Source organism: Rhinolophus ferrumequinum, chromosome 5 (assembly GCF_004115265.2).
Source record: "Rhinolophus ferrumequinum isolate MPI-CBG mRhiFer1 chromosome 5, mRhiFer1_v1.p, whole genome shotgun sequence".
NCBI classification, from domain to species: domain Eukaryota; kingdom Metazoa; phylum Chordata; class Mammalia; order Chiroptera; family Rhinolophidae; genus Rhinolophus; species Rhinolophus ferrumequinum.
In genome coordinates, this window is record NC_046288.1 from 58,090,304 (window position 1) to 58,162,392 (window position 72,089).

Consider the following 72,089-nt stretch of genomic DNA (forward strand, 5'->3'; position numbering starts at 1 on the left):
CGGGTTTCCTCCTGGCAATACCCCACTGCACATGCAAAAAGAGTCCAGGGGACGGAGGGGCATGTGTGCTTCTCTTCTATACCCCCCTGAGGGTACACATGGCCCCAGAAACACCTGCCCAAAGCATCCCAAGACCCCCCTCAGGGCCTGAGCACTCCTCCTGCCTGGCCCATTTTTCAGGGTAGATTGTGTCCCTCAGGTGCTCACCCGAAGCCCAAAGGTGTTTGCAGGGGCTGTGGAAAGAGATTGGATGTGTAGGCTGAGCTGTCCACGCACCTGCACATGATGCCCCCCAAGGTAGGAAGCAGAGCCAGAGGTCTGGCACAAAGAGAGCCGGGAACAGGCTGCTCCGACATCATTGCAATGTTTGGACAGAGAACTCTGAAGAGCCCTACAATTCTAATGCCAAACCCAGCCTTTAAGACTTTTGGAAGATTATGTCTGTCAAAGTGGGAGGCTAGAACTTATCTTGTTGAACCATTTGTTAGCTTGATTTATACTTTTTTAATGTTTAAACATGGTATTTGGCATGATATTAGACATCTATTCATACTCCTGTGCTGAATCTTGCAAAACGTTACGGGCAGATCTTTGGCTCTAGATTGTATGGGAAGCCATCAGAGGTGCTTTGTTTAAAGAAGGCTGGGCTGAACCCAGTGTTTAAAATTGTCTGTTTACTCCCCTCAAATTTTGTATGCATCCAGTCAATGCACCATGGAATACCAACTTAGTTTGAGGTTCCCTTTTCTTTGTGAAATGAGAGCAAAATGATTGTCAAAGGTGGGGATGGGAGATCAATTTTAGGGAAGAGTACATATGGAAGCTGATAATCAAGAATTGCGTTCCTGAAAACTAGCAACACCCCAGGACCCTTAGAATGTCTTCAGGTATCCCTGGAGATTAAAGGTATGAAGTACCACAATTTGAAGATCCCTGATTTAGTAGAAAGAGCATTATAACGAGAAACAAAGAGGCCTGAACTATAGGCCTGGTTCTGCCACTAACTGCTTCTATTATCTTGGGTAAGTCACTCACCTGCTCTGGAGGATTAGTGATTTCCAAAGTCTCTCATTCCTGGATTCATTAATTCATTGTATTGTCCTGATAATAATAAGGCATCTGCTGTGCTTCAGGCACTGGGTGGAGCTCTGAGGGTGAATATGATGCCACTGGGGCCCTCTGGGAGCTCACCATCTAGCTTTTCAGTTCAGCTACTTACAACTTTTGGTAGTTTAGTTTAAATCAATGGTTCAAGCCAGTGGATAGCACCTATGCAGCATTTTGGAAATTTGTTGGGGCACTGATGCTACACATTTTGTAATGTGTAGGACAGCCATCTCAACAAGTTGTCCCGAGTCCTACATGACTTTCCAGTATCCAACCAGGTTTTTATGTAGGTGGGAAACCTGTTTTTTCATTGATTAAGCCTTGGTAAACTCCATTTAAATATAAACATAAAACTATTTTTTTTTTGCATAGTGTTGATAAATACAGAATTTTTCAGGAATGCACAGCCTAAAAGCAAGGGAGATTATGTTTTTCTTCTGAACATTAGCTGGAGAAATTCAACATTTTGGGAAAAAGAAATAGCAAACCATAAAACTGGTCTTCTGCAAGGTAAGCTGATATTCTCAATTTTTAGAAAAACAACTGTGAATGAAAGGGTGAATGTTAATTTACATTTTTTTTCTTAAATCTTTTGTGCTAGATATTGTTTGCACAAACTCTGATTAACAATAAATTAATTTGTGGCATAACATATAAATCTATTGTGTTCTGAAAAGAGCACCATGATTTCTAAGTGTTTTTGCTTTCTGAACAAGTTACGGAACTACTGCTATGGGCAGTTGGGAGGCACCAAGGCATTTTAAGTACATTAGGGTTTACAAAGTTCTTTTTGATGGCATGAAGAATTCATATCAGTTCATTCAACAAACATTAACTATGCACTGGGCGTACACCAGGCCCTGTGCTGACACAGACCTTGGGGGGAATTCCTGGAGTATACAAAGTCTCCCATCTCCCCAATCTCCTTTCCTTACCCCCTCTTTCCATACATACAAGCACATAGCTTGGTTTAGTGGACAACCACAAGCTCCACGACTTACCCGTTATGTGACCTTGAGAAGTGACTTACATTCTCTTAATCTCTGTTTTATGAACCCCGCAAATGGATATAACAATACCTATCTTCCAGGATTGTTATAAGATTAAGTGTGCCTGACACCTAGTAGGTATTTAATAAATGTTAGTTCTGGGTCTCTTTCCATCTCTCCTCAAAACCTCATCTCAGAACACATCTGCCATCAGCCATCGTGGGAACATGAGTTGGTGTGTTCCCTGTGGGCTATTTACATTTTCACTTTATAATTCCTGATGGTGGGTTGAAAGGCTGATTTCTGCTAAAGGAATTTCGAACAGGTGAAGCTAATAATTCAGTCTGCTTGGACTCAAGGATCCCTCTATTAAGTATAAATACAAAGCTAATAGGTAATGTTAAAGACACAGTCAATGGTGAAGAGCACACTGGGATTGTTACCGCTTCACAAACAGTCATCAGGGCTCGAATAAGGTTTACCATATGAAATTTCCCTTTCTGTTTTAAAAATCTGAGCATTGTAGACAGTAGTTCTCACACTTTAGATTAACTTAAGAATCTGCTGGGAAGACGGTTAAACTGCAGATTCTTGAGCCCCACCTTAGACTTCCTCAATCAGAATCTCTGAAAGTTGGGTCAGAACCTGCATTTTAAGATCTCCTAGCTGAAATGGATCCTACATGGCCCTCTCACAAGATATGGTAGAAAGCATGTAAAATTTGGTGTTAGACAAATATGGGTTTAAATCTTAGGTCCACCATTAACTAATTAGATGAAGTTGGAAAAGTTTCTTACCCTCGGTACATCTTAGTCACCTCACCTATGAAATGAAGATAATATAACTTTAGAGGCTCTAATGGTTCAATGACATATTCTGTGTCATCCACACCACAGAATGCAAGACCCTCTCCTGCGTCCAATACAAGACCTGCCTTCTTGTATACTTATGGAGAAACAAAGTACATCAAGATGGTCACGATAGAGTCTTCTCGTTTTGAGTGATTAAAGACAAGTGATAATGCTGGAAATAAACCAAAATGTCAACTGATAGCTTACCCTCTCCTATATCATGTTCTACCCTAAATGATTTTTTTGTCTTTGTAAGGAAATACACACACGCGCGTGCGCACGCGCACACACACACACACACACACACACACACACACACACTGCTGAAAGTGCCAAGCTGTATTTGATTAGTTCTGGGCAGCAGCACGTTAGGGCATCTGAAAACCACAACTGGAGACATCTATTCTGATGGGCCTAATGCTCTGGATATTTCCTTTCAACCGAACTTGGGGGAAAAGTACTTTGATATAATGTACATATGGAAATATTTTACAACATTTTTAAAAAGTTAGATATTTTACTCGGTATATATATAAAACATGCTTTTCTCTTCAATGTGTGCAAATATAGATAAATCAACGTCTAAAAGAGTCTCTTGTCATTTCTAAGCTAGAATTGTTTTTTGTTTTGTTTTCTTAAATCAACTTAAGTGTATTATGAAAGGGCCAAAGTGACAGCCCAGGAGAGAGTGGTCTTTTCTCTGGGCTTCTGGCAGCCAGCAGGAGCAGCTGCTGTTCAAATGTACCCTAAATACCTTACCTCTGGAAAGATCATTTCTGGAGGTGAGAAGGCACTTTGATTTCTCATTCCCTCTGAAAGGTGTCAGTGGGGATGATGGTGGTGGTATGGTTGGCCGTTTACACAGGCCTGGTTCTGAGGCCATTGCCACATTTCACATGTGCAACCAAATTGCAATCTGGGTTCTGGTTCAAATTCTTTTGAAAAGATTAAAGTCTTGTTTTAAATGCTGTTCCTAATCTTGGGGTAAAACATTCCTTGGAAAATATTCATCACAAAAATCTATTAATAGTGGCTACTTTCAGTGAGAAGGAACAGGGAAGGGAGAGGATGATAAGGGGAAGATGGCATTTGATTTTCATATTTTCATCATCTGTACTCAGAATTTTATACCTGACCATGCAATCTTCTTTTTTAAAAAACAGGGATCATCGGTATGATGATGTCATAGGTCACTTTTGTTACTTATCCTTTATAAACTTCTGTATTGAAAAATGAAACCTAATTTAGTTTACTTTAAAAAGCTTAACTAGAAATTATTCCTTTTTTTAAGATTTAATAACCAAAACGTGCCAGACGAATACACATTTCTTTTTTTTTTATGTCTATATAATTTGCAAGGCAACTAGATGTAAAATAAAATATCTTGGGTTTGATATTTTATTCATCTGAAAATGTTGCTTTCCCAAGATTTTTCTTTCATCATTAGAAGAGTAAACGATTTGCATTTTAAATATATGCTTGACTGCTATGGGAAACAGCCTTTCCTATTTGTGTAATGTTTCATTGCACTTATTTGATCACAGTATTGAAACGAATTTCTTTTGAATAACTTTGCCTTGTCATTATGCTTGCGAATATAGTTTGTACACCTCAAGGTATCGGAAATAACGTTTTGGGGAAGTTAAAATTGTACAGTACTGTGATTCGTATACAGAGAACTCCTGCCCTGCTGTGGCCACGGAAAGGAATTACAGTTAGAAAAACACAGTGTTATTTTGTTGAATTGCAACAGCTTCTCAGGAAAAGTGTAAAGTGTTCCGCTTACAGTTATTTCCCTTTAAAAGAATGTAACAGAAAATACATGTGTGTATATTACGGGAGATTCCTTTCATACTCAGCTGTGTTGGGAGGGATAAATTCTACATTAAGTCACTACTATTATTTTTTAAATTCCCATCCACTTCTCCCCTCTGCAACCTGGCTTCCCCTGCCACCATGCTACTGACATTAATAAATGAATTCGCCAAACGTTTATGAGCACTGATCATGACACCATGTCCTAGGGCTGTGCTAAGTAATGGAGTCAGATCCTCACTCAAGTCATTCAAATATTGTGCACTTAACAACATCCTCACTGGCCAAAAGCCAGCAGTGACCAACTGTCAAACCCAGTGGCTTCTGTTCGGTTTCACTCCACCTGACTTACTGGAAACTCCCCCTTCCAAGTCTCCTGGGCTGCTGCTTTCCCAAGGCTCTCCTGCTCCTTTGATCCTGCTGTATCTGCTTTGTAGTATCCTGGTAATCATGTGGGTGATTCCCTAGGCATCCTTTTCAGCTCTCTTTCCTCTCTTTCTTTTAACTTTAGTCTGTGAACCTCCTATAATTATAGCTACATTTGGTGGGTATGTGTGGGCATTTAGCTCATCGGCTTTTATCAGCTCTGCTAGGAGACCGATGGCCCCTCCAAACAAAACCCCTGCCTGCTCCATCTCATGTTTCGGCACGTTTATCCACTGATAGAACTCCCACTGTCATCCAGATGCTGCTGACTCCTGTATCTCTAGCTCTGGCCTCTTTCCTAACCTCCTGGAGGGTCCGTCTAGAACAAAAGTTCTCACCAGGCAGATGGCAGGACCGCAGCCTCTCGCTCATTGCAACTCCCTGTGAGAGGCTTTGAGTGGTTTGTGGCTGATGGGCAGTTGTGCACATATAATCAGAGTCCCTGGGGGAAAGCTGCTCTGCTCAGACCTGGCTCTTGCCATCCACTGAAGCCCTGCTTGACCCCGGCCATTTCCTCGGTCTCCTCCCCTGACTCCAGGAGAAGCTTTCTTCTTTGGTCCAGCTCTTGGACACAGCTGCAGAGGTGCCTGGGGCCATTGTCACACAGTTCACTTTCATCAGAGCCCTCTCTTTTCAGAATGACCAAGCCTCATATCCATCTGTTGATCAAATTCAACTCCTTCTCTCCACAACACATCTTTTACAAAAGCCTTTCTGTTACGACCAACCTCCCTGCTCTCCTCATTCCCACAGTCTATCTCAGGCACTCATCATCGCTCCCCTGGACTCCTCACGTCTTTCTGATAGCTCCTCCATCTTCCAAGTGCACAAGTGATTATTTCCATTAAACAAAAATCCTTCAATGTTTTCAATCTAACAATTTAGATAAAATCTAAAGGCACCATGGCATTGAAAGACCTTCCACCATCACGCTCCATCCTCCCTTTTTGAGTCATATCTCCAGCCTTTCTTCCTTTACTCTTCTGTTATACACAACCACCTGTCTTCCCTTGGACTTTCCCATGTCTCTGCATTTGCTCAGGCTGGTCTTCATGCCTGACAATCCTTTTCCCGACCTTTAGGGAATCCAGCTCCTCCTTTGATGGTCAGCTCAAAGATGAGCTCTTCTGTAGACCTGCCTTTTCCTACCTATGAAAATGAGTCAGTCCCGTCTCAGAACTCTCAAGACAATTGGTCCAAACCTCCAATAAGCATGAGCTTCTCAGACAACTCTGCTATTGAGTGTGTGTGTGTGTGTGTGTGTGTGTGTGTGTGTGTGTGTTTCTCCCCTGATTGGAATGACAGTTTCTTAAGGACAGGGATCAGGCTTTGGTTATCTTGCCTGCTCGCTCCTCACACCCCAGTGCTTAGAACAGAGTTTGTCTCTGCTGCGTGCTGTATAAATGTTTGATGAATAAAGGAAGAAATGAATGGTAAATGTTATCACAAGCACTACTGACAGCCTTCATTGGTCCCCATCTCTCCTGAGGAAGGGAGAGAAGTATGCGATATTAGGCAGATGCTTTCAGAGTACACGCACAAGTTTCATAAAAGAGGCATTAAAATATAGAAAGGAGCTATGAGATAGAAAAGAAAGAAGAGAGTAATGAATAAAAAGAAACCAACTTTTACTTCTTATCCAGCAACTTACTTCTCTCTAGTTAGTAGTAAGGATGGTGCCTTGATTGGCATAATGAGATGTGTTCAGTTCTTACAACAAGCACTCTAGCTGCAATGTGGGGAAACCTGGGGCAGGAGGAGATGTGGGTCTACACTAATAGGTGGTGGTGGAGATGGAGAGAAGGGAACAAACTAAAGCAACGTTAAAGAAGTGCAATGGTTAAGATCGAAAGATCAAAAGAGGTGGGAGAGTCAAGGGTTTGTTCATTGATTCATTCAACAAATATTTAATGAGTCTTGCTATGTGCCAGCACTGTGAAATTGCAGGGAATTCAGTGGTGAAAAACATATCGTTCCTGACACCGAGTTTCTGATACTATAATTGGCTGTCTGATGGTGCATGAACATCCAGCTTCTCTTACTTAGGATGGAAGCAAATTTGGAAAGCATTATTATTCATCCCTTACAGAATACAGCAGCGGACAACAGCTGGAAAGACCGGTATGCTGATGTGAGAGCAGGAAGGCTGTTTTTGCTGTGTTCCAACAAAGTACTTTTTAAAACTTAATTTTAATTACAAAAGCGATCTATGTTTATTAAAGAAAAATTATGAAAAACATGCAGTTTCAAAGAAGGGAAAATAATTTGTAGTCTCATCATATAGATATTAACCATCTTTATATCCCTTTAGACTTTTCCAATGTCTAAATGCGTATAAATGAGCCAATACCCTACATACGATTTTCCAGTCTGATTTTCACAATTTTAAACCTATTGTGAGCATCTGTCTTTTTCAGAAAATGAAAGTCTACAGTATCATTTTTAACGGTTGCATATAGTATTCTAGTACATGGATGCTTCATAATTCATTTAACTAATCCTTTATTTTCAATGGAGTTTTTCAATGTTTCAGAAGTAACTGATGATCAAGTGGAAATTTGTTTCGCTAGCTTAACATTTTTTTTTTTAAATAATGATTCTTGGGCACACACTAATTCAGAACTACACAGTGTAGGGATTTGGGGAAATATAGTTCCAATTTAGCTAAATTGACACAATACAAATACAAATTCACCACAATCTACTTCTGGTCAACTTTGTACCCATATATAACTTTTTAACCATATTTAACATAATTTTTAAATAAGGGCAATAGCAATGGTTTGCTTCCTTTTAATATAATGCAACTATCCTTCATACAACTGTAACATGCTCTCTATAAAGAGAAAACAAAGTCCTTTTATCCAGTTTGGGGTAATAACCATCCCTCTTCTAGGTAAGTCATATTCCTTTGCTATCCAGTAACTTTGCTCAGATGGTCATAGCTGTTACATTCTTCCACTGCACTACATACTTCCACCTCCACTGCATAACTACGTTCTTCCACTGCAGATTCAATATTCCCTTTATCCTCAGCAGAAACCTCAGCTGGTTGAGGTCCCTTGCCTGCTAGAGTGACCTAAACCTTAATTCCTGAAAGGTTTGAGCCATTAACAGTCCTGCCCCTCTTCGGTCATTGTAGTTTTCTGTGGACTTTTATCCTGGAATATAAGAATATTTACGGCACCTCAGAGGATCTCTTGCATTCTAGACATATTCCTCCTTGCTGCCGTTTTATAGTGACAATCTGATTTTCCCTGATTGGCAGCATCAATTCCTCTAAGTCAATCCGATACCCCTTACTTGCTTTTTGATTCACTGGCATGAGAACACTGAAGTGTTGAAATGACAATTGCATCTCTCAGTTTAATGGAAATATTGATGTGCCCTTCATTGGAAATATTCCTCTCTTGAGGCTAAAACTTCTCGACAAGTAGAGCCCAAAGCGGTAGGGAATGGGAAGCAACATTTTTACTAGTGGACCAAGAGAAGCAACAATGAGAGGCACCATTCTCATTTTCTACATTTCATTCCTGGACTTGTAAATCCTTGTTCTAAGAGAAACAGCATCATATATTGATCGCTGATTTATCACACATACTGCATCTTGGAAGATATGGTCCCAGCCCCAAAAGGTGCTGACATTCAGCTGGCATCATAACTGAGTTTTCAAAAGACCCTTCCACCTTTCCATGCAGCTGTTTCAGGTGATGGGGCACGTGCTAAGACCAGTGAATTCAATGAAAATGAGCCAATTGCCACAATTCATTTACGGTCAGGCAAGCTCCTATGCCAGAAGCAATGCTGAGTGGTATACCATGATGACAAATAAGGCACTCCTTAAGTCCACACAATAGTGACTTTGATAGCAGCATTTTGGGGAAGGGAGGAAAATTTGTATCCAGTATAAGTGTCTATTTCCATAAGAACCAAGTGCCTACTAGAAATGGTCCTATGTAATTACCCTGCTATCGAGTGGGTGGGTCATACTTCTGGAAAATGGTGCCATATTGTGGACTCATTGCTGGTTTCTACTGTTGGTAGTTTGAGCACTTAGCAGTGGCTCTGGTCAGATCAGCCTTGATCGGTGAAAGTCTATTGAAAATCTCCATCCTTGCTGCCATAGCCACTTTGTCTGTGAGCTCACTGAGCAAGGACAGTGGGGACGGGGGAAAGAGGATGACTGATGTCCACAGGATGAGTCATCTTATCCACCTGATTATGAATATTCTTCTCTATATAAGTTACTCTTTGGCAAGTATTCACAGGGGGCACAAATATCTTCACACTTTGTACCTCTACAGAGAGGTCTATCCATGTGCCTATCCTCCAGGCCTTCTCAACAATTCCCCAGTTGTACTCTTTTGAATTCCCCAGCCAGCCAAATGATTAGCCACTGCCCGTAAGTCACTGTAGATCAGTAACTCTGGCCTTTGTTGCTTCCAGACAAAATGAACAACCAGGTATGCTGCTAAAAGTCTGCCCATTGGGAAGATTTTTTCTCATCACTTCTCTTAGTCCCCTCCCTCCCCCTACCCAAGTGAGGCTGTAGTGCAAAGCCATCTACTTCCAGGTAGTGCCAGAACACAGGGCAGAACTGTCTGTAAAACAAGCCCCTGTATTGTCTTCCTCAGCTAACTGTTCACAGGACACTCTCCACAATGCCACATGTATAGGTGGAGAGAGAAGAGGCAATGAGGCAGAAATGTGGGCCACATACATCTGGATTATTTCTCATGCAGCTTACGTGTACCTTCAAAACCTACTTGAACCCGATCTCCTACATAACATTTTCATCTGATGATGAAATGCTCTTGTGGACACCCACGTTTATGGGTTGATAGGTGAGACAATGCCAAACTGGTAATGGGTAGTTCAGGTTTCATGGTCAATAGTTTAGTCTCTACTAGGCTCAGTGGCAAGCCAGAGGCTAAATTTCAAAGGAGATTATTTATTTGCAGAGGATGGCATAGGTTTGCTCCAAAACTCTAGGGCTCCATGCTGTGATTCACCTAAAGGGGCTTGTCAAAAGCTCCATAGAGCACCCCTATCTGCTGCAGACATTGCAAGTAATATTGGATCTTCTGAGCCATATGGCCCAAATGACAGAGCAGTGTGCTCAACAGGCTGGACCTGTTGCAAAGCCATCACTTGTTCTGGGTCCCACTCAAAACTAGGAGCTTATTGGATTACTCAGTAAATAGGTTGGAATAGTATTACCAAATGAAAAATCCTCAGTGGTTCACTAAATACTGAATGTCTTTCTTAGTGGAAGGTGGAGTTAGAGGCAGCAAATATCCTTTACTTTGGAAGGGATATCTCTCATGTTATAGATCACTGAACCCCTAGAAATTTCATTGAGGATCCCTAGCTTTTTTTATTTTGTTTATTTCCCGTCCTCCAACATGCATACATCTTACTGATGTATCTAGTGTAGTTTCCACTTAGATCACTACGTCCAATCAGCATATCATCAGTGCAATGGCATGGTGTGATATCCTGTGAGTTAGAAGATGATAAATGTGCCTACAAATCAGGCTATGACGTAGAGCTGAACATTATATATAGTCCTGAGATAGGACTGTGAAGGTGTATTGCTGACCCTGCCAGTTACAGCAAACTTCTTCTGATGGTCATTACCAATAGGTATAAATAAAAAAGCATTTGCCCGATCAAAACCTACCTAACAGGTGCCAAGGGATGTATTGATGTGCCCTGGCAACAAAACAAAATGTGGGACAGCAGCTGCAACTGGAGTCACCACGTGATTAAGTTTACATTAATTAATCCACTTTTCTCCAAGAGCCATCTTTCTCTTATAAGGACTAATTGGCTAATTGAATGGAATGTGGTTGGAATTGCCACCTGCATCTTTCAAGTCCTTGATAGTGGCATCAATCTCTGCAGTCACTGATTTATTGTCTTGGTAAGTAAGGACAGTTCTGTTGGTTCCACTTACGTAGCTTTTCCTACTATGAGAGCCCTCACTGTATAGGTCAGGAAACCAATGTGGGGATTCTTTCATATCTGAGTATGTTTATTCCAATCATACATTACATGATTAATCTCATTGTTCTCATTACTTCTGGAAGGAGAACTAAAATGAGAACAGTGATAAAAGGAAACTTACTCCACATGTGGCTCTGTTGTTTGAATTAATTCATTAATTAACAATGAGCATGTACCTATGTTTTACTTGGAAATTTTAATCTTCACAAGTTAATATAATGTCAACAACAACAAAATTCACAATTTAATATTGTGTTAGAAAGAGTTTGTATTTAGATCATGAGACATGATAGTGTCCACCAGAGTGCCTGGCATGGAATTACCACACAATAAATAATTGTTGAGCTGGAGAAACAAACATACTGATACTTATACAGAATCCAGAGGGAAAGAGCATAGTTCAAGAGACTGAAAATGCAAAATGTTTTCTAAACAAATTTAGGATAAAATTGTATGTAATTATCTTACAAAAAACAAAGCTACCAATTTTCTCCCTAATACATATTTAAATAAACTGAAGTCAGCAGCATTAATACCGGGTTTCCCCGAAAATAAGACCGAGCCGGACCATCAGCTCTAATGTGTCTTTTGGAGCAAAAATTAATATAAGACCCGGTCTTATAGTAAAATAAGTCTATAATATAATATAATATAATATAATATAATATAATATAATATAATGTAATACAATACAATACCGGGTCTTATATTAATTTTTGCTCCAAAAGATGCATTAGAGCTGATTGTCCAGCTAGGTCTTATTTTCAGGGAAACAGGGTAGCCCAGGTAGCTCTAGTTTGTTTAGAATTTAGTAATTAAAAGCTTATTTGTGGGGTTTCCCTTCTCTTTTGACTGGCAGGGCCATTCCTAACTTCAAGACTTTTCATTAAGATTTTCTACATTAGACATGAAAGTCTTAGTAAATATCCGTTTTAGGCTCTTTTCTTCCTTGAGTATAGATTTGCTTGTGCACAGTAAGAGTTAGTCATTTTTGTTTTATGCGTAGCTAAAAATGATACGCCCTACTGTGTATAATGTTTTAAATTTTTGTTTCTTCTAACATTTATCCTTCTTTATCTATGTAAAATAGCACCCACTGAATAATGAAAATCTAATGTCCATGGTTATATTCATTATTTCTTTGGTTTTCAGTTACAGAGTTTATGCTGTGTTTAAACAAAATGTTTTCTATAGGAATATTATTGTTAGGACACAGAATAACAGATGTGCATATTTTACTCAAGAAAGGTTTCTTTTATACCTGGCTTGTAGAATATTACAAACTCGAGTTGGAGTATATCTCAAAATTTAAGATGTTGATAATAATAATGAATTGGTTCCTTGAACAAACTTACTTTTTAAAACGGGGAAAAAAAATGACAGTGAAAATTCAACACATACATAAATGTAATCTGTTCTGACTAAGCAATATTATTTTTATTAAAAATTATATTTTTTACACTTCAATGTGTTCTCCACAGTATATATAGAATTATTTGGCCCCAGAATATATAGAAATTACGTAAGTATACAAACTTGTCCCATCTTAAACCTCTTTTACGTTTAGGGCAATTGCCTTTAGGTCTCACCTAATTACAAACTATACTACACTTTTTGAGTTTATTTCAGTTCCCAAGCTTCAGTTTTGTCATATGTAAAGTGGTGATAATAGTATTTACCTAATAGAATTGCCATGAAGACTAGTAAGAACCACGGAAAAGCATTTAACACAGTATCTGCCAAGCAGTGGTTAATTAATGTTAGTTTCTTTCCTGAAGCTATAAAAGGGGCTTAACTTCTTATTTCTATGTTTTTATTTATTTTTTCAAGACAATATATTTTTGTTTCAAAATTTTCCTTATTTATGGAATTATAAGAATTTCAGAAACTTTCTGCTTTATAGTCTCCAGAAAAACTTCCTATATATTAATGCTGGTGCTAGCGTAAACACACTTCATTATTGGTATTATTAGTGACCCTCTCATAACCTAAAGTTAATGTACCTCCCTTAATATATAGCTGAGTAAGACTCCGGGGAGACTCTCACTATTGAATGGTAAGAGCAGCAAGCTTCATCTGTATTTAGAATTAGCTGTTGCAGTGTTTTATAAATATTTTCATTATTATGGCATTTAAACAATTGCTCAATAATTGAGTCATTAAGTAAAAGTGCAGAATTAATTCATGTCATCCTGTTTGTTACTGAGCCCATCCAAAAGCATGGGCTCAGTAACAAACCAAAAAACAAAAATCAGGAAAACATTGGTTCAATAATAAAGGTATTGGTCCGTTCTGGATTTATATAATGTCACTTTCACTCTTACTCCAAAAGGAAATTGACATTTGCAGAATCTTAAAATAGTGGATAAAAATTAAATAGAAAACAAAGTAGTTTTTAGGCCACCAGGTCCATCCCCAAAGACTAATTCTTCATCACGTATTTTCATCCATTAGATTGCGAATGTAGCCCAGGCAAGAGATGATGTGGCTGCCACTAGGGTGGTAGCAATGGAATGGAGATAAATGGATGAATTAAAGATATTTTTGGTAGTAGACAAAAAGACCTGCTGCTATTTTCGGTGTGGTTTTAATAAAGAGAGAAACCACGATGATTTCAAGATTTTCAACCTGAAAAATGTTAGCATTTATGATATAGGGATGGCTGAGAGAGGAGCAAATTGGAACGGAGGACACGGGTCAGCTTTAGGAGTCCTGTGGCGATGTCCTCTTGACATTTGTGATAAATCTGGACTGGATATATATATTTATATTATTTTAGCAATCGATAACAATCGTTATTACTACTATCACCACTAATACATCGAGAAGTAAAAACTCAGCACCCTACGGCTTTCTCAAGCTCTTGGAAAAATAACGCTAACAAAAACGGCAGAGCTTTCTAAACTTTCCCATTCATCCTTTAGCTAGAGGGCCTTTGTCCAATCAGCTTCCAAGTTCTCAGCGTCAGCAAATAGGCGGGCTCTGAGAGATTCAGTTCCCTCAGCTTCTCTGGCTGGGCCACGTCAGGAGCCCTGCAGGTCCTTGAAGGTACATAAATCACCAGTTTATTCATTGGCAATAATTGAGCTTCTTATTCAAATATATGTTTTAAAATTTCCAATAACATATAGTTTTAAGTCATGCCACTTGTTTGTTTTTCATAGTTTCTTCTTCTACAGATATATATACTGCCTCCGAGTGTTGCGGACCTTCCGTTCCCTCTTCTGCGCACGCGCCGGCAAAAGGAAGGCTTGGCCTGTTTCCGGGTGGCGCGTGGGGCTCCCGGCCGAGAACTGCCCTTGCCACCACCAACATGGAGACCTTGTACCGAGTGCCGTTTTTGGTGCTTGAATGCCCCAACCTGAAGCTGAAGAAGCCGCCCTGGGTGCACATGCCCTCGGCCATGACGGTGTACGCTCTGGTGGTGGTGTCTTACTTCCTCATCACCGGAGGTAACTCGGGCTGGCAGGGGCCCGAGAGGTGCGGAGGCGCGTCGGCTCCGCTCACTCTCAGCCCCCGGGCAAGCGTCGCTCTGCTCTTGATCTTTTCGGAGGGTGGAGGAAGTTCTGGGGTTCCAAGTATTAACGGCCCCAAGCTTTATTTTCTCTGACGCCTTGAGAGCACCCGTGTTCTCACTCCCATTGCGTTAACTCTCCTAGCTTCTTATCCGAGGGATCCAAGTCGAATAGATTTTTCCAGACCAGATTGTTGTCCTTTTTATTGCTTGCCATAAGTTGCTTGACAAAGATCCTGGAAAAGTCTAGTCCGGCCCATTTTACTTCCACGATTGGTCCAAAGGGTATGAGACTTTTACCTTCTCTTTGTCTCCGGTCCCCTGGAACTTTGGAAGAGACTTGAGAATTCTTAAGTTTGTTAGCTCAAACCTAAGGGTCCGGTGTTGGTTTTTACCCCGATGACAATGAATATGGAATTTTCCGAAACCATGGTTTTGATTAATATTTGAGATATATTTGCAGGTAATACTGTATTTCAGAGAACAGTTGAGAATTTAAAGAATAAGGAAAATAGCATTACTATTAAAAGCTTACGAATTATTGTATCCTGTTCTTTTCATATATAAAGTTGCAAACGGGGGCGTTGCTTTGTATGGTGGTGAGTTGGCAGTCCAGCTAGTCTCTGCAGAGCCACCACCCTTTCAAGCCAAGTTCCACGATGTACTCAAGACTGGACAACTGTAGTTTTAGATTTGGGGAAGTGGGAGTACTTAATCTAGAAATTATAAAATTCAAACTCTACAGGTTAGGGACAGTAAGAGTGGCTCTGCTTTTAAGGGAATAGTCACAGACATCTTCATTTTCATAGAGGTTTTGTGAGAATAGTTGCACTGAAGAGGGAAGAATCTGAAACCATGAGGGCTTAGTTCGAGAATGTACCTTGGAATCACACCCTTCCCCCGCCATCTGGAATAGTAACAATTAACTTAATGGTTGTTTAAGTAAATTACATTTAAAGACATATTTTTCTATGTTGGTAAGATACTGTCCTAGCATTGCATCAGCATTAACATTTGCTCAGCACATAATAGGTACTGTGTTGAATAAAAGAAATTTAAAATGCACGTGGCTTTTTAAAAATAAATAAACAGTAGTCTTCATCTGCTTTTATCTACTAGTCTCAGTCCTGTTAGCCTTTCCTCCCTTGGAGCCAGAGCCTTTGCTAGATGCCTCACAGTTGTCGTTCTACCTTTTCCCTGTTGATTGTTGTAAGATTGGAGATTGTCTGCCTCAACCCCAGGAAAATGAAAAAGACACCTTTTGGTGGCCAAGGTCATGAGGTATCTCATACAAGGAATCAATTTTGCCATTGGAAAAGAGTCTCTTAAAAACTGAGTGTACCCTTATAAGTAAACAATACTTATTACAGAGAAACATTCAGTAAGTAATGTATCAAGTCCCTGTTAAGCTGCAGGCACCAGGTACTGGGGACAACTGTGAAGGAAACAAGGATCCCGCCCTCCTGAAGCTTATAATGTCATGGTTGAGATACGTTGAGTATCACATTTTTTAACCTTTTACATTATTTTGCCATTGCAAAATGCCACGAATGCATTGAAGGAAAAGAACAAGAGGTTATGAGAAAATAATAGGAACTGGGAATCTCATTTACATCAGAGTGTGGTTCTTGAGGAAATGACATGTTACCCAAACTGAAGGATTAGGGGAAAGGGTATACTGGACAGAGGGAAAAGTATGGACAGATATGGGACAGAGACCAGTTAGGTGGGTTTTGTAGTTGACTTAGACTAGACTAGGCTGGTGGTAGAAAAAGAAAAATACAACGAAAGATATTTTGGAAGTAGATTCAGTAGATCTTGATGGATTGATTGGATGTAAGGGAAGAATGAGTGTAAAGGAATCTTACTGGTGTCAGATTTGAGCATCTGAATAGATGAAAGTGTCATTTTCTGAGATTGGAGAAATGAAGTATTTTTTGGTAAACGAGAGGTAACTTTAGGATATATAATGGTTGGACATAACCAACTATAATTAGTTGGATGTGTGAGTTTGCAGGGATGAGTATAACACGGAGAAAAGAGGTCTATGTTGAAGTTGGTCAATAACAATTGTTTTCTGAATTCTTCCTGTAAACCACATGTTGAAGAACATACGCAAAATCCCTGTTCTGGGGGAACTTATATCGCATTCTACGGTGCTAACATTATTTGATAGGTGTTGGCACATTGACAGTCATTAGCACATAGAATTGAAAGCCCTGGGAAGGGATGAGTTCAATTCTGGAAAGAATGTAGAAAAAAAGAGGAGGACGGATTAAGCTCTAAGGAACTTCCAACATTTAGTGGTTTTATGGAAGAGGAGGCTCAGCTAGAGAGAGAGCTAGAAATCATGGACAGGAGTGTTAGAAAGGCCGTGAGAAGCTAATTCCTTCCTTCACCCCCCCCCCCAAGAAAATGGATTTAGAAAACTGGATGGAGTGCTGCTTAGGAAACTTCCTAAGAAGAGAATTGAAAAGTGTCCATTGAATTATGCAACACTGGTGGATTGGAGTGAGCTGAATAATGTAGGGTAAGTGAGCAAGGGGAGATAGCAAGTTTGTCAGTTGTTTTTTTTTTTTCCAGAAGGAAGCCTGATTCCCTTTCAAAAAGGAAGCATAGAAATAGGATGTTAGCTAGGAGGGTCTGGACTGTAGGGAAGGTTGATACAGGGGAAGGACAGGTGGAAAATACAGGAGAGAGAAGAGATAACTGAAGGAACAAAGTCTGAAAAGGCAAGAGAGGATGGAGTCCTGATAATTGCAGAAGGCATCCCACCTTGGTAGGAGAAGTGATTCTTGACAGGAGCTGGAGGGAAGGAGGTGAGGATGGATGCAGCTACAGTTTGTAGATTTGGGGGTGGGGTTATTAGAGAATTTCTATAGGATTGTTTTGTTAGTTAAGGGTGAGGGAGACAGTCTTTCTATGCTCAAGAAAAGCTGGAAATGAGGATGTTGGAAAACAATGGAGAAGATAAAGAGTAGATGTTGATGGTGGGAGTTTCGGAAAACGTAAAATATTGATGGACATTAACATGAATGATCATGAATCTCTAGCGCTAATGATGAGACTTTAAAGTGTTTCCTTATTTTACATTTAAGCAAGAAAATTTCTCTAGTATCTCTCAATTTGTAGAAGCAAATCCAAGCTTATGTGGAACAGTTTCTTGAACTGAAATACAATCTTTAATGTTAAATCTCCTTTATTGAGTCATTCTTGAGTATCAGAATAGTTACTGAATGAATTTCTTTTATGAAATACCTTTTTTTTAGTTAATATCCATCACCATACAACTGCTAAATTTTATTGTGATGAGAACTTTTAAGATTTATTCTCTTAGCAACTGTTTTTTTTTTAATATATTGGGGTGACAATTGTTAACAAAGTTACATTGGTAGAGATAATATTGTTTTATAAGTCATTCTACAGTATTGGGTTGAATTCTGAATGGTTTATCTGAAGTTTAGATTAGCCGCACGTTATTTGATTATAATAATACATAAAAGCAGTTCTATTTAAATATAAATGAACCTTTAGAGGCAGATGAAAATGAATCCTATTTAAAAAATTAGGAATCCAGTCTTATTTATACCATTGTCTTTCATGTAGGAATCATTTATGATGTCATTGTTGAACCTCCAAGTGTTGGCTCTATGACGGATGAACATGGGCATCAGAGACCGGTAGCTTTCTTGGCCTACAGGTAAAAGATGCCTTTTCAGATGATTTGGTGGTGGGAAAGAAGGTTGCTGGGGCATGCCCACTTATTTAAAAAGACAGTGAAACCTATGGGGTCCATCTGTATTTAGACAGTAGCTGTTTTAAAATGCTAAGTTTGGAGATGGCAGAAAGTGGGCCAGAGCAAGAGTAGAAGTGTATTATTTATTAGGACATATAATATTCCACAATGACATGATCACTTATTTACAGGAAGGTATCAGTTTAAAATACTATTCTGGGGATCAGCAAACCAATTTGTAAGTAAAGCTTTATTGGAACGGGGCATGCCCATTGGTCCATCTGTATTTAGACAGTAGCTGTTTTAAAATGCTAAGTTTGGAGATGGCAGAAAGTGGGCCAGAGCAAGAGTAGAAGTGTATTATTTATTAGGACATATAATATTCCACAATGACATGATCACTTATTTACAGGAAGGTATCAGTTTAAAATACTATTCTGGGGATCAGCAAACCAATTTGTAAGTAAAGCTTTATTGGAACGGGGCATGCCCATTTGTTTATATACTATCTGTGGCTGCTTTCAGGCCACATTGGTAAGTATGACACAAACCATATGGCCTGTAAACCTAATAAGATATATACTGTCTGGCCATGTAAGAAAAAAAATCTGTGGATCCCTGGACTAAAATAAAAAGAATAATTTTTGAGACCAGGGAGTTCCATTTCAGCAATAAAACACCAGTCTAGTGTGGTTTTCTCTAAAGTGCTTTTTGGTTAGTCTGTAACATATGGGATTCTAGTAGTAATGGTTATTGTATTGCTTTCTAAAATCCACTTGATAACTGTCTACCTAAACATAGCTATATATTTGTATTTATGCTTACATTAATGGTATTCCATGCATAGAATATTCCTGAAAAGATTATTGTGATTCTCTGGGTAGGGGATGTAGATGACAGGAGATCTTGATGGTAGAGAAACCTTTCGGGGGTCCATGAACTGTGAGAATTTTGAAAGCTCTATATCCCTAGAAAAATCAAATACAGATAGATACAAAAGTTTGCATATAACTGGAAGGGTTTATAGATCACTGGGAATGCTTGTGGGGTTCATGGAGCCTTAGTTAAGGATGCTTGCTTTAAAATTTTTCCCTTTGAAACGAGAGATTTATTAATTACTATAAAACTTTTCAAGAAACATTTCTAACCAATTCCAAATTAATTTGAAATTGATAGAAATTTAAACAGCATAGCTTTTAAAAGCTAAACTAAAGTTCTGGGTAAAGCGTTCATATATAATAAATTGGCTTTTTAAGCTAATAATTAAAATGTGACTTGATTTTTATAGACAGTTGTGTTAGTTAAGGTTTTAAAACTTTCTTTGGACATGTGCTCCATTGTGGTTGCCCCAGTACCTAAAATAGTGCTCGATAAACAGTAGGCTCTCAATAAATATTTGTTAAAAATGAATATCCAGAAATGTAGTAAAATAGGTGTAAGGGTAAGAATAAAAAGTTAGCACAAAAATGTTTTAGCAGAATTTCACTCTAAGGAAAAATTTTTTTGTTTTTCTGAGAATTTTGATTTTTTGTTTTCCATGGTCTTTCTTTTTCAGAGTAAATGGACAATATATTATGGAGGGACTCGCATCCAGCTTCCTGTTTACAATGGGAGGTTTAGGTTTCATAATCCTCGACCGATCCAATGCACCAAACATTCCAAAACTCAATAGATTTCTTCTTCTATTCATTGGATTCGTCTGTGTCCTATTGAGTTTTTTCATGGCTAGAGTATTCATGAGAATGAAACTGCCGTAAGTTATTAAGTACTTTGTGTAATCAGCAACTTCTGTTGCAAATTGGTAAAATAATTACCTGGATCACATAAAATCATAGGCGATTTGATTTAACTCATGTAAAACAGATGAAAATTCTGAGAACTAAAGAAATTTGTGACTTGCTCAAGGTTATAGCTATTGTAGTAGCAAATTTGAGACTAATAGGTCTTCCTGACTGTTATCTTCATACATGTTCATGAGAAAATTCCATTATTTTGCTGTAGCATCACTCAGCACTGTTTCTCTAAAGTCCTTTTTAGTTAGTCTGTAACATGGGATTCTAGTCGTAATGGTAATAGTAGGGAATAGTTTCAGGCCATTAATTGCTACTGCTCTTTGAATATTGGTATAAGGAAAACCCATTAAGCTTTGGATGGGGACGGGGAGTTGTTACCTCCCCAAAAAGCTAGGGAAAGAATTTCATATATATATAATTGGATCATTTTGATTCAGAAAACTTACTGTGGCTTTAGAGCAAGAAGATAAATTGGTTTTATGGCAACTTTTATAATTCCATTTGAGATCACTAATTTGTGATGTGGACAAATTTGTTCACATTTCCTTATACTCTGATTTTACCTATAGATACATTAGTCACCACATGAACTTTGAGCAAGCATATACCATACCGTGTTTCCCTGAAAATAAGACCTAGCCGGACAATCAGCTTTAATGCGTCTTTGGAGCAAAAATTAATGTAAGACCTCGTATTATATTATATTATACCTGATCTTACAGTAAAATAAGACCGGGTCTTATATTAATTTTTGCTCCAAAAGATGCATTAGAGCTGATTGTCCAGCTAGGTCTTATTTTCGGGGAAACACGTTACAAAGATCAGCTCTTAGTAAATTCAGTTTTTAGGGAATATGTTAAATATCAAGTGTCAACTATACTGATTTCTTAGAACTGATATTCCTTTATCATAAGAGACAACAAAAGGCAGTACAGGAATGTGTTCGAGTTTCACAAGTTCCCTTGTTCTATGGCTTAACCTGCCTATTACCTAGAACACATCTGGGGTAGACTTGCCTCTAGAAACCTCCCGCTTGAAAGTCAGAAGTACTTATCCTGCAGCCATGTTCCCATCTTAGCCCTGCAGGATGGGAAAAAAGAGCACAGTGTTCTTTGTCAGCTGAATATTGGTGTGCCCATATAGCTCCCTCAGACTCCTCTGCCAGTGGCTCTTGTTCTTGTTTTTGTCCTGGGAAGACAATTTTGGCCATTGGCTAAATTGTATGAAGACTTAGGTACTCTAGCCTCCTCTTTTTGTTCGTCTTTTTCCTGCCCTTGTTGGAAAAGGTACACTGGAAGAATATATGGAAGAGACTGAAGTTTCCCATAGCAAAACAAGAAAAGAGGAGGCTCCCAGAAATAATAAAGAGGCTATTAAAAATTAGCAATCAAAACAAAAATTAGCAATTGGAGACAGCAGAACAGAAGTGGGCTGGTTTTACCCTTAGAACTAGATTTGTTCTCATTCTACGTATGCTTCCCATTCTTCTTATGGTCTTAGGTTCTATCCTTAGGATGTGAGTGTGGTTTTCTTTGAGCTCAGGCATTTGACTTTTAGGATAATAGAGCTATCGACTGCTTACAAAAAGACTTGGAAAGTGTTTAATTCTTTGGATTGCCTCCACCTTACTTTTGCACTTATTTATATAAATATTTGTCTTCCTATCCTCATTCTGAAGGTCAGTAGCCAAGATTGCTGACTAAGCCAACAGTAGGAAATAGAAAGTAGGATATACTCTTTGGGTTTCAGGTGTAGATTATGTTTAGATGTAGTCAAAGCAGAATAATGATCTAAGCAGAAAATTGCTTCTTTCTATAAGTTGTCAATGCAGCTAACTCTAGGATTTGAATTTTTAAGAGGAAGGAATTTATGATTCCCTCTTTAATATGATTTCCATCTACAGCTCCTAATGCCTGATACCTCAGGTGTGGAGTGGGGAAAAGCAATGGACAATTTTAGAAAAGCAAGGGGAGAACAGTATTGCATTTTCTGGAATACTTGCAGGCCCCAAACGCAGTGACGAGGCAGGTCTGTGTGTACATACTGCACATTTAGGGTTGTGGTTAGTACCACCAGCAAGGGGGGATGCTTTTCTTGCACACACATTATCTTTGATCCCTACATATGTAAACAGCTTGATACATATAAGTAGAACAGCAACAAGAAGACATTTAAAAACACCAGTAACCATGGTTTTTTTTCAGATTAGACAAGTTGCTAGCACCTGAGTTAAAGGATGGCTATGCTAGAAGATGTATCTTGATAGCCTCCACGGGTGGACTCTTTCACAAAGAGTATGTTATCGTTAGCAAGAAGTACCTTTAAAAAGGACAAAACAGTAGTGGTGAAATGGTACTACTAATTTTATAGTTTCTGATTTATGCTTTTTTAAACATTTGATGTCTCTCCAACTGATAAAATTTTACAAATAAAAATTGGCTTTTTTTGATGCCTTGTCTTGAAGAAATGTGGGAGCTAATAAAATGAATAACTGTTTTTTGACTGTTTGCATACATGACAATACATTTAAAATGAAAAATAAAATTTTAGTGCCTAATAGTTTTTTGTAATAGTACAAAATTACAAAGGAACAGTTTTCATTTTGAAAATAAAAATTTACTAATACAGTTCATAAGATAACGTATGGGAAGTTGTGTGTGTGTGTGAGGTACATTTTAAATGTACACAGGCTCAGTGAAATAATGTTTGTACACTGGGTAGAAGACTGTGGTACAAGTTTGTACTGGGTTCTTCTGAGAAAGTGAATGGTCATTAGATTCTCTTTAGACTCCACTATTAGGGTATTTTTGACCTAATAGCAGAATCTTAAAATTAAAAAAGTTAAAAGATGGCCTGCCGTGTCATGATATAATGGCCTAAAATTAGGCACAGTGGTTGGGAATAGAGGGACGGGTTCCTACATTTAGGCAGTCTTAGAGTGACTTGCCTAAAGTTATAAAGCTGTATAAAATAGTCTAATTAGATATTCTTATGTAATTAAAGACAAAAGCCCTGCTTTCCTCAGACTGGCAAAAATTTTCATTTTAGCAATTTGAGCTGATGAGAAAAAGCTAAGGAGCCCCTGAGTAAATCCTGAGATGGGATCAGTTCAGAAGTTTTCCAAAAGGGAGGGGGAAAATGAAAAATAAGAATATAATGATATTTTACTTAAATTAATATAATTTAGGGAATAAGATGATGCATATATCTGTTTCTTCATATGACTGAAATTTAACCCTATATGTACTAAAACTTTCTTACTCGTTTTTGGCAGACCTCTTTCAAAAGGGTTTTGCTTTATTGCCTCCTTAACATTCACATTTATATTTAGCATATATTTACTATTTGATAACTTACTTGCCGAACACTGAACATTATGCATAATTCTGCCTTCTTGACTCAAGGTCATTTTACACTTATATTAGACATATAAGTACTTTTCCATTTTTTAGTTAACTTCTTTAGTGTAACCTGTCACTTCTCATTGTTATCATTGTAACCTGTTGTAATTTCATCCTTTCCTTCCTTCTCTTTGGTTCACTGGTTATTCTGTGATTTGAGGAAATAGATAACCTAGGCATTTGATTGCATTTTAAATCAGTCCTGGCTGAAGGAGAGCTTGATGGCCTGGCCTTTTGAGTCTCTTTCATCTGCTTTCAGGTTTGGGCTACATTCAGAAAGTTAAGGTGGTAGAGAATCTGGCATCTGAATAAGCAAGGTTGTTTCAGTGAGTGAAATCTCATATCCAGGGCTCATTGTGAGCAAAGAAGAGAGGTGATTCTAACAAAACAAAATGTACAGCTGCTGAGAGTGGTGTGTGGTGGGAGGAGGGAGGAACTTGGAGGCCAGTTTGGGGCTTGCTGCTTATTCGCTCTGAGACTTTGGGTCAGTTCTGTGAACGCTCAGATTCCAAACTTGTTAAATGGAGTTAATTATGTGATTCAGAGAGAGTTAGTCTCAAGATTTAATGAGAAGGCGTTTTATGTGCTCTCAAACATAATATTAATGTTAATTATTAGTGTTTTTATTGTAAAGATAAACAGAATCCTAAAAGTTCTATGTTTCATTTTGGATTATGGCCACCATTTCAAAAATAAATAGATAATGTGATTTCTGTTTCTAAAAGAAAGTGAGATTTCTGTTTTAGGACCATTACAGAAGATAATGGACCAGGAGTGAGGACACTTGTGTTTTAAAGCTGGTTCTGTTCTGTTCTTGCCGTGTGATTTTGAGCAAACCGCTTTAACTGTCCCCACAGTCTCACATTCTTCAACTGTAAAATGAGAATAATATTCATCTTGCCCACCTTTTTAGGATCGTTGCAAGGATTAAATGCAAGAATGCATATCATAGTATTATGAGAAATTTCTGTGTTAGTGCCAACCTAGTTCAGTGCCTGCCTCCTACGCAGAAGGCACTCTGAAAGAATGAATGCCTTAAAATAAAGGTGAAATAGAAGATCCTATGTGCTGGCTTCTATGTCTAGTGGTTTTTTGAGCTCTCGATTTACTTTTATTTACCTATAATGCTTGTATTATCTAAGTACTTAATATTTGCCATAATTTTACTTGTATAAAATTCTCACAGGCCTGAATATAATAATTAAAGATCATGACATTTTCTGGGCCTTGCGAGGGAACTAAATGATTCCAGGACAAACCATAGTAAATGTTTCAAGAAGTTTACTTTTGTTCCCTACCAAGAAGTATATTTACTTGTTTTTTCTTCCAATATAGTATCTTTATAGCATTATAGTATTTCTTAACATCCCCCCAATTTTTCCTAAAGGACTATGTATGTTTGGCAGCTTTGAACAAGGATTTGTCCATTTAAGTACTCTCTTCCATTTAAATTTAGGTTGACAATAATCCATGATTTATACAATGTAGGCATAGGTCACACACTAGTTACAGGGAAGAACACCACAACATATTGTGTATCCAGAGATCGATGTGAAAAGTCCACGCTCACATACCAGCACACGCGGATGACAGGCAACGACCCCTAAAGACTCCTCGTACTTTAGGGCTGTAAAGTGTAAGCCAGCTATTGAGCAACTTCCACTGGTACAGATGTTAGTGGATACTTCCTTAAAATCTTGAACTTATTTTTTCTTGTGAAGTTTAGGTCTTAAAAGTATGCTTTTTGTGAAGTATCAGTCATTATAATAGCATATTTTTGTGGGGATCTTCAAAGTCAATATATATCCTAAGAGCCTTTTTATTTTTTATTTAGTTGCATTTGGGGGTTGGGGTGTGTGTGAGAAGTGCTGGATTGTGTCAGAATTGTTACAAAGGTGGTTGTGTGAGATAAAAGTTCTCTCTGTACTCAGTGTGGATCAGCCAGGCTGACAGAGCAGAAGGAAAAGTGAGTAAGTTCTAGGAAGGACCCGTTGTCTGCACATTAAGACCTGTAGATCAAGTGAGTCCAGAAGCTGGAATGGAGGAAAATCACATTCTTGAGTGTCTGCTATGTGCCAAGCACTGTAGTAGATCTAACCCAATGAAGAGTTTTGATTCCTTAACCTACAGATGAAGAAACTTGAACTAATAATAGCAGCTAACATTGTCAAGTGCTTATTGCCATGCATAGCAGTTCCTATATAAGTAGATATGTCTTATACAGATGGTGCCAAAAAAATGTATACACATTTTAAGAAAGGAAAACTATTAAAATTGTAATACTCAATATATACCTATAACAAGAGATGAATACAAGTCACGTTTGACTTCTGCAATTACAAGCGGTGCTCAGAATGATTACCATCAATGTCCAGACACTTGTGATTACGACGAACTACTGCTTGTGCTCAAAGTGTCCACTTGTATACACTTTTTGGCACCCCTGGTATAATCCTTAAAACTCTTTGAGGTAACTGCGTTTTATAGATGAGGCAACTGAGTCAGGCTTATTCACTAAGTGTTAGAGGCAGGGTCAAAAGAAGAGAAGTTCTGAAGGCATCAGTGGGAACAGGGTGTTTTAAACCCTTTCTTCATGTGGATAGCTTTATATAGTTTTTCTAGTTTTTCCCTGATCTTGTGGATCCTTAATTAATAATAGGTTGTCAGGATTTATTGCAAAAGAGAAAGTTTAGAACTTTATAAAATCAAACTTAATGCTTTAACTTAAAGGGGGCTCCAGGGCCTAACTTGCACATTTTGTTAAAGGATCTCCTGCTTCATCCACATGGAGTTTGACCTGCTCAGTAGCTGCAACTAAGGTCCCTCCCTGGTACATGGACATTTCCTAAAGGAATAGAGGTGCAGGGGTGGACACTTCTGCACACTGTTTTTTGAGAGCTCAAGGGCTCACTGCCCAGGTGGGAGTAGCTTCTGATCTTCCCACCCTCTCCTTTGGTAATATTAAGGTCTTTAGAAAATCCAAACCAGCTTCTTTCCATTAAAAGGTTTGTGATTTTTTTTTTGTTGCAATTGTAAGAGACCAAAGGAAATTGATTCTGACTCTTAACTTTTACATAACATTTTCTTTACTTTTTTTTTCTCATTCTGTGTTGTTTAGCATATTGGTTGGTAACTTTATCCTTTGAGGGGGAAGGGTAATGGAACTAAGGCCCAATACAAATTTGCGGGGGGCAAGATATAAAATAAGAGCCATAAAAAGGATCACACAACTATATTTTTAGATTGTCATTTGACTCACAAAATTTGTTTGGGCATTTTGCAATGTTGCTTCCTTTTCACTTTTTGTGTTTTTAAATTTTATTTCTACAGGGGTTATCTGATGGGTTAGAGTACCTTTTTGAGAAGAAATTCGTGGATATTGGATTTGCTCCTGTTCATGAAGTTTTAAAGGCTGTACCAATCCTCTGATGTGAAATATAGAAAAGGATGAAAAGCCGCAGAAAAGAAGCATCTAGTGGAAAACATGGGAAGCATATTAAAGCTCGGATTACAATATCTTCTTGGTATTGAAGAGAGAAGCTTATCATAGTATTTTTTTCCTGCTGACCTATACTGACGTACCAACAATGTTAAGTAGCACTTCTCAGTTTTTCATTTCTTAAGGAAAATATACTCCATTTCTACAACTATAATTTTGAATAGAGTGATTCTTTTTTACAACCCCCTTTACATTTTTTGGAGATGACATTTCTGATTTTCAGAAATTAATGTAACAGGAAGCTGAGAACTCTGGACAGCTGATCAGCTTTACCTATGGTGCTTTGCCTTTAAACGGTGTGTGACAGTACATTATTTCAGATACGTATGTAAGACTGTTTCCTGAACATTTAGGTGTATGAAAGGAGCAGAAATAAATAATTTTCTAATGAACACCTTTTGTATTTGTTTTTAAATTGACTGATGATATTAACCTTTTGGTCTACAGTTATTCAGTCCCATCTTGTGACTTTAGCTGCTGTTTGTGGCCGAAGGCCTCAAAATGCAGTTGGCAGGATGCCTTGTGAAGTAGCAACTCCACATCCCTGCGAGCACGGGCTGCATATCTGTGTCAGAGTTGTTGGCAATGTGATGTGTTAGATGAAAGTTCCCTGCAGCCATTCATTTTCAGTAACTAACACAATTTTGAGTGCATCTAAAAACATCTCTAGACCAGTCTGGTCTTCCCCTCATTTCTTCCCGCCAGGCCTTTCGGCTCCCTTCCGGCCATGAACTTTACTTTTCTAGTGGCTCAGTTCTCATCCCAAGATCTGTAAGTTTACAGTAAAACTTTCTCTCGGGTGAATTTTTTTTTCTAATTCCAAGGCTGATCTAAAAGTAGCTGTTCATTAAATTAAAAAAAGAATCATTTATTCAAGAAGTTTTGAGTACCTATTATATGCTAAGCACGACTGAGGATTATAGTGGTGAATGAGACAGATAAAGTCTCTGTCTTCATAGAGGGAAGAGAAGATAATCAAAATCTTGTAGGGAAGCCAGATAATCAAAAGATAAAAATGTTTATAAAATGTCAGATTCTTCTAAATGCCACACAAAAATCAAGCAAGATAATAGTTTATACTATGGTGATGAGAGATGGGTAGAGGAGGTTGCTATACTCCCAAGTTCCAAAAATGGAAAACCAGACCTGCATGTGCTCACCAACTTAAAAGATTTGATTTAACTTTAATTACATTTTTCATTATCTAGACATGTTATAAAACATAAACTAGTTGGACAGAAGATAACATAAGGTGTTAATGGCTTTCAAAGGTCTTTTCCTAAACGACTGAGTTGTGGACAGTTCCTTTTAAGCACCACCAGGTGGTGCTATTAATATTTGGTGTATTTTTTCTATGTCACAGCTCTTAAGGTTTTGTTTTGTTTTTTCTTTTTATAATAAATGCACAGTTACTAACTACAATGAAATATATCTAAATAATTTTTCTGGTAAAATTGCAGTGTTTTACGTGAGGAAAAAAATTGTACCTTGTACTAGATTTAAAATGCTTTTGGAGATACTAGACTAAAAGGTCACACAGCCTGACAGCAAGCCTGCCAAGCATTATTAACATCAGCAGAGGTTAAGTAAATGAGAGAAAGAGAGAGTAAATTAGGATAGATTTGAAGCAAACCAGTCTTTGATTTTATCACAGGATTCTCCAGGATGGGTGCTAAAATACTTCGAATTGCCAAGTGGTTTAGTGAAGAGGAACTCCAGCTAGAGGGAAAGGAAGGATGCAGAATTAGCCAGGGGAAGCTGTTATTTTGTGAGGCATAGCTGACGGTTGCCGTCAGCCCAGTGGGGAGCACTACAGCAGAGCCTGCCTGTCAGAGGAGTATGTTGGATGGAAATGGCTAGACCGTTGTCCCACTGCCTTGTCAGGTCTTTGGCCACCTTGCAATTATTAGCATGATCTTGGCTAGAAGCTGAGGTGCATCCTGACAAAACTAACAACGTGCTGTCAGCGAGCCCCGCTTCTTGCAGCTCGACAGTGAGTCCAACGGGATCTGAGCCACACATCTCTGCTACAGATTATAAAGAAAACATTCTTTTACAGGATTAAAGTGAGAGGAAATCCTATATATCTTGCTTATAAAAGAAAGATTAGACTATATTGTTAATGTTTGTTTGAATTGAGAAGTGTGAGGTAACAGGTTCTCAGTAAATGGTGTGTTTCTAAAGTGTAAAGCTGGAATAAAGACTATTTTCCCATTTTGCTAGTAAGTAAATTGACATTCATTTGCTACACAGCTTGAACTAAAACCCAGGTCTTCTGCATAGCAGGCTAATTGTTTCCATCATGTGCTATTTTCTGGTACAGAAGATCACTTCTTGAATGTAGTAATAAGTGTACACTTACTTATAAAAGACAATGCCAGATGATGGGTACATCAGTGAGCAAGAAAAAGACAACCTCTGCCCATGAGGAATTTCTAATCTGGTGAATCTACACAAACAGGCCAGTTCTCTTTGCTATAAGAGACCATGGGAGGAGCCCTGAAACCCAGGTTTGGGAAGAGGTAAGGCTTCCATTTGTTTTTGGAATCTTGGGCTACTAATCTGCCTACAAGTTTCGAGTACCAATATACTTTTTCCAAAATTTCTTTTGTTTTTCTTTGTTTTATTTATGTACCAAGACTTAATTGCATTTAGAGAAACTCACTCAAGCAATCTTAAAGAGGGTTGGCTGTTAGGATACTAGAGTATCATGGGGATTAGGTGTACTGGAATTGAGAACTTGGTACTGTAAGGTCTCTTGTTTATTTCTGACTTCTTCTGTGGGTCTGCTTCATGCTGTTCTCCCCATAAAACTGATCACTTTTATCACTCTGGGTCAGAGTGATGGGAATCATGGCAGCCAGCCTATCTTGATCATTACATTCAACAGCTTCAACCACTCTAGAGGAAATTACCTCGATTTGATAAAATTGTAATGGCACTTTCTTGAATGGAAACTCCTACATCTTCCCTCAGCTTTGCCTATCCCTCCCTACACACCACCACCCCCAGCCCTCCTGCACCCAGTCGTCGAGCTACCTCCTTGCAAGGTTACCCAAAGTCCAGTTGTTACCAAGTTTATAGAATTTAGTTTAAATAATTTGTTATGAAGTATGTGAGACAATACAAATCTTAATTTCATTATCCATGATGAGGTCCTCTGACTTCTGTTGAACCTGCCACTGATGGGAATCTTTTTACCTCTCGAGGTGAATTCCATCTTCAGATCTCTGTGTCTTTTAGAAAGCTATTTCCTATTTGCTTTAGCTCATTGATTTCAGGTCCATCCCTTCTGTCTAGATCTAGACATACATAACTACTACGTAATGAAAGCCAACATTTCAAATATTAAAACCCTTTCAGGAGCCTCCATTTTTTCCAGGCTTACCATTTCTAGCTTTTCAGACTCAGAAACATGGGGTCTGATTCCTTTATGATCATCCTCTCACTGCAGTGTCTATATTCCTTCAAAAATAAGTTTCCCGAAAGATTCTGTCCTGCTTTTGGGATGCTTATACTGAGATTGACATAGCCATTTTGGTGGCTACACACTTCTCCAAAGCTGTGCTTAGGAGCGCATCCTCAGGAGGGCATGTCTCACCTCATTCTCAGCTTTCACAGACTCACGTTAAACCTGGTAACCTCGAGGCATAGCTGGTTCTCCCCGGTCATCAGAATCTGAGGGTTGAAATGGATCTCAAAGACAAGCAGGTTCCAACTCATTTATCCAGATGAGGAAACTGAAGCCCAGAGAGGTGGGGTGTGTTGCTCTGGGCACACAGCTTTGTCAGAGGTAGGAAACCAAGTCTCCTGACTGCCAGTGCTGAGCACTGTCCTGCACACTCTTATACACATTGTGCTCTGATCACTCAAAAGGTTAAATCGGAGATTCTTCAGGAAAATTCTTAAAGAAATATCTTTTTTTTCCTCCCTCTGAAGTCCAGTAAAATTTTTTTTTTTTTCAAATAACTCTAAGGGATCCATGGAAATTTTTACTCCAGTACATCTCAGCTTCCTGACATCAATGCTATTCTGCTTACGGTATGTCCCATCTTAATGTTAGCGCCCTTCTCCCCACTGCACTGTTTCCTGCACAGCTAAATATTCTGGTCCTTTAGAACCTTGTCCAATTTAAATAAACATAATAGTCACATATTTCTAATAAGAGCACAATTGCCTATTCCTTGAGACAAATCATATGCTGATATCAGGGTTCAGCAAAGGTCACTACAGATCTAGAGGGACAATACCACGAGCCACTAGGACCTGACACTTGGGACCAATCAGCTTTGGGTTCATATCCCAACTCTGCCAATTACTAGCTGTGTCACCATGGACAATTATTTAGATCCTCTGAGCCTCATTTTCCTCTTAGTAAAATGCAGCTAACTGCCTACCTCATAGGATGTCCTGAGAATTAAATGAGGTGCTGCACAGCCTCCAGAACATAGTGCTCCAGAAATGTTAGCTCTGAACTTATCTTTTCTTGGTTTCCCCTTCACACTGTAGTTTTATTTAATGCATGATTATACGTTCTCCCCTGGGGATCGGAGTGGTGGAAATGGGCACACGTAGGCATATGTGATAAATACAGTTGAAGCATGGTATGTCTGCTTTTAGATATATGTCCACTTAAAGTGTTTTATGATTGATGTATCCATTGCAAGGTGGAAACAGTTTCTGTGCAGCATGTGACATGACGCCACTGCTCCACTGAAGACCAAGGAGCCGCCTTTGGTTAATGGATGGCATCTCGTCTTTCTAAAGCCCGTTTCTTCAGATGCCCGCTGTCAAGGATGAAACTTCACAAAGGCCATTAAGTGCTTATGTTGGCAATCGCTGCACCTCAGAAAAAGAGTTTCCTATTGACAGCACAGTGTGGGTGCCAGTCTAAACACAGCCCTCAAGGTCTGACCAGGTTAATAGGTTGGAACAGCTGTAATTCAGAGTCCCCAAACTGCCATCCTACTTTGATACGACAGGAAATTATCTAACAATTTTAAGCCCACATAGCAAATGTACCGTATCTTTGCAAAACATGGCACTTTATATAACATATTTCAACTTTGAAAAGTGCCTTTACATCTGTTATTTAATCTTAACAACAAGGCCAACCATCTTCCAGGTCTCTTACTGTCAGAGGAAATGGCGGGCTTAGTCCACAACGGAAGGTGCTGTGCTGGGTACTTGGTCCCTATTACTTCCAATCCTCACAACTATTCATTCTAGTAGATAGCATGGTCTCCATTTCACAGGGATAGGCTGGGATTGAAGTAAAGTGTGCCTGGCTCACAATCCCTTGAGCTTTCTGCAAGGACATCATGTGCTTTTTGTCTTATATCCTAATTTATGGTCTAAAAGCCAGTCTCTTCCGTGGTTAGAGAGTGGGTGGATACTTTGAGAGGCAGGGTAGTGCCCAGAAGGGGACATGAGGAGAGCTGATTGGGTTGCTGGTAATGTTTCCTGATCTGGGCACTACGTAGATGGGTGTGTGCACTGAAAGGAAGTGCATTGAGCTGTGCATTTATGATGTGATCACTTCTATGAATCTTGTATTTCAATACAAAATTTTTGTAAGCCGGTTTTTCTTTTCAAAGTGTGAGCTCTTTACTTATCCCCAGAATCTAACCGTGTGCCTGTTCGCTGCAGTAGACAAAATGAGCTCATTTGCATTTTGCTCATTTACGATGGAGAAAGGAGAGCCAAATTCACAGAATCAGGGCAAGTCTAAACACAGTCTTCTAAGAGTGTTGCTTAATTTTTTGGGTCATGGACCAACTGAGGATTTGATTCAATTATGATAAAAAGAATAATCATTAAAACGTATACTTTCTATATCAAAAATGTGCCAAACTCCCTATCTATCTATCTATATCTATCTGTCTATCTATCTATCTATCTATCTATCTATCTATCTATCTATCTCATTTCATCTGTGCCATAACACTCTGAGGTGGACATTATGATTCTTATTTTATGGATGTGGGAACCAAATCTCAGAGAGATAAGCAACTTAACTAAGATCACACACTCCGGAATGTTCAATCCAAGACGCAGACCCAAGTTTTCCTGGCGCCCAAACACATTCCCTTATCTACTGGGCGCTGCTTATCTAGATACGCTTGCCAAGAGAATGGACTCCTTTCCCTCTTCCTCACGGCCTCCAATACACACACACACACACACACACACACACACACACACACACACATTCCTGTTATTTCAAGGAATGCATGAACCTCCTAAAGTACATCATCCATAGGCACTTTTTAGGAACACTTTCAGGTTGAAAAAATGACAGGAAATTTTTTCAAAAAGGACTGGACTATGGAAAAACACTCAGATCATTAGTTTAATGAAATTGTAGTTTTGATATCTTACATTCCTTTGTTTCCCCTGTAAAACTTGATACATGTCATTTTTCATATTAACACTTTATTATATAATATGTAATACAATCAAAGGGATATATGAAAGAGACATGTAAATTGGGAAGCATATAAAATGAATTAAATCTTGTGAACCAATAATCCAACATAAGAATTAAAATGTTACAAGTACCACTGAGCATATCTTTGTGTTTTATCCATTCCCTTGCCTTCCTTCTAGAGGTAGCCACTGCTCTGAATTTTGTGGTGAGCATTTCTTTGCTTTTTAAAATAATAGTTTTACCACATTTTTATGACTATTTAAATAATATGTAATTTAGTCCTGCTTGTTTTTGAGTTACTGTTTAACACATTGATAATTAAAATTATGTACGGAATCTTTCACTATGATCATAATTTTAAAAATCTATTTTCAGTTGAGGTCTATCCCGATGGGGCTTTTTCTGTAGACTTACATCATCGGAAATGCCTCATAGCGTCAAGATGTGGTTTCCTTTACTCTCAGATCTATGTGTTAGATCTGTGGGAAGGAACTACAAGATAGAGCTGCTATTATGAAAGATCTAATAGTCAACAAATTTTTTTATTTTAGGTATTGGTGCATCCCAACAATCTATTTTGGGGTGTGACAGCTTAGGAGCAAATATGATTTGAAGTTATCCATGGTTAGACAGTGTGTGAAATTGAAAGCTAGGCAGATCCACCTACTCTGACCACCTAAACGTGTGGGACAGTTTTGAACTATGTCCATATTCAAGTGGAGATCACAGAAGCCCAACTAAAAGAACTGTGGACTGACTGACATGACAACTGTGGATTGAGCAAAAGTTCTTTATAAAAGGGCTGTCTTGAAGATGAAGGCTCAAAGTCAGGAGGAACTAAGGCTGTGGCATCATAATGTGAAATTCCTTAAATAAAAATGTGTTAACTTTAAATAATTTTGCCTATGCTACACATAAAAAAGACCCTTTGCACTTTTAAAAATATATATTTTCAGTTTTATAAAATTTTATTTTCATATCTTTCTGGTGAATTGATGGTTTCATCGTTATGTAGTGACCCTCTTCATATTTGATAGTGATTTGTTTTGTCTCAAAGCCTATGTAGTCTCCTGTTAAGGGGGCTAACTCAACCTTTTGTAGGTTAGGATTTGTCATGTATATTTTTCTATCATTTTCTTTCAAACTTTCTTTGTTCTTAGGTTTTAGGGGTGTCTCTTATGTATCTGATGAAGTTTTATTTGTGTTTTACTCTGACAATCTTTGTTTTTTAATGAGCAAGTTTAGTCTATTTTCAGGAATTGTGATTATTACATATTTATACTTTTCTATATCTCATCACTTTGTACTATTAGGTTGGTGCAAAAGTAATTGCAGTTTAAAAGGTTAAAAATAATTGCAAAAACTGCAATTACTTTTGCACCAACCTAATATTTATCTCACTTTCTTAATGCTTCTTTTTCCTCCTTTCTCACCTTTTTTGGGTTGATAGAATTTCTTTCTTTCTTTTTTTAATCCTTAAATGGCAGATAGCGTTTTCCAAAGATGGTTGCAACAATAGCTCTTGTCCTACTTGTTTTATATAGAGTGACTTTGCCACACTCCCCATCTAAAGGTGGAAAGGATTTCTCTAGGGTTTCCAGGCGGGAAGTCCCACCTGTTCTCAGGAATTTTTTTTGCTTTCCCATTCCGGAATCCTGAGACAAATTGGTCAGGAAATTGGGAAAATCGGCTCCTTGAACCCAGGTGGTTGGTAGTATTGGCCGTCACTTTGTGGAAACGATTCATCTTGGAGAACAGAAAACAGTTTATATCTCAGGATTCGGGAACGGGAAAGCGGAAAAAATTCCTGAGAATGGGTGGGAATTCCCTCCTGGAAACCCTAGATTTCTCTAACCCTTGCAGCATTTTTGTTCGACAGAAGATGGCAGAAGTGACCCTGTGCCAGTGCTGAGCACAGTTTTTCACTGGCCTGGCAGCTTTTGTCTCTTTCCTCTTATGCTGGCTCTTGGAACCCAGCTGCAAGAACTCGAGAAGCCCAAGCCGCATAGAAAAGCCACGTCTGGCTGCTCCTGTCAACACCAGCTGAGCCCTGAGCTGGCCGCCACTATCAACAGCCAGTCCTGTGAGTGAGGCCTTGTGGACAATAAATAGCTGCCATCTGATTGTACCCGCATGAGATACCCCAAAGGAGAACTGCCCACTGAGCCCAGTCGGCCTTGAAAGGCTTCGGAAATGTTAATAAACTTGCTTTTAGGTGCTAGGTTTTGGGATGGCTTATTATGCAGCAATAAATAACTGCGATGGAAATGTGGCATTGGCTTTGGGACTGAGTGATGAATGGAAACTGACAGGTCTTGAGGAGATGGAGAATGCAAGCTAGAGGGGTTTCGAGAAGACCACAGGTAACAGTCAACAGGCCCTCAGAGAAGTGTTGATGAGAGCTTGAAGACAGTGAGGAAAATGACCTTGGAGGCTGAAGAAAAGGGACCCTTGTGACGTAAAGGCAGCAAGTTTGCCAACACTGCCGCCTATAGTAACGTGGACAGTAAAAAGGGCACTAAGAACTCATGGATCCCCCTGGCAGATTTCCAGGCAGAAAGTGTGAACCGCCTTCTTCTAGCTGCATATAATGAAATGTGAGAAGACAGAGATGAACCAAAAAAGGAATTGCTCAGTTTTTGAGCTGGGTTTAGAGAAACAGAACCCAGAACAGTCTTTCCAGGTAGCAAATAAAAGCTGGTGTATTTAAAACATAGTTTACCCAAGAAATGTTTCTCATGTATTCTTTTTAAAAGATTTTGTTGTTAAATTGGTGATTAAAAATGTAGTCTTTAGTATACCGTCTCTCTGTGTCTAACTCATAATTCTCATTTTTAGTTGCACTGCACCTTTTCAATTGACAAAAACCTTTCATGTGTACATTACCTCAATTCTGACAATCCTGCTGTTAGGCATGTAGGAAAGCTATGATTAGTCCATAGTGTAAATAATGGCAACAACCACAGTCATCCTTCCACCTTTTCCTCCAATTTTGGGGGTCCTACCGGGAGCACCCTGTTATGCTTTAGATAGGTGATCGCTCATCTTTATAGCGGAGTATTATGATTCACAATTTAAGGATGAAGGCTATTAAGCCAGAGAGGTAACTTAACCAAGAAACAGCTAGCAGGGGTGGAACCTCAATTCGAACATTAGTTTGACTTCAAATCCAAACTCCCAGTTTACCATTTTCCCTGAGAAGAGCAAGTAGCAATTTTAAACCAGAAAGTGTCTTCAATATGTGCGGTATTTTTAGCTTATAAAATTTCATACTTGTCTGTTTCACAGTCAATTTTTTTCAGACTTACTATATGTGAACTATAATTTTGACAACTTGTCTTACTTTCTCCATTTCTTCTAGTTAGCAATATACAATATTATAATAAGCTTCTTCATTTGTGAAGTAAATGGATCAGATGATCTGTAACACTTCTTTCCCCTTTGATATTCCTTTTCTCTTTTTAAAATTTTTGACACGTGGTTTTTCTAATCATTGTCTGTAGAGTTAGGAATGAATTCCACTTGACCAGCAGATGGGGCCCTTGATCATTGAATAGGCAGAAGCATTTACTGAGAGCCTCCCAGGCACCAGGCCTAGACACAGTCCTGTTGCTGCTGCTTCAGATTTATATAATTATGTTCTTAGGCCTATCTCAAATTATTGTTTTTACATGTGGTAAAGATTTCCAGGGAACTCTTACTATTTACCAAGAAGAAATTTCTTGGGGCTGCCAGTTAGCTCAGTTGGTTAGGGCGCAGTGCTCTTAACAAGGTTGCCGGTTTGATCCACACATGGGTCACTGTGAGCTGCGCCTTCCACAACTAGATTGAGACAACTACTTGCCTTGAAGCTGATGGGTCCTGGAAAAACACACTTAAATAAATAAAAGTAAAAAAAAAAAGAAGAAGAAGAAGAAATTTCTCCATGTGGAAAACCGGATTCAGTGATTACTGAGACGTCTCCCAATGTTTAAATGCCACGATTTGAGGCCCAGAGTTAAATCCCCAACTCTCCTGTTAAGGAGCTGATATATCTGATCCTCTGTGGCCTTCAAATACCTCCCAGGAACTCAGAAGCTGGGAAATGCATCTTTTTAAGGCTACACTGATCATATATAGGAATGAAGCCATGGAGAGAGTTCAAGAATATTTTCAATTGATGCATACCTTTTTGATACTTAATAACTTTTATCAGTAAATACATACTAATAATAATGCCATCTTTTTTTCCCCCGAGGTACCAACTAAATGATGCTTCAAAACAGGAAAAAGAAAAATCCAGATGTTTCTGAAACTTTGTTTTCTCTTTGTTTCTCTCAGAGCTCTCTTATGGCTTTTCAATATCAAGATCAAGTATTTTTATTTCATAAACAGCCTTGTTCATTGCAGGGTGGTGGTTATATTGTACTTGCACATTTCTGAGTAAGAGCTGTCTCAAGATAGAAGTGCACTTCAGCTGGTGATACCACTTATCCCTGTTCAACAATCAAATCATAGGTCTGCCAGATCTTTCAATCACTTCCCAAAGGTAGACCAGGACAAACGACTAGTTCTTCCATTTTCTCAGCTTGGAATGTGTCCTCACGAAAGGTCACATCCCTCTTGCTGTAGGCCTCTTCTAGGAGGTAAGGGAGGTTGAGTCACCTTTGCAGATCTTCACAACAAGCTCATCATATGTCTGGACCACGTGGTTCGGTGTCCTCTGCCCCGGGCCATGCCTGGTCAGCACTTGAAGAAGAGCAGACAGATGTACCCAAAAATGCTGAAGAGTGACTCTGTCTCTGGGTCTTTTTGGTCTAACATATGAGAATTTGCTTTTTCTCTCCCCTGTCCCCCGAACCCCCCAAATGTCACATAACCTGGTTGTTACTAAAGTCAAACTTTAATGAGGAAATTGCCTCTATATCAAGAAGGTCTGTTGTTTTCCTTGTCATTCAAATTCACCGTGGAGCTCTTCCTCTGAGCCTGTTAATCAGTATTTCTGAACAGACAGGGAGTAAATAAGGAAAAGTGCTGATGCACCAGCCTTAGCACAGCATTCCATACTCCAGGACTTTTAACTTTTTAAACCCCTGATTCTTGTCCTCCGGAGGATTTTCTTTGAGTGTGGAAAGCTTTGTTAGGTATTAAACATAGCTAATGTTTACTGATGGCATACTGTGCGCCGGGCATTGTTGCCAGTACTCCTATGTCATCTCACGCACCCTCACACTGCTGTGAGGTAGTACTGTTAGTCCCATTTTGTACATGAGGAACCTGAGGTTCAGAGAGCTCAAGTCACTTGGCAAAAGTTGCACAGACACGAGGTGATGGACCTACAGTCTGGATCCAGAGTCGCTGCTCTTAACACGATGGAGTGTTCCAGGTACATGTCCTTATTTGACCTCACAGGAATAGGAACCTTTTATTTTTTATACAGAAGAATCAACTAGATTGGAAATTGCTTGAGTTCAGGGTCTGATTCTGTTTCTTATTTACTTCTGTACAAGATTTTCTGCACCATAGCTCAAGTTTATATTCGTATTCACCTGCTGTAGCACTTATTACATTTTACCAGTGTAGTCTCACTCATTTGCATCTGAGAAGTAGGCATAGAACTTCGCATATAATAGGAGCTTGACTTATGTTTTGGGACTTACGTAGAAATAACATTGGGGGAATGCTTTAAACTTTATAAAATACATTGCTCGACTTATTACTAATTACAGATATTTAACACAGCCTTTAATTTGCTGGAATTTGGAATGTTTTTATACACGTTTTCTTTGAAAGCATGTTAGTTTAATCCTACACAAATTCTGTGTACCAGGTTACATGTAAGTGGCTTACTTCCTTTTCATAATGCAGCTTTTTGCATGTCATTTAACTAAACTCAGGCATGAGAACAGAGTAAGTCAAGGAATTTGCTCACATAGGTTGTTCATGGCTTCAGCAATGAGATGAACTAAGAAAAATGCAAATGAGAGCACTCTGATTAAACTAGCAGAAGATTCCCATAATTGAGGTAATTAGTCATCTTGGATTATAAATCAAGAAACTGTAAATGTAGCACTGAAAGTTTGGGGACAACAACTCCAATCCAGGTGGTCTAAGTGTAGTCTGGAGACTTGCCCACTTGTGCTGTGGCTGGTCTGCAGCTGGGTCAGGAATAAAAGTGGGGGAGGATCGGACTGGCCCAGGAAAAGGAACACCCCTAAACCATTTGGCAAGGTTTCTCCTGTCCATCCCAGACAGAGGGGCCCTTTGGCCAGTAGACTTGAATACTGAACTGTTTGGCAGGATGATTGCAGTAAAGGAAAAAAAGTGCCTCCAACTCTTATTGGAGAGACATTTTTAGGATCACCTAATCACTGAAAACCTCCATCTGACAGTACCCTGATTGCACCTAGTATGTCCCTCATTACACCTCCCAGCTTCTTTCCTAGCTAAATCTTTGCACTTCATTTAAAACAGCATGCATGAGCACAGCCATGTCCTTCCAGGGAGAAAATTAGTTTCTCTACTTTCCCTCCGTATCCCACGCCACGAAGGATCACAAATGTTTAATCTATGCAACTAGTGTCACGGGCACTGTAAGTTAGGTTGGAATAGTATTTCACAACTAAATAACAGGACGGTTCCCTTAGCACAGTACTCACCAGGCAACTGGGACTTGAGCCCCCTTGGATTTCCCTTTTATCTCTCTTAAAGTACTAAGGCCCACTGTGATTTGGGATTTTGGTTCATTGCTGCGTGCTTCCTTTCCCCTGCTAGCGCTCTAAGCTCCTTGAGGAGGCACCCGTGGTACCCACTCTGCTGTACGCTGCTTAGAGCTGTGCTCATGGGAGGGGCTCAGCAAATCTCAGGTAAAGGTTACTTTTATGATTTGCTTATCTGTTCACTTTTATTATGGAAATTTTGAACACAGGCAAAAGAAGAGTGAATAGGTTAGCTTACCCGCTGTTCAGCTTCACCTATTATACACTCATGGCCAATCTTGTTTCATCAATGCCCACTGCTACGGCCTCACTCCCATCCCAGATTAATTTGAAGTGAATCCCAGCTAATATTTATCTAGAAACAAATATTTTTGAATATTTAAATGTATTAGGGTATAGCTATTAGGCCGGAACTACCATATTCATTTGAGATTCCATAAACATCCGTCACATTTTACAAATTGTTCTGAAAAAGAAGTCGTATTATATAAGTCCAGCTCAAATACAATGATTCTGCTCCTATTTAAATTCTATCACTATTCTTCTCTTGACATGTTTACCTGTGACGAAAGTATTCCTGCCCAACTATAATACTTTTGCCTCCATCCACTTGTGTTCTTAACCGAGACAGACCCGAAGGTTTGTCCTCTGAGACAATCTTGGCATGGCAGTTCCGGGAGGCTGCCAGCGGAGTAAACCTGACATTCCTCCTTCAGGACGTCAACGTGGGGCATGTTTTCCCTTATTGCTTATGAAGACCTGATGGGTCATCTTTTGGAAAAACATGAAACGGCTGTCAAAAAGGCCCTTTATGTACAGTAGTTTAGATTACAGCCCCATTGAGCAATCCCTGAGCAGAATCATCTGCTTTAACTTTCTGAGATGCTGCTATTTCATCCGTTCAGCTGAGGTTCCAGGGCTGCCCCGGCAGTTTGGTTCTCTGGATCTGGCAATGGCCCCTGGCCATTTGGGATGCAGTGGTTGCCACACTATTCCCCCTTCTAGTGGGGATAAGAGTTGTGCTGCTGCTGATAGCAGCACAGTTCCAGAGGGAACAATTATTTCATTTACTTGTAAACCTAGTCTGAGTCTGATTCAAATAGGCAGGGGCTGAAAGGAAGGCTTTCTTCCCAGAGCACCCAGGCAGCATGCCAAGAGGCAGTGGGGCACAGTGGCAGAGCACTGGGGTGAGTCGGGTTTGAATCTGCCTCCACCACCTACTCACTGCGTGACCTTGGGCAATGTACTTGACCTCTCGGTACCTCAGTTTTATTACCTGAAACAAGAGGTTATCATAGCACCTATAGGTTGTTAGGGGATTAAATTTACTTGTTCAACAAATATTTAGAGAATGCTACTAATTGTCAAGTTATTCTTTCAGATGCTGGTGATATAACATAAACAACATAACGTAATATATACGTAATATAATGTAAACAACAGAAAGAGCTTGTCCTCATGGAGATTATATTCTAAAGCGGGAGATATGTCCAACCACACAAATGTGTAATGTCAGGTAGACAAGTGCTATGAAGGAAAATGAATGAGCACAAGGGTATGAAGTTACTGGAGGCAAAGCTCTAAACAAACACTAGATGTTGTTATTACTTCTCTAATCTAGGTCTAAGGAGCAACCAGACCCATGGCTTAGCTGAGGAGTAACCAAGATTATTTAAAGACTCTACATGCATGAGTGTATGCTTCAGAGGAAAAGAATGATCATTCATGTCAAATTGTGACTATGTACATGGAAAATGATGTAATCAGATGTTTTTTTAATGGTAGTTGGCAACAGCAGGAGAGGCACTAGAGTCTTAATAAAAGCCACAGAAGCAGGAAGAGGGGAAGGGAACAGAGTAACAGAGTCAAGATGACTAGGTGACCAAGACTCGGGACCTGTTGGACGGCCAGTCTACCATGGTACCCTGAGTGACCACACAAGGCCGTATTTGACTGCTACAAGGCTTTCTGTCTTCATTTCCCTTTGGTACTTTAAAATACCTCCCTATTAACTGAAGTTGAAAGAGCCACATGTCCACTAGATGATGCTGGTTACATATGGCTGTGAACTTTTGCTCCATAGAGCTATGACCAGGAAGGGAAAACAAAGTGCTGAGCAGGGGACATCATTCTTTCCCTCCCCTTTGTTGTTCCTCATCAGGACAAATGCTGGGGAATGTGGTTCAATGACGAATACACTGGGGAATCTGAAAAAAACTGCAACTCGAAGATGTGATAGGTTTTAACACCCCAACAAAGACGTAGGTTTGGAGTTTTGAGTCGTAACCCTTAAAAGCCACTCTGGGGCCTTTTTAAAGGCTAAACTTGGGGTGACTCATGGACTTCTTTAGATATGGGAGAGTGGTCAGGTCAGACCTCCTGGCACTGTCTCTCCTGGATACATAGGCCCTTTGCAACCAAAATGATGAGTGGACAGGGAGCATGGGTCAGAGCAACGCTGCCTGTTTCGGGCCTGGAGAACAGTAAGACTGGCTTGGAAAACGCAGAAAATATGTTGCAAATACTGATTCATTCACTTAATATGTGTTCAAATTAGATCCTGTTGAGAGATGGAGTGACCTAAGTCACCGTGCTCATGGGGGGAGGGCAGTCACCCTCCTAGGGCCTTGGCTCCCTCAGCGGTGGAGAGCATCAAGTCTGGGCAAAAGTAGTCTCTAAAGTTCCAGCTCTAATAGTCTGTGAGTCTAAGGTGGAAAACCTATCAAGCAGGTACTCTGGGTTACTTTATCCTATGGTATCTTATTTAGTCTGATGATCGCCATAGATGGGAACCTAGGGATGGATCAAATGACATGAATGTAAAACATACAAAATTTTGTCAAGAATCAAGTTGTTTTTAATGGGGTCACTGTTCAGCCTCAAGACAAGCAGAAGGTGACTGTTGTTTTGTGTCAGATTGGATAGAGCAGGGATCATTGTGGGTGGGAGAATCTCCTGTAGTTTCCCTTTGCAGCAAGCTCCGTCTCTTTCTTCAAGCTCATTTCTCCCTGCAGACTTTGTTGCTTTCTACTTCATGTTCCCATAACCCGTTGACCATTACTGGGCTTATAGCAGTGTGTTGAATCAGTCTATAAGTCTCTTTTCCCCTCTAGACTTTGATCTCTTCAAAGGCAAGGACTGGGTCTTATTTATTGTTGCATCCATTATTGTACTTGGAATCTTGTAGCTCTATAAATGTTGTTGAATGCTGAATGATATCTTACTTAAATGTTTATGCTCTGCTGACACTGAGAGACAAACTCTAGGAGCAGAAAATCATAATACAGCCAGTTCCTTATGAGTTTAATTAAATCTGAATAGAAATCTTTACCAATTGGATTTGGAACAAAACTAAGAGGCAAAAGCCAAGAAGATTGAGACCTGATAACCTAGTAAAATATTGAAAAAAGACAAAATCCTTTTGGCCTCTGTTGATTAGTTAACAACAATAAACTTGGCAAACTCCTTCTTGTGGAGAGCCTGTCTTCCCTGAACACGCACAAATTCCTGCAGGAAGATTGTTGGCAGCCCATGCTACTGAGGGGTCGAGGTGAAGGTCACCCAGCCAGTACCTCATCAACACGAGAAACCAACAGAGCCCATGGATGCCCTAGTCCACAGCAAAGAGGTGCTTTGGTGCCAGTATTTGAATTTTATTTTCCTAACAATTTGCCAATCACAGCAAACTGATTTACCTGTTTCATTCATCATCTATTCAGCAAATATTTGTATTGAATGCTTATTATTTTCCAGACATTGTTCTAGGCACAGTATAAAACAGGAAACAAAACAGACAAAGAAAATCCCTATCCTCATGGAGCTTACATTCTAGTGTGGAAGACAGATGATAAACAAGTGAGTGAAATATGGTTAAATATGAGAAATGCTAAAGAGGAGAAAAAACCCAGAGAAGGTGAATATGAATTTGGGGGAGAGCTTGCAATTGTTGATAGGTCAACGAAGGCCTCACTGAGAAGGTAACTCTTGAGTAAGGAAAGGGAGGAAGTGAGGGAGCGAGCTGTGAGGCAATTTAGGGAAGAATAGGAAGAGCAAGTATAAAAGTCATAAGGTCGAGTAGGCCTCGTGAGTTCTAGGGGTCCATAAGGAGGCCATGTAGCTGGAGGTGAGTGAGCAAAGGGCAGAGCAGTAGAAGAGAAAATGTCAGAAGACAACACAGGATCATATCATGCTGGGCTTGGTAGGACATAGTAAGGACTTTGCTTTTAATTCAAATGGGATGGGATGTCATTGGAGTGTTTTGAGCGGAAGAATGACTCAACTTGATGTATTTTAACAGGATCAGTTTGGTTGCTGTGGTGAGAATATCTCAAGAACAGTTGCAGGGAGACTAGTTATGAAGAGAGTTGCAGTAATATAGGTGAGAAATGATAGTAGCTCGGACAAGGCTTGGCCTAGTGAGGGTAGGGCTAGAGGTGAGCATATCAAAGGCAGAACAAACAGGGGAGACTAAGTAGAAAAGGGTGAGGAAAACCAGGCAAGGGGGATGCCCTGGAAACCAAGTGCAGAACGTATTTCAGGGAGGACAGGGTGATCCACTGGGTCAAATGTCCCTGCTAGGTCAAGTGAGATGAGGACTGAGAAATAATCAGTAGGTTTAGCAACATGGAGGTCACTGGGGGCCTTGAGAAGAACAGTTTCAGAGATGTGGTAAGGGTGTTGGTATTAGAATGGGAGAAGAGAGATTGGACCAGTGGGTACATGAAATACTTTCAAGGATTTTTGCCAAAAAGGAATGGAAAGAAAATGAGTATTGATCAAAGGGACAAGTAGGGCTTAAAAACTTATTTTAAGCTGGGCAAATTAGCAATATACTTGTAAGCTGAAGGGAATAATTCAGTAGAGAGAGACAAATGGATGATGCAAAGGACAGAGAGGAGAATGGTGGTGCAATGTCTTAAAGCAGGTGACAAAGGATGGCCTTAGCTGGGAGCACAGACAGTTGATCCATCCACAGAAAGTAGAGAGAAGGTATGGTGCTGGGAGCTTGTGGATGTTCTCTTCTGATTGCTTCAATTTCTTCAGCAAATCAGGAGCTGGAGATTTCAGGGAGAATAGAACACGAAGTAGCCGTTTTCTGGCAAAAGGAGGAATTCTCTACATATTAGGAAGTTTTTACTAAATGGAACTAGTTGTAAATGGAGACATGTAAGCATAGGTAGGATAACATTTGTCACTGATGACTTAGGGAGGATTCAAATACCAAATTGAGGATGTAGTGATGGTTAAATATTGCCTTCTCAAGTCTTTAATATTTTCTTTCAGAAACTTAAGGCTGGAAGTCTTAAGTATTATATGTAAAATCGCGGATGTTGTATAGAGATATAAGCATTCACACACACACACATATAAATACATGTAAGTATTTGTATTTATGCATATACATTCTAATTTACATAAGACTTTCAGAATTCCATCTCATCAAACATCAATAAAATACTTAATAAACTCTAAAGATGAAAGCAATCAAATTCACTAAAATCTGAAAATTTAAAATTAAGAATTCTTATATAATAACCTGAGGAGAATGTCTGCTATTTTATAAGCACTGAAAGTCCTCAATAATCTTGCAATAATAACATTTGTACATTCTCAGCACTCAAAGAACTGCTGGGAAATTGCCTCATTAACCTTTATAATACCCTTGTGGGGTCAGCAGCAATTTGATGAGATTTCCATTCTCTATGGTGGACAAATGGAGACAGGGAGATTTGGGAAAAAAAATTGTAGACATAGCTCAAATATAAGTAAATCTTGTGTTGAGTCCTGTGAGAGTCCTCAGTTTAGGGGCATAAGAATGAATTAAAGTCTATTAATCAACTTAAGATGAACCAGTCATTTTAAACTTGTATTACAGATCTCAAGAATAGAAAGTCATCCTAGAAGAAATGATGAGAGCAAAGGGGAAAAAAGAGAAAATTTATTGAGCACTTTCTATTTGGGTCTTTTAAACTGTCTCCAGTTATAGGTGTTAGAGAAGCAAGGACTCATTAGAGAGAGCAAGAAATATATGAATAAAATGAATACTCTGAACAAAAACAGGAATTTCAAAGCTGCTAAAATGAAAGAAAGGAATGAGAATGAAGTGAAACAGAAGAATCACCATATTAAGTATAAAATGGAAGGAAAGGAAAGAGCTCTGAAATTTTGAAATCTGAGAGAAATGAGCTGACTGTAAATCATATGATCTTGAACTGGAGAGTGTGTTTTGGGGGATGAGGTGAAGGAAAGATTTGATAATCTCCTAAAAATAGAATTCCTAATTTGACACCCAAATGGCCTTCTGTTAATAATAAGCGCAGGTAACATTTATTGAGAATTTACCATTTTCAAGGCACCCTTCTTAACACTTTACATGTATTAATTTAATCCTTATCGCATATCTATGAGGGAAGTACTACTATTATACTCATTTTACTGTATGAAGGCATGAAAGTAAAGTAACCTGCCCAAAGTCGGTCCTTGCATGGAGTGGCCTGATAATCTAGGTCAAGAATTTATTACGGATCTGCTAGGATGAGCAGCTACATGTTAGGTCCATAACAAATACCTGTTGAATGAATGAATGAACCACTGAACACCTGACCTGCCACCCTATTCAATGTTAGGGTGAGACCCAGGCGATATTCAAAGCACCCAAGGTCCTAAGTGAGGTAGTCTGCCCTCTCTTTGACCATCTTTTCCTCCTTGTCTTCCTTTAGGATTCTCCTTACCCCAAGTCCCCACTGCTTTCATCCTATCCCCAGCTCCTCTGGTGTTTCATTCACTCACTGAAACCAACTTGTTCTCCAAGTTTAAGTTCTATGATCTACCAACACTCAACCTTCTTCATATTCTCTCCTGAGCTAAAAGTCAATATTGTTAATAATTCAGTCATTAACATCTGCAGTCCAAATTTGTCCACCAGAAACTATTCTCAATTGTTAGGAATCAGGGACAAAAGCAGAGGCCCTGAAAATATGTCTTCAGCTAGGTCATTCCTGGGGCTCCTCCTTTGGTGGTGTTAACCCCACTAGGTCATCATGCTTACATCCTTTGAAGAAGCAAAGCTTAATGAATATCCTGTATATGGAAAACCTGGCAGAGAAGCGTAGCAACTACGCTTCCATAGGTAGGGAACATGCAAAAATGTCAGCCACAAAAACTGACATCCATAGATACACAGATCTTTGCATCCTTTTTTGCACGTCTATGAAAATAATAATAGCCATGATTTGTTGATTGTCTACTATGGCCCAGGAATTCTACTAAGCACCTCCTGTGTATTCTGTCACATATGCTCACAAAGACCCCAAGAGACGCGATAACGGGCTCAAGCACTACGTCAACTAACACAATGAATAAGTAGAGAAACCAGAATTCAGTTCATGCTCTCTAACTCCAAAACTGGTGCTTTTTTGTACTTCAGCTCTGTAACCCAAGTACTTTCTACTTGTGAAAAAGATGGAAACGCGCACGGTCCCAGGCTCTCCAGCACCTCCCCGAGGAAACCTTCACAGCAAATGTTCTTCAGAAAGCCATGAAAGCTTCACTCATCTGTTTCAGTAATTACCACATTTATTTTCTGGAAACTCTTGTAAGTCAAGTCCCACAGGCCCCAGGGAGACACACATTCCTGTTCTGGAGGTCAGGCAAGAGCGTTCGCCGTGGCCCCATTGTAACTTCTTGTCACTGAGGTGACCTGAGCAAACCACTGGAATGCGTCCCTTCTCAGGCCATACCTACCGCCTTGGGTGTGGTGATGATAAGAAAATAGCCACTCAGCACACTCTGTAACGTCCTGAAATTTGAATTTTAATCGTTTGTAGAGAAGTTTCTTCCTGTTTACTCTCTTCCCTTTCTCATCCACTGACCGGGAACTTGATAAAGTGGTTTTTGTTTGTGTTGGTCTCAGATGCTCTTGAATTGTTATCTCACTCCATCTATGAGTTGTAAATCTCCTTCAAAGTAACCCCTTCAGGACAAGGACCCGGTCTTGCTTGTCATACTGGATGCCCAGCACCTAACCCTGTGCCTGGTATACAGTAGAAACTCAATAAATGTCAGGTGAATGAAGGAAAACATCAAACTCCACTACACTGAAGAAAAATGGCAAACTGCCTTAATACTTTCGCCCTAGGGTATTTAGGAATTTTGTAAATACAGATTTCCAGACCTTGCAGTAGATCTGCAGAAACAGGATCTACATGGCAGGAGACTGGGGAATTTTTATTTTTAATAAAAACGCCAGATGCTTTTTCGTATTGGGCGAATTTTTGAAACATGGCCCTGGGATTTTGAATAAATATACTTTTTACCTGGGTCAGTGTCTCAAAGAGTACTTTATTCCCTGTCATTTAACATTCATTTATTGAGCAACTACTACAGCATTTCTGAGTCAGTGTCAAGCATTTTACTTTTTCCTGCTATGTAACATTGGTTACATTGATTCCAGGCTATTTTTCATTTAATTAATTCTTTCACGTATTCATTCATTCAACAAACACATACTCAAAATCCTTCAGATGTCAGTTATGTCCAAATATGTTTGGTTGAAAGAAGAAGTGTTCACTGAAGTTATATCTCTGGGTCCCTGTTCAACTGTTTTCACTTGGTTTGTCAGGCAGTGTAAGGTGGTGGCCAAGAATTGGGGAGGAGGGAGAAGCAGGAAGAGATGTGGCTTGGCCCTTTGTCACTATTACAATACACTTCTGCCATTGGCAGTGGACAGACTCTGAGGGACTGTCCCGATTCCTTTATTGGCCACAAATGTGGTTAGATAAAATATTATGTACCATTGGGGCTTGGTCATTATTGCTTTTTCAATACAGAGATTTTTGAGGGCGATGGTTATAACTCTGAGTGATTTTCTCCTGCTTGTGCAAGAAGTTATTTAATTGCTAAATTATTCTTGCCACTTCACATAAGACCTGGTCTTTACATATGGGATCTTTCTTGCTGGACGGTACTATTCATTAAGCAGAGCTGAAATGCCAGTTGGAATTGTGGGCTTGACCCTCTGCAGTTTTATGTGTTGGGGGTGTTTTATTCATGGATGTCAAAATCAAGTTAAATAGAATAAGTGTGTGGACAAAAAAGCACTTTGTGCTCAAGAGACCTGTCTTTCTTTGGCACTGGGTGTTGCTGTTATCTGAGCCACTTTGGTGACTCTGCAGAAGGATATATCCATCCTGTCTGCTTCCCACTGCTGCCTATACCCCTTCCCTGCCTCAAAACCCCTCACCTTCAGGGTTTCTCATTTTACTGTTTTGACATCAAATAGGAAGAAAGGTTGACAAACCAGCCCCTCAGATATGTGAAGTGTATCCCTTAATATTTATAACTATTGTGTAACCATCATCCCAATTAATACTCAATTAATAACTATTACTCAATTATTATTAATCAATTATTACCATAGTCCAGAGTCTATTCCTCTTCTTCTTCCTTCCTACCTTCCTTCCTTCTTTCCTCCCTTTTTCCCTCCCTCCCTCCCTCTGATAAATTTCTCTTGAGAATCTACTACGTTGGGGGCACTGTGCTAGAGGAAACAGTATAGTTGGGAAACTCTCCAAAGTTGTCTGTGAACCAGGTGTATCAGACTGACCTGGGGTGCTTGGAAGAAAGACTTGAACAAGTCTAAACCTATTTCAACCATGTGACATAGGACAAAGGAATGCATTGTTAGCAAGAGCCCCTGGTCTTCGTGATGTACATTAAGGTTAGAATGGCTACTGGATCAGGAAAGATACAAATTCTGTGACTGAGGAGTTTATCCTTAGTGGAGGTATTTCACTTCCTGAGTTTTAGCTTTCTCAGCTATAAAAACTCCAGGGTCACTGTGATGAATGGAGGTAATTATTGTAAAGCAGTTTCTGGCACATAGCAGGTGCTTAACAGATAGTCATTACTTAAAACTAGATGCCATGGAGAATAAAAATTTTAGTCAGCATAATTCTCACAACCTTTAACTTTTCCTAAAACCTGCCCAACTTTTTGGCAACAATGTATCTCCTTCACATCAGCCTTAGCTGCTCACTGAAATCACCTGGGATGCTGGTTTTTAATATCCTGGCAAGGGGCTCCAGACCAATTGCATCCAAATCTCTGAGGCTGGGATCATGATTTAAAAATTCCCCAGGTAGGGAGGAGATCCAAGATGGCAGAGTAGATAAACACTGTTCTTGCCTCATCCCGTGAACACAAATCAAAATTACAACTAAATTATAGAACAATCAACATGGAGAACCACCTGAAGTCTAGCTGAACAGAAGTTTTACAACGAAAGATATAAAGAAGAGCCACGTCGAGACTGGTAGGAGGCGTGGAGACACAAAATGGGCTGGCCTCAAACCTCCACGTGGTGGATGAAAATTGGGAGGGATACCTTGGCCACGGAGGTTTCCCTCAGAGGAGCAAGAGACCCCAGGCCCACGCCAGCCTCCCCAGCCCAGAGTACTGGTGCCAGGAAGAGGAGCCCCCACAACATCTGGCTGTGAAAAACAGACCATCCGGATGGGAAGGAAGGCTATGGGAAACCCAGACATCCTATTAAAAGGCCCGCGCAGGCACTCACCCTGGGCTCTGGCAGAGGGACGGTGACTCTGGTGACGTCAGGGACATATGAAGAGAGACTGAGTTGTGGAACTTCAGGGTGAGGACTAAAGGAGGCATAGTCCTCATTTTCCCTCTACGGGGCTTTTCTCCCAGGCAGCTGGCAGACGGGAGCCATCTTTCCTGTGTTGAGCCCGCCCCCACAGGCCAAAACTAAATCTGATTGGTCTGGTGAGCTCTGCTGCTCCACCCTGTTGACTCCTTGAGACCCTGCTTCACCTAACTTGCATACCGCCAGAAGCTTTATCAGCTGAACCTTACAGGAGCCAACAGGTGGCAGCAAGCCTCAGAATGTCCTGGCTCTTTGCAGAGCTATACCAGACCTAGTACTGGTGGCAGCCATTCTTGGTTCTGGTAGGAGGCGTGGTCTCTCCCGCTTGCCTCCAGGTACAGCACAGACAGCAACCAACCATGGATCACTTTGTAGCTCCTACCAGGTACTCACTGGCCAGTCACAGGCAGTGGCTGTCCTGGGCCTGCACCAGAACCTTCCCAAGGGGCCCTAGAAGCAACATACTTGGAGATTGGTTTCAGACCACAGCAGAGCACCGCACAATTAGATGCACAAGAGGCACATACAAAGGGCGGTCTCAACAGGCACCAGAGCCCACTGGGGCAAATCCCACTCCATGGGGTATGGCCCTGCACAGCAGCCCATAAGCTGTGGACGTGGCCAAACCCTACAGCCAGTCAGCCTGTTCCCCAATATCCCCAATTGGGGAAAAAAAAAAGAATGTTAGAGTCACTTCTTTAACATGGAAAAATAAAGATCAAAATTATGAATAATAAAATGGCAATAACTACCTATCTCTCAACAATTACTTTCAATGAAAGTGGATTCAATGCTCCAATCAAAAACATAGGGAGGCTGAATGGATGAGAAAACAAAACCCTTACATATGCTGCCGACAAGAGACTCACCCTGGATTGAAAGACACACACAGACTTAAAGCAAAAGGATGGAGAAAGTTATTTCATAAAAATGGAAAAAAAACAAAACCTGGGGTAGCAATACTTATACCAGACAAAATATACTTTAAAACAAAGGCTATAACAAGAGACAAAGAAGGACTCAGTAATCCCACTTCCTGGTATTTAGCCGAAGAAATCCAAAAGCTACTTTGTGGGAATGGGTGCATTCATATGTTCATTACAGCATTGTTTACAATGGCCAGGATGTGGAGGCAGCCTGGGTGTCTGTTGATGGAAGAATGGATAAAGAGGATGTAGTACATATATGCAATGGAACATTGATCAGCCAGGAAAGGGAATGGGTTCTTGCCATCTGTGGCGGCATGGACGGACCTGGAGGGAAGTGTGCCGAGTGGAGTGTCAGACGATAGAGAAAGACAGATGCAATGAGATTTTGTTTATATGTATAATCTAAAGAACAAAATTATCAAACAAAACAGAAACAAACTCACAGATACAGAGAACATTTTGAGGGTTGCCAGATGGGAGGGGGTGAGGATGAGTGAAAAAGGGGAAGGGATTAAGAAGTACAAATTGGTTGTTACACAGTAGTCATGGGGGTGTAGGGTATAGCGTAAGGAATATAGTCAATAATATTTTAATAACTGTACATGATATCATATTGATACTAGATTTGTTGGGGTGATAGATGGGAGGGGGTTGGGGACAGGGTGTAAAAGAAGAAGGGAAGAAGAAGTACAAACTGATAGTTACAAAATAGTCATGGGGATGTACAGCACAGGGAATATAGTCAATAACATGGTGATAACTATGTATAGTGCCAGGTGGGTACTAGACTAGTCAGAGGGGTCATTTTTTAAATTAGTTTCTGGTGTTCAAAACAATGTAATAGTTAGATATTTCACCCCTCACAAAGTGATACCCCCCCCAATCTATTTCCCCTCTGACATCGTATATATCAACCATGATAGGGATCACTTCTTAAAGTATGCAAATGTCTAACCATATGCTATGCCCCTGAAATTTATATAAAATAATATTAAATGCAACTGTAACTGAAAAGTTAAAAAGTGGAGAGAAAGGTGAAGGGCAGTAAGTGGTCCAAATTTTCAGGTATAAAACAAACAAGTCATGGGGATGTCATGTACAGCATAGGAAATATAGTCAATAATATTGTGCTGGCATGGTACGGTGTCAGATGGTTGCTGGACTTACCACAGTGATCACTTATTTAGGTGTATAAATGTTGAATAACTATTGTGTACACCTGAAACTAATATATTATACGATAACTATATTTTTAATAAATTTTTTTTTTAAAAAAATGAAAATTCCCCAGGTAATTCCCGTGTGCATCTGGTCTACACTCTCTTCATTCTCTACCCTTTCCTTGTCTCCAAGAACATACATGAGCCCTCTAGTTCTTTTTTGGAAAATAGCCAGTGCCTGTCATGCCATCTCTAGCAGTTTGGAGGGTTGTACTTTAGTGGTTGTTTTCAAAAGGGGTAAGTCCTGGTGTGTATCCTGTTTATTGTAAAAATGGGCACCATATGATAAATCTGGGATTAGGGCTGCATGACAGTGTTGATGAGAACTGTTACGAAGCAACCTTCAAAGAGCACAGGTGGAGCTTAAAAGGGAAGCTTGGAGAAGAGCATGAAGAGCTGTGACAGGAACAGACGCTGAGGGAAGCGTGGAGGCTCTGCTGGAAGGATTGGTGAATGAAAAGTCTCTAAGTTTTACCAGAGAAAAAGGGGGGACATTTCCCTTTAAAACCCTCTTCCGCTCTTAAACTACTTTAAGACAAAAACCAGCCAACCAACTAACTAACCAATATAGATCTGAATTGAAAGGATAATGGGACATTTCAGGGACTCCAGGACAGGTGTGCAGCGAGGTCCAGGAGGCACTGGAAACGGGAGCCACCAAGCCCTCATGGCTCGTTCTCTGAACCTCATTTTTCTACCTCTTTATGTATCACTGTTTCACTGATCTTTCTCTGGTTAAACAGACTTTTCTGCTCCTTTGGGCACAGGGCACATTGCTCCCTCACAGCTCCCGACTTTGTGTTGCATTTCTGGCTAAACAGAGAGGCTCTAATGGCTCTTTGTTCCAATTCCAATTTTTGCAGCAGAGGATCTTATTGGTCTTGGGGCAGGTATTTCTTGTGTCCACAGACAATTACTTCCTCTAAGGTCCAACCAGCAGCTAATGTTGTGTGCAGTTGGTAATTGTATATCCGTCAGATGTGGAACAATTTGGCTATCAAATGTACTTGTGACAATTGGGGCTATAAGGTGTGTGTTCTTCTTCCTCCATCATCTCATTTTTACCGCAATCACTTATACTCACTGTGCCAGTCTGAGCAGGAGAATCATCATACTTGTTTGTTAGTGTTCTGATATGTGGCCATCAGCCACAGAGAAACGACACAAGTTGGAGAACCTCCCATTACTGTGACAGTCATTCATTGCAGAAGAAGAAGATATGTGAGCATGTTTGTATGCATGAATGTGTATGTATACCCACCACTTCAGTCTGTAACTTGTCATTACACAAATTTAGATATACAGTAAAGGTATACTGTACAATTTATTAGTTTTGGGACATCAGGCAAGTCACAACTTCTCTAAGACCTAGTTTAGTCATCTGTAAAATGGAAGATAAAAATAGCACATTATCATGCATGGAGTAAATAAAATAATACACCTGAAGTGCATTATACTTAAGCAAAATGCTTGGCATATTTAGCAACCACTTAAAATATCTTAATCCTTATTGCTTTAACTTTTATTATTAAGGGACTAATCTTGGTGCCTGTCTCATAAGAGCTACAAAGGAGATTATATATATATATATATATATATGTATATATACATACCTACAGATATTATATATATACATATATGTGTGTGTGTGTGTGTGTGTGTGTGTGTGTGTGTGTATGTATGTATCTGACAGGTGTCCATGGAAATATTTTAAAGGAATCTCAATTCAGAATGAATTATTTAAAAAACCACCATCGTTTGCTACAATCTGGCAGAGCTTACCAGCAGAGGTCAAAGGCTACAGATTCACTTTCTCTAGAGGCAAGGACAGAGTGAAAGGGGTGGAGAGAACGTCCATTGCCAATTGAGGTCTCTGGCAGAAGGCTGATTTAGAGATAAGCATTATTAAGCAAGCTTCACTTTGCCCTACACTTGAGGTGATGAAACTGACCGATGTCATGATTTCCAGAAAGAGGAGGAGATAACCTCACTCCCCAGTCAATATTCCCTTTGTACAGGACAGTGTATGTTCAAGGCTGCGGGCAGGGGACTCCTGAATATGTAATTACATAATTTTCATAGAGGTTGTCCTCTCTTCTCTCGCTGATTCTACTAGAGATTGCTGGAGTGTGGAGGGTGGAGTAGAATCAGCATTTTTTGATTATCTGTCATATGCTAAGCACTGTGCTATGTGCTGTTCACAATGTTGTAAGAAGAGACAAATCTGTGATGCAGGTATTACCTCCATTTTACAAATAGGAAAACGGGGACCAGTAGGCTGTTGCAGGGGCTGCTGTGCCCTGCCCATGCCCCCTTGGACGTCACCATTCCAGTATCTGTGGAAGGTGTCATACTGCAAGGACCTGTGACTCTGCCTGAGCTCTTGCGCTTGGGCCAGGCAGGGGTCAGCCAGAGTTGTAGGCAACTCAATCCTCCCCAAGCAGCCCTCAGCTAATGATGCATGGGAATTTGAAAATAAGTAAATGCTTTGCCCTGTAGGGTGGGAAACTCTGAGGCATTTTCTCACTGTCTCCCTAAGTTCCTGGCAGGATGGAGCCCTGGCTGCCCAGAGTGGTAACCCGCTCTGTAACTACTCACACAAACGCTTTAATCAGGCTGGACTCTTGGGAAACCCAACCTGAAACAGAGGAGCGAGGGGGCAACTTGGAGATTAGGACACAGGCAAAAGAAAGCCAGTGACTGTCCCAAGAAATGTAGAACCAGGGACTGAAGTCCTACAGTCCTGGCTCTGTGAGGACAGCAGAGGAACTGCAGTTAGAGAATGTTTGTTACAAAAGAGGAGACCCAGACTTAGCTAGGTTTGCAGAAATGGGCAGAAGGCCTGATCTCAGAACACATAGAGACTATGACAGCGAATAGTCGTGATCGGATCTCAGAGCAAAGGAGAAGGCCACAACGGGGCTGTCCCCAATGAGTATTTGGGGCAGTAATTCAGATTGTTAGATAGCTAGGCTGTGATTTTGTTCCTTTTTATATGCAATCCTGTAACAGGGACATCTTGCTGCTCATACTAACACCGTTTCCATGCCACATCCTTCTGGGCTCAAAAAGCAGCTCCTCTCATTCCCCCAGATGACCCCGCCCACCCTGGGCTAAAGTGTGTGTGTGTGTGTGTACACACGCGCAGTCACCCCAGGCCCCTCCCACTGCTAGCAGTCGCTTCTGTTGTCCCAGCGGAATTATTTCAGCAAGAACAACCACTGCCTGTGTTCTACGCCAGCAAGTTAACCTTGCTCTGTCCCAGTATTTTTCCTAGAATTCCTGGGTCCTGGGACAGTCAGAGAACTCATCTTGACATGAATGGAAATATATTCAATTTGCAAGTCCCATGTCATTGTCACTGCTGATAATAATAATACTAAAATCTATGAAACCCATCCTATTTTCACATGCTTTTCTTCTTTGAATATTTTCAAACTGCCCCTGTCAGATGAGGGACAGCTTCCATGTATGAAGACCCTTATTCAGATAGCGACAGGTGGCATTGGGTTGGGGTTACAGACCGGGCTACAGATCCTCAAGATCCTCAAGACAGTGGGCTTTCAACTTGACTCCATTCCCTGTTAGTAGGCAGCCCAGCAGTCATTTTCTTCTCTGCCACCCTCCCGTTTCTCCCACCTCTCAGTGCAAACAAGGGTGGAAAAGGAGGAAAGCAGCCTTTCTAATAATGTGTGACGATATAGACTCTGGAGTAACTGGGAAGAGACAAGGAAAGGAGTTGCTCTGAGGACTCCACTAGTCTACACACATCCCCATATATACACATAAACACACATATATACATAGAATAATTAATGTGTAAATTATATTGCTCTAACCTCAGCTTGCTAATAATTCTCCACATAGCTACTTCCAAATATATGTAAGTAAGAGCTTCTTACAAATGGGCTTTTACATGGTAGAAAAAATTTTTCAATCTTTTTTCGTTTCTGAATTGTGTAACACATTTAAAAAGGCTTTCAGCACTCAAGATTACATTTTCTAAAATTCTCCCATTTTTATCTAGTTTGTTTATGTTTAACACTTAAATCTTTTACCTAAGGGAATTCAACCAAGTGTAAGGTGTGGACCATGGCTATAACTTTATTTTTCTTCAAGAGGCTGCCTAGTTCTCCCAACACCATTAAGAAATAACCCACCAATTATGAACAGTTTAAAGACAAAGATATGTGGTATCTATAGCTTATAAATGAGTTGCATATGTTTTGCCGTGTTGTATTTTATATTATTGCTATGGAAAAATAAAAACCAGGTTTACATACATATTACATGAACTACTCAGGAAAAAAGTTGTTCAATATGCTTAGATATCTTCATAGTTATAACGTTGTGCCTTTGATGAGAAACTGCAATGACACAAGAATGAAATAAATATAGTAGCATTTAATTAAAATATTTAAGACAGCAGAGGCAGTCTTATATAGTAGCACTTAATTAAAATATTTAAGACAGCAGAGGCAGCGTATATGAAAAGTCAGCAGAAATTTTAAACCTCGAAAAAGCTCTGTTTTGCGTTTTCTTCAGAGAGCCTGTAGAGTAAGACAAATGGACAAATCCGGCAGAATACCAGGACAGATTAGAGTCAGTCTGGAGAAGTTCCAGTGCTAGAGGGAGGTGATTTGTTAGGGCTTTCGTAAGTCACCATGTAGACGGTTTAGGTCGATTCTATTATTTTTGAAGGGATCAAAAATGCTCAGTTCTCTGCCCCATGTGGGTGCTCATAGGAATGGAGAGAATTAAACCGAATTGGTGGTGGGAGCAGGATTTGGAGTAGGAGGGTGGAACACTCTACACTTTACATTCTCTCTCCTTCTAAGATATTTTCCCTTAGCTGCCTTTTAACATATTTATAAGTAACCTGGGAACTTGATTCCTTTTTAGTTCTGTAACCGATTTTACTATTTCCTTATGTAATATTTGATTACACTAAATGAGGAGTAAGAAGCAATCTTTGAGCCAGGACAGCCATCATCAAGTGGCCTTGACATCCTCATCATCTCCATCAGTCCCCCAAAGCCATCCACCAAACTCCTATGTGCTAAGGAAAAACAAGGTGCTCACCTTACAAAATTTCCTCCAAGACCAGGACCCCAATTCTCGGCAATCTGATTGGGATTGCTGCCCCTCAACCCCTTATCTAGAAAATCACTTCTAAATAACTCTATTTGCTATATATAATTCTAAAATTATGTGACCATATTTTATTAATTATGCCAAAGACGAGAAGAAAAGCAGATGTTTTCATGAGATCAACACTAAAAATGTTCTGAGTAGCATTAAGAAGAATCTTGTAATGGAAGGGTATTTCTTGTTTGTCATTTATTCCTTCTCATTCAGTCAGCAAGGAATAAATATGTACCTGTTAGGAAATGTTAGCTTGCAAAAATAGAAAACCCAATTCAGACTACCTTAATGAATGAAAAGGATTTATTGGCTCATTTAAGGTCCAGTGGAAGATCAGGCTTTAGGGTTGATAATTTTTCAGTGGTTCAACAATGTGCTTCTCTTCGCAGAGGTAGTACTGTTATCTCATACTGGCTAAGTGTCTGTAAACAGTCCAGATTCACATCCTCATACCCGGAGAGCTCTTTGGTTCCAGGATTTGCTCTGCTAGGATCAGCTTAGGCCAGTGGTCCTTGCACTGGTGCCCAAGGAATGGAAATGCTGATTGACTTCACCAACGTGTGTGTGTGTGTGTGTGTGTGTGAGCATGCACACACACATGTGTGTTTTATCCATTTGAAGATCTCACACTGCTAAGATGAGAGAAGGAGGAAGGCATGCTGCGTCAGCAGTCAACAAATGTCTAGTATAGAACGTGTGCTCCACTCTGTGGGAGATAAAAATATGAATCAGAGCAACGTGTGCTCTCAAAGACTTTGGGAAATAATTGAGCTAGATATATTCCCTGAATACCTACACACCAATGTGCCTTTACTACAGTATTACCTAACTTCGATGCTGTGATCAAAGTCCCATGAGAGAGAACACAGGTAAGTTTTACATGACGCTATGGGCACTGCTGCCCTGGAATCACAGCTCTTACATAATGAAAACAAACTCATACACATTAAAAAAAAAAAAAAAAGTAAAGAAAGCATTGGATAAGAAGAGGAGAAAAAGCTAAAGCAGCCGAGGTACTAATTTCTTTCATGTGAGTGTATCTGCTACTTGTCTGTTCATTTGTAACAAGTATCTCATTCTGCATTGGGAAAAGAAAATGAGACATAGTCTTCCTTCCTAGCACACCCTTATCATAAAATATTCCCCTTTATTTTAGAAATTCATTTGACTTGTCTCTCACTTGGAAACTATCATTGTGGTAGAATGAATAATAGCCCCCAGAGATGTCCTATACGAATCCCGGGAACTCTGAATGTTACTTTATATCCAAAGGGACTACACAGATGTGACTAAATCAAGGATTTTGAGAAGGGGAGATTATCTTGAATTATCCACCTATGTCTTATGTAATCACAAGGGTCCTTACAAAAGGGAAGCAAGACAACCAAAGAAGGGAGATGGGACGACCGATAGGGAAGTTGGAGAGATGAACTTTGAAGGTGGAGGAAGTGGACCAGGAGCTAAGCAGTGCAGGTGGTCTCTAAAAGATGGAAAAGACAAGGAATCAGATACTCCCACGGGAGGCTCCAAAAGTACCAGTCCTGCCAACACCTCCTTTTTTAACTCTTTAGGATTCATGTTGGACTTTTGAAGTCCAGGACTCTAAGAGAATAAATGTGTTGTTTTAAGCCTCTACATCTGTGATAATTTATTACAGCAGCAAAGGAAACGAATACAATCACACTATCTCTTCCCCTGCTCCCAGACCTGGCAGCTACCTTAGAGAGGTCTTTATCTACCACACATCTCTTTGCTTAAAGCTCTTCACTGGCCCCTCAGAGTCTAAGAGATAATGTTCAAATTCTTTTACAAATCACCTTCATCTCCCTTCACCTTTTCTTCCTCCTCTTGTCTTCCATCTTCCCTTTCTTTTCCCTGGCGTTTGTTTTCACTCTAGACTTCAGGACTGCCCTGGACAGAGCTGATTGCTCCCTTGTCAATGTTCCTACCACACCCTCTGTGTACCTTGATGATCCGTGGCACATACCAACCCGTGTGTCCTTGTGCTGTTTACATCTGCTTCTCCTGGCAGAGTACTGGAAAAGTACAAGAAATATTTGCCAAAGGTGGGTGATCACGCCTGTGTCACCCTACCCTGCCTCCAGGTCTCCCGTGAACCACACCATCTCCTTTTCCCTTCTCTAGCATAGCGCAGATAGGCTTTTCAATGATTTTCTGTGTTGCAATTTACCAAACAGACCTACATCTCAGCCTTAGGCCTTCTGGCCAGAGAAAATACTCCAGCAGAGGCTGGGCCAATAGGTGTTCTTGGTTTGAGCTTAACCCCCGCACATATGGACACAAATACAGGAAGAGCTCAGCAGGGGAATATTTTTAGAAGGAAAGATAGACAAGAATTTCAAATCAGGGGAAATCAATTAAAAATTTAATATTTTGATTTTAACTAATGATTTCAAAGTACTGTGAAAAACCCTCACATGAGGGTGGAGATTTCCTCATTATTGTTTTTCTCCCTTTCCAGTCTCATTCCCCACTTCCTCACTTCTGCTTCCTGGGATTGTCTCCAAAGCAAACATCTGCCCCAGCCCCTTGCCTCGGGGTCTGCTTTTAGGAAAACCCAGACTAAGGCATTGTTTAAAACCATATGGCTACTCCTTAGGGAAAGTCATGACTTTTATGACTTCATTACAGGGATGGAGATAAGAGCATTTTTCTGCCCTTTCATTTTGAAGTCTCACTGCCTGTCCTATTCTTCTGGTAAGGTAGAGGATACTATGCTTCTCTTTCCCCCGTTGGCAGCAGCTCCCCCTCCAAGGGCCATGTCCGTCTGCACTCCCAAATTATAACACCCAGAATCAAGCCAGATCAGATAGAACACTAATGTAGGACTATCTAATGCAAACATGCCATTAAAAAAGAAAAAGAAAAAAAGACTGTTTTTTATCACTCTTGGACTTGACCTGTGAAACTTTCAAAAAAACAAAACAAAAAAACAACACATGGAAACAATCACAATGAAAGGATTTCATGCATTTTTGGAGCAAAGCTTATTTATTCAAATTATCTTTATAGTTGGATTCCATCATGTTAAAGGATTTTACCAGAAATCTTAGGTGTCATATTCAAAGCGGTAGATTTCTTATTTAATAATTAATATTATTATTATTTGGTAGAGATAAAGGGACTCAATTTGAGGGTTCAGTTAGAATTTTATATTATTCCCTGGAGATTTTTCCTATTAACTATGTAAATTGAATCTTTTGTTTGAGGATCCCAAAACAGTTCTTGGTAACAATGATAACTTTTCACATTTCATGGAATGGCCAACTACATCTAAAGAACTGTAGAGGCTTTATTTTTCATTCTAAGGTATCAGAGACATCGTGACTTTTATTTTTCTAACTTTGATTGTCAGAGAAAATTCATTGTCTTGACCCTCCTTTTAAAGCAGATGCATTGGGACCTCAATGGTTAGAATAAAGAGGATTAAATTAACTTCAAATTCTCATGCATCTGTACTGGACCCCAAGGGCTGGGGAGGTCCATATTTTCTGAAGAATAGAATTTTGACTCTTGATTCACAGGTAATATGGAGTCTCAACCTGACATCCTTTGACCTAAATGGTGGTAAGAAAACTCCCAGCCCACAGAAACAGTTGACTCTCACAGTTCCCAATCAAAGCTTGGTTACAAGCAAAGAGATTCTCTGAGCACCTCTGTAGAAGTAAGAGATCCTCTCTCCCTACACCCCAAGCCTATTATAGGTCAGAAGCTTTGAGCCAGAAATACCCTGTGGACTGAACTGTTCTTCCTTACCTGCCCACCCAGATTCATGTGTTGAACCCCTCTAATATGACGGTATGTGGAGATGGACCTTTGGGAGATAATTGCGTTTAGATGAGGTCATGAGGGTGGGACCCTCATGATGGGATTAGTGCCCGTCTAAGAAGAGACACCAGGAAGCTTGCTGTCTCTCGCTCCATGTCATGTGAGGACACTGTGAAAAGGCAGGAAGAGAGTCTCATTAGAAACCTGCCATGCTGGCACTCTGACCTCAGATGTCCAGCCTCCAGGACTATGAGGAAATACATTTCTGTTGTTTAAGCCACCTAGCCTACAGTATTTTGTTATAGCCAACTCGAACTGAATAATAAAAACTCCAGAAGCACAACTTGGGTATGTAGAGGACTCAAATATTCTTGCCTCTCCCTTGGAGACTTTTCATTAAACATATAATTCTCCTGTGTTATCTCAATTCGTATCCACCTTGAGGATTTTCTAAAAACAGCTCAAATAAAGTCATGGCCTACTACTTAAAGCAAGGATGCCCTCAATTCTGAGAGAAGCTCATCCCAGTTCACCCGACGCGAAGGGAGGAGCCAGTGGGGCACTGTCATGTGGGGCGGCCTCTGAGGTCTCTGGTCCCACTCCCTGTATAAGAACGCAGGATACAGTGAGGCCAAAAAGGAACACCCACGGAGCCATAGGTAGGGGAGTCATACCACTATACTCTCACTGGTGGCTGGGTTGGAGACACAGGAAGCAGGAGCCACACTATCTGCAACCTGCTGTCTACTTCTCTGCAATCTGCAACCCGCCCTCCACTGTGCTAACTGCAATCCGCGCTTGCTAGCTCAGCCACCATCTTCTTGCCAGCCCCCATTTGCTGCTAGCGTAGCCATGGCAGTTATATTAGTGGCCAATGGCTCACTGGTTACAGCTGATGGTCAACTAGCCACAGCTGATGGCCATCCAATCACAGTTGATGGCCATTCACTACCTGAGCCAGCACCTTTCCACGTGAGGCCGAGAGCCTGGAAACTGCTCTCTGGGACTCTGTCCCCACAGGCACAATGGGCCCTTGCTTGTACCTTGCTTGTACCTTGCTTGGTCCGGGTCTGCAAGGTGGTCCTGTGTGGGCTTCTTCGGAATCCTGTTGACTCTGCCAAGTAAATGTTGACGTAAGAAACATCCAAACCTGTCGAGAAATTTTATAACAGTTTGAGCCAAACTGATGACATATGCCAGGGAGTAAGATCTCAAATGCTCCAGAGAATAACAGTTTTGCAATTTCTTTTACATATTTGAAATTAAGGAGGGCATGTAAAAAAGATTACATGGAAGTGGGAGAAAGCAAGGTGGGATTAGATTACAGGATAGTTAACAAGATTATGTGCTCTCTTGAGGGTGATTACACTTCTGAAAAGAGGCATTTCAAAGGCGTGTTGACCTAGATGCACAGAAACAACGACAGAGGTTGCTTAAGGCAAAGATAACCTTTTATTAAACAAGTTATATGCTTGGGAGTGACCACCCACCACGACCTGCCCAGTTAGGAATTTATGATCGGATCACCCTGTGAGGTCACTTTCCATAGAACCCCTTGTTCTGTCCATAGAAGAAACCCTTCTGAACGGATGCTCTTGATGCCCATCCCAACCAGCCTTCTTTATCAGGTGGGTGCACCCAGCCCCCGCTACTCTGAGGTTGGCTGCTGATGGCTCACAGCTGCCCCTTTCTCTGGAGAACTGACCTCTACCCAAGGGAGCTGGTTATCTAGACATGTCTGGAAACTTAGCCCCTCCTTGGCCTATAGCCAACGACTGCCTAGTTTGTAAGGGCCAGGCCTGAAGGTGGGTTAATTATATGGTGTCATTTGTCTTCCAAAGATCCTGGTGAATTCTGTTAAGGATACACTTGCTGCCTTCTTTCTCTGTCCTCTCCTTTTCCCTTAGTTCCTCAATCCATTCCTCCTGAGAGCTCATCCAATAAATCACTTGCACAACAATCCCTATCTCTGGCTCTGCTTCCAGGGAATCTGATGTAAGATACCCTTCAATTAATAGAGAACGCATGAGTGCACTGCAGGTGCTACAGGGTAATGTTAAAAACTGGGTATATTTGATGTTCAACATTTACCATTTCTAATGTCCTCTGAGACTTTTTCTTTTACCCATGATTTAAAAGTGTATTGTTTAGTGTTTAGAGATTTTTCTGTAAACATTCTGTTATGGCTTTTTAGATTAATTCCATTATGATAAGAGAATATACTTTCTATCATGTATTAGTCAGGGTTCAATAATAAAAGTGGAGCTACTAGCAGATATATATATATATATATATATATACACAAAATATATTATAATATATACTATATTATATGTAATATACACTATCATATATTATATATAATATAACATATATATCATATAATACATATAGAATATATGTCACAAGGTATATATATATCTTAGTGATTCTGCTTTCCATATACACACACATGTGTCTATGCTTATATTTATATGGATTTGTCAGCAATATGACCTTATGCAACGGGTATAACCTCTGCAAGACAGGACAAACATTTGGAAGGGGAAGACAGAAGGAAGGAGGGAGAGCAAGAAGCTGGACTCCAAACAGCAGCTAGAACCCGTGAGGACAGGCGAACACCTATGTCAGTTTTGTGACCTCTGACCCTAGAGGTGGGTATCCTGCATTACTGGGTCCTTTGTCATGGAACTCAACACATACCTCAGGTCTAGGAGTTGGAGGAGCTAAGGGGGCCTCAGGGGAACGTGGGGCAGCTCAGCCCCACAACTGCCTCGCGAAGGTGAGTCAACACACCCGTGACAATGTGTGTTGGCTACAAAGCGCCTGCTGCTCCACTTGCCTCCTCAAAATCTCATGCCAGAATCTCCCTTGTGGCCCGCCATCACTAAAAACATACAGGAAAAGGAATTCAGGGAAATACAGTTCAGCCTAAGCAAGTTGACCCATTACAAAGCCACCATGGTCCTTCCTTCATCAACTTGGAACCTATTCACGTCTCTTTAAACCACACTTAATCTCCAAATAAAGACAACATCAAGTTCATGTTTCCATCTAACATGATCCTCCTATACCACATACAACCCAAAACACATATCCTTTTGCCCATAAGAGGATGCAAAGTTCTCTAAATTTTTAAATTTGGGGGTGATACTTTTCTTTTGCACTCCAGATATACTTTTCCTTACCCCTCCTGTATATTAGCAGTACCATTTTTCCTTAATGATCAGAATCAAACAGCCCAGTGAGTTAGTAACCACCATCTTTGCCTGTTGATTCAGTGGCATGAGAGCCCAAAGTGGCCAGGTGACAGTCTCGGTTTCTGGGAGGAATCACTGTTGGGTCTTCCAGTGGAAGGATTACTCCCTCTGGAACCAAGACTTCCAGCCCAGCAGCGCCTAAAGCTCTGGGGCTAGGAAGCAAACACTTTTCTAGTGGATCACTGAAGTTAACAGTGAGAGGACTCACTTTCATTTCTACCCCTGGATGGCCCATCCCATGAATCCTGGCTATAGGAGAAAGAACACCATGTATTGCTCACAAATTCAGATAATTTACTGCATTCTGGAGGGCATTTCTCCAGCTTTGCAAGATGTTGGCACCATAACTGAGTCTTTAACAGGCCATTCCATCATTCTTGTAAGCTAATTGTTTCAGGATGATGCATGGAGAACATGAGAAGACCAGTGAACTTTATGAGCTTGGGCCCTTTTCCACATTTCATTTGCTGTGAAATGAAATGAATTACTTGAGAAGTGACGCAGTGTGTAATACCATGACAGTGGAAAGTTATTCTGTAAGTCCACAAAGCAGCATTTCAGGCAGGAAAGGAAAATCCATATCCAGAGTAACTGTTTCCTCTAGTAAAAATACCGCCCTACCGCATCTCTGGTAGAAGCAGTATAATTTAATCAACCTACCACAGGTAGCTGGGATTGGTGCCATACTGGAAGTTCATTGTTGGCCCCTGCTGTAGCCAGATTGGCCTTGGTGAGTGGAAGTCCCTGTTGCTGAGTCTGTGCATAAGCTCCATCCCTGCCACCATGGACACTTTTCTCATGACCCCATTGGGCAATGATAGGGGCAACTGGGTGATTGAATCTGACCATCAGGGGAAATTGGTGTTTCTAGAAAAGCAATCTTTATCATTGAAACCTCTTAGAGAGGAGGGATTAAATAAAGAAGCAGTCAGGAAGAAAAAAAAAAAAAAGAAAGAAACAAATTGGAAATCCCAAGATAGCCATCAAAGGTTAGGATTCGCAGAAATATCACAGAGCCAATAGTTTGGGAATAGAAGAATAAAAGCAAATTTGTGGATACGTGAAAGGACTGAGTGATTAGTTTTGTCTCTCAATTTTCTCTCTTTCGCCTTTAAAAATTATTATCACACAAAAAGAACATGAACTAGATGTGAGGCCTAAGGGGCCATGGTTGAAATCCGGGCGTCCCCAGGATGTTCTGAAGGTACAAATGTTAGAGGACCGTGGCTCTCTGCAAATGGTTCTTGTTTTCTAAATCTGCACTTTCTGCTCCCACAGTTCCATTTTCACATCAAATCTGGTGTTACTGTTGCAATTTTCTTCTCTCCAAGGGATGGAAAAATGCACTCTGGACTTCTATTTTCCTTAAGGTAGCTATTTATTTGTTCAGAGATGATATTGCTGTTGGTATAAAAAGAGTCATGATGCGTTAAGTTCGCATTAGGTGGCCAATGTTTCAAATGTTTCATTATATTCAAGTCAATATTACCTAGTAAAATTATTGTGCATTTGTTACTGTGTCACTTGGATGAGTTTTCCTAATTAATATTTTTGTGTCTATCACTAACTGACTGTGTTTTGCTTTTGCTTGTGTGGGAGAGGAAGAAACTTTCTTGTACCTTTCTAGGCTCTTTCACTGAGCTGGTCTAATAATTAAATCTAAGTGATACAGATTAACAAGAGAAAATAACCAAATTTAATTATATGCATGCACATGGGAACCCCATATACATAAGAGAGTCAGAGACTCCACATACATGAGAGATTCAGAGATAGAAAGTTAAAAGGAGGTAGATGTGGCATTCTGAGCTAAGGATAAGGTAAGGTGTGTTGGGGCTTCAGAGGCAACAACAGTCATTGCAGGACAAGAAAAGCAAAAATTCAGTAATTAGTAGTTTGCCTTGCCATGTGGATTCCATGTTTCCCCCAAAATAAGACCTAGCCAGACAATCAGTTCTAATGCATCTTTTGGAGCAAAAATTAATATGAGCTGGTCTTATTTTACTATAAGACTGGGTATAATGTAATATAATATAAAATACTGGGTCTTATATTAATTTTTGCTCCAAAAGATGCATTAGAGCTGATTGTTCAGCTAGGTCTTATTTTCGGGGAACATGGTAGGTCAAAAAATATTATCTCTGATAACAAAGCCTCTAATTCAAATTCTTCTAGGTAAAGGGGAGGGCAGTAGTTTCTCTTGAGCCTTCAGGCTCTTGGTTGCCTTTAGCTCAAAATAATCCACATACCACTGAGGCACATATTGGAGTGACTTGTTCTATATCCCTACACTTGCTGTAGTTCAAAGCCAATTTATCAAAGTAACTGCTTTTAAAAGTCATTAGTAGATTTGACCATTCACATCAACGGATTACTCCCTTATGCACCTGACTTCAACATTTTTATTTATTTATTTTCTAATAAATATTCCATTTATTCATGCTCAAAGTGCCAAGTCAAAAAATAAAGACGTGGGGGGTGGGAGATGAGGGTAAGGGGGATCAAATATATGGTGATGGAAGGAGAACTGACTCTGGGTGGTGAACACACAATGGGATTTATAGATGATGTGATACAGAATTGCACACCTGAAATCTATGTAATTTTACTAACAATTGTCACCCCAATAAATTAAAAAAAAAAAGACGTTATCCATCTTGAAATAACAGAGAAAACTTTGAGAAAATATAGACCTAAAATACCTATTTTTAGACAAATAGGAAAAGGAGTTTCAGGATTTAGAATTAGATGCAATACATACGCAATTACATAATCACATATGATGTGGGGATCTATTTTTTAAGAAAGTTCCTCATGCTCTCAAGCCTTGTTGCTCAGAAAGTGGTCTGATAACCAGCAGCAGCAGCAGCAATCACCTGGAAACTTACTAGAAACAGTACACCTCAGTCTGCACCTCCAATCTACTGCAATCAGAATTTGCATTTTAATAAATTCCTATGAGATCCATATGCAATGAAAGCATGAGGAGCCCCACAGCAGAAAACAGCCTTAGTAATAATGTACTGTTCTGGTCTCCTAGAACCCTGTTTGTTTTTTGCTTACTGTATTTGACACAATAACTTTTATATCTCCATATAATGGAATCATGATACATGTGAATGTTATAAATGTATATTTACCAACATAAAAAGATGATCATACAACTAAAAATTTTAAATGCACTTAAACATTTTATATGGTTTAATTTTTTAAAAATGTATACATATGTAAGTTTATATAGAAAAAAGTCTACTCCAAATATCAATAATATGTGGGAAAGGGAGATTACAAATGATTTCTTTTTTCTTGTTTTTCATTGTTTTCTAATTTTTCTAAAAATGCGTATGTATTACTAGTGCAGCTTTTTAAAATAATAAAAGATTTTAAAAAATAGAAAATTAAAAATGGGATAGAGACGTGTCAGGAAACATACCGCTCAAAGGCAATGCATTCCCTTGTATCTCGGATGGCGGCTTGAGGCCCATAGCACAGACTCCCTGGAGAAGCTGTGGTTTCAGCCGCACCTCCTCTGAAGACTTCGCTGAGTAGAGGGGAAGTTTGGATCCTGATGCAGGTCTCCCACTTGGTTTGTGTTACCGACAAGGTTGCTTCTGGTCAGCTTGCTGAGTAAGGATCGGGCAGCTCTGTGTCTGTCTCTTCTTCATCTGTCTTCTCTGCATTAGCATTGGTCTTGACAACAGCACCACTGGCATCTGGTTTGATTTTCTCTTCCTTAAGATGCAAGATGCTCAACGACTGGACGGCTGCTTCCTGCTTGTCCACCGTCCACGAATCGGTGGAGTCCATGGCCATGGTCCTGGGCACGGATGGGACGCTGGTGCTGATGGACTCTCGGGCTGGCGCAGTGTGATTGCGGGCTCCCAGGGGTCGCTGTGAGCGTGGCTCTGGCCCCACTGAGAGGGAGGTCATTGGCTCTGGCGCTGGGGACCGAAAACGGCGCGTCCTGACTCCAACATTTTTAAAGGGCAGGGAGGAAAAATCACTGGCCCAGGAGTCATAGTTATCTGGGTACCAGTTTCAGCTTAGACTCTAAAGATATCAGGCACTTCATCCAGTCACTTAACATCCGTAGCCTTCAATTTATCCATTGAGCAAACGAAGGAGCTGAACCAAAGATCTATGCTAAAGGAAATAGTAAAAGAATATTCCTCAAGAAAAAGGAAAATAATTCCAGATGAAAGAAAGAAATGAAGAGCAATAAGAAGAAACACATATATAAAGCTATGTATTTGGAATTTGCACTACTAAGTGATTCTTTCCTGATTGATTGTTTAAATTTTTCATAATAAAAACTTGGGGAAAATATATAGAACAAATTTAAATACAATAAAAATGATACAACAAAATATAAAGTGGCTAGTCAGGTGAAGGAAATCGACATGTTTGCTCAAGATGGTGGGAGGTAAACACTATTGAAAATCAGGGATCCAACATTTCATTAAGGACGATGATGGCCACATTATAGGCACACTCAGTGGTGGCCTTGAAAGGCAGTGGCAAAGGAAACTTGTCCTAATGTAGAACTTTGGAGGGTGCACCTGGTCATCCACTTTGTATGGAAGGAGAAGGAGGTGAGCATATATATGGAATCATGAGCCGTGGTGAATGGCCTGGTTAGCTAGTCAGGAGCCTGAAAGAAGTATTACAAGGGCTGTGACAAAGGAGCTATTGGGTAGAGACACATGAATGAATATATGGAGTTAATGCCACATGTTAAGATTTTTTTGTATCACATGTTAATGTCCACCAAAAAGCATCTACCACAGAAGAGGTACTGAAAAACCAAGTAAACGAAATGACTCTGCTGGTTAATGCTAGCCAGCCTGACACTAGCCACTCCACAGTAAGCATAATGGGCACAAGGGCACAGAGGCCACAATGGCAGAGATGGAGGCAATGTGTCGGCCCATAGCATGGACTCCCACTTACCAAGACAGCTCTAACTATTGACCCCTCTGTATACCTAATCTACCTGTAACAAAGACTAACACTGGGTCCCTGGCATGACACTATTCCTTGAGATCAACTAGCTGCTTGGTGACAAGTTGACTACATTCGGCCCTTTCCATTCTGGAAGGGCCTGTGGTTTGTTTGCACAGGAAGAGACATCTATATGGGGCACGGGTTTGCCTTTGCTTTTCCTACTTGCACAGCCTGAGCCAGCACACAATCCAGGGATTTACAGACCACCTAATCTGCAGGCATGGAATCCCACAAAATGTATCACCCAAGGGGGAACCCACTTTACAGTGAAGATGTGTAGGTTGGGCCCATGACCAGGAGACCAATTGATTGTATTCCACTCACACCATTCAGAAGCTGCCACTCTGATAGGGCATTGGAATACCATCCTGAATGAAGGTGTAGCTAAAGCACCCGCCCAGAGGTAGTAATCTGCAAGAATGGGGTGGCATCCTTCATAATGTAGTATCTGCACCCAATTAGGGATCTCTATAAAGCACTGTGTCCCCAGTAGGATGCTGGATTCAAGGGGGGAAAGTAGCAATGGCTCCGCTCACCATCAATGACTCAGTGGAGAATTGTGTTCTTCCCATCTCTATAACTTTAGGCTCTGCAGGGTTGGAAGCCGTGGTCCCCAAATGGTGCACGTTTGCCAAGGGAACAAAGCAAGAGTCATGCTAAACTACAAGCCCTGGCTGACACCTGAGCATATTGGACTCCTTGTGTCGGGAGAGGCAGGTGGAGTCGCCGTGTTGGCAGGGTTAATTGACCTTCACAGCAGGAAGAGGTAGGGCTACTGCACAGTGGGGGAAGTAAGAATATGTGTGGAACTCAGATGACATGCTTTGGTGTCTCTTGTTAATTCTTGCTTAATTGTGAGTGTGAAAAGACAAGTGCCACAGGCCTGGTCTGAGAGGGACATGGTTTCCAGGGACTCACACTCCTTATGAATGAGGGTTTGTTGTCACACCACTACTAGTATGTCCAGAAGTGATTGCTGAGGGTGAGTGGAATTTTGATGGTGGAGGCGGGAGGAGACGAGGAATACCAGTTGTCGTCCTAAGACTATTTGCAGTGACAGGAGTTGTAGTTTACACCACTAACATCACTCTTCTAAGTCTCTCTTCAGGAAGAGAGACCGATTGAGGAGCGCCTCCCCCAAATGTGTGGGGAATGGATCTGCATCGCACAAGAGGTGGACTTGGCAGCTCTGAGAGTGCTGCTCAGCTTTCCCTGCAAGAGAGAAGTGTGGTGCGGATTGCAGTCAGCTGACGGCCTCCGGCTACAGCATTTAAGTCAGATGAGCTGTCCCTGGGAGCTCTCAGCCAGTGAGTGAAGCCAACATAGATACCAGAGCCGGTCATTTGTGCCTAGCACAGCTCTCTATGAACAATCTTTGCATTGCAGCTCTGCAATTCTCTGTCAGAGCCTTTCTTAGAGCTGCACCTCCACCTGAGACTTCCTACTCAACCCTCCTTTCTGGTTTTTCTCCTGTCATAGGTGTCAGACCTGAAAGTCTTTCCTGACAACTCCTGTTCCCTCACTCCTTTAACTTTCACAGGTTTTACTCCTATCAATCTCTTGCAGTTCTAATTATGTTGGTGATAGATCCATTGTGGGACTCTATCACGAGTCAGAGAAGATGCAAACTGATACAGCCTCTCTTTTGAGACCACAGAAATGAGGCAACTACTAGGACATCACACAGGCAGTCTCTGTTGCATTCAGGAAGGAGTCACTAATTTCTTTATCTCTCTTCCTTACAATAAAAACCTAATTTTTAGATTTCTGGTCAAAGTGGTGCAGTAGGTAAATGCTGTGCTTACCTTCTC

General features: G+C 40.2%; 1 protein-coding gene and 1 non-coding gene across 3 annotated transcripts; both read left to right on the forward strand.

Annotated features, from left to right (window-relative positions):
- The first annotated feature begins 14,424 nt into the window (after positions 1 to 14,424).
- On the forward strand, positions 14,425 to 27,532 carry OSTC (oligosaccharyltransferase complex non-catalytic subunit). Of its 2 annotated transcripts, XM_033106558.1 has the most exons (4): positions 14,427 to 14,649; positions 18,318 to 18,411; positions 20,003 to 20,200; positions 26,972 to 27,532. In XM_033106558.1, exons 1-4 carry the CDS (start codon positions 14,511 to 14,513, stop codon positions 26,988 to 26,990), a joined length of 450 nt encoding a protein of 149 aa, XP_032962449.1. In that variant the 5' UTR covers positions 14,427 to 14,510; the 3' UTR covers positions 26,991 to 27,532. The 2 variants fall into 2 exon arrangements, with proteins under 2 accessions (XP_032962450.1, XP_032962449.1); XM_033106559.1 differs by lacking the exon at positions 20,003 to 20,200 and having other exon boundaries at positions 14,425 to 14,649.
- Positions 27,533 to 33,944: 6,412 nt separating this feature from the next.
- Positions 33,945 to 34,075, forward strand: LOC117022716 (small nucleolar RNA SNORA18). Its single transcript, XR_004423116.1, has one exon. It is a non-coding gene; the product is annotated as a small nucleolar RNA SNORA18 (small nucleolar RNA).
- The last annotated feature ends 38,014 nt before the right edge of the window (positions 34,076 to 72,089 follow it).

Excerpts from the sequence above, each read along its gene's own strand:
- OSTC (XM_033106558.1), top strand. The coding sequence starts at position 14,511 with ATGGAGACCTTGTACCGAGTGCCGTTTTTGGTGCTTGAATGCCCCAAC. Across the intron at positions 14,650-18,317 it reads TTACTTCCTCATCACCGGAG|GAATCATTTATGATGTCATT; the intron begins GTAACTCGGGCT and ends TCTTTCATGTAG. Across the intron at positions 18,412-20,002 it reads GTAGCTTTCTTGGCCTACAG|AGTAAATGGACAATATATTA; the intron begins GTAAAAGATGCC and ends TTTCTTTTTCAG.